The 72089-nt window shown below is 36.5% G+C and overlaps 2 protein-coding genes across 8 annotated transcripts; both read left to right on the top strand.

The window, feature by feature from the left end:
* Positions 1 to 8368: 8368 nt before the first annotated feature.
* Ac3 (Adenylate cyclase 3) lies at positions 8369 to 55903 on the top strand. 5 transcript variants are annotated; one of them, XM_073966685.1, is made up of 20 exons: positions 8369 to 8702; positions 15463 to 15923; positions 23604 to 23802; positions 23871 to 24027; positions 24128 to 24396; positions 24677 to 24788; positions 31891 to 32018; positions 32650 to 32808; positions 32920 to 33058; positions 33288 to 33508; positions 33584 to 33742; positions 39598 to 39802; positions 40337 to 40577; positions 40687 to 40759; positions 40831 to 40906; positions 40967 to 41192; positions 43579 to 43661; positions 43725 to 44072; positions 44140 to 44246; positions 44370 to 55903. In XM_073966685.1, the coding sequence occupies exons 2-20, from the start codon at positions 15665 to 15667 to the stop codon at positions 44611 to 44613; spliced, it is 3405 nt and encodes a 1134-aa protein (XP_073822786.1). In that variant the 5' UTR covers positions 8369 to 8702; positions 15463 to 15664; the 3' UTR covers positions 44614 to 55903. The 5 variants fall into 5 exon arrangements, with proteins under 5 accessions (XP_073822786.1, XP_073822787.1, XP_073822785.1 ...); XM_073966686.1 differs by having other exon boundaries at positions 8369 to 8616; XM_073966684.1 differs by having other exon boundaries at positions 8369 to 8563.
* An 8847-nt stretch (positions 55904 to 64750) lies between these two features.
* Cul2 (cullin 2) lies at positions 64751 to 70637 on the top strand. 3 transcript variants are annotated; one of them, XM_073966690.1, is made up of 9 exons: positions 64751 to 65056; positions 65250 to 65384; positions 65691 to 66377; positions 66443 to 67058; positions 67127 to 67244; positions 68384 to 68493; positions 68807 to 69175; positions 69830 to 69943; positions 70000 to 70637. In XM_073966690.1, the coding sequence occupies exons 2-9, from the start codon at positions 65266 to 65268 to the stop codon at positions 70129 to 70131; spliced, it is 2265 nt and encodes a 754-aa protein (XP_073822791.1). In that variant the 5' UTR covers positions 64751 to 65056; positions 65250 to 65265; the 3' UTR covers positions 70132 to 70637. The 3 variants fall into 3 exon arrangements, with proteins under 3 accessions (XP_073822791.1, XP_073822793.1, XP_073822794.1); XM_073966692.1 differs by having other exon boundaries at positions 64926 to 65056; positions 65194 to 65384; XM_073966693.1 differs by having other exon boundaries at positions 64929 to 65118; positions 65194 to 65384.
* Positions 70638 to 72089: the final 1452 nt, after the last annotated feature.

Consider the following 72089-nt stretch of genomic DNA (forward strand, 5'->3'; position numbering starts at 1 on the left):
TGTCATCTATGAAAATATCTTAATCATGAACAAAATTCCCCGGAAAGTGTCCATAGATAGTGGTGTAGGATATAACAGCCCTATAATAGCCCTTTTTAATTGCATTCATTACAAATGTTAAAAGTTTTACAAGATTTTGTGTACCGGAAGACACAACATTCTGATTTTAGTTTAATATTGCAAATTGAACTTATGTATATTGGTCACCACATAATAATATGCCTGTTCCAGAACCTGCAAAAATCTACATATTTTTACTACAACAACAATTTTCCTTTATGTTATCCTTTAAAATATAGTAAAAATGAGTATATTCTTGCAGTTCTGAAACTGTCCAAATACATATTTTGTAGAAACAAAAATGCAAACCACCAGCCTGACGGACGTAAGTAAAATAACAAAATATTGCCGTGACCATATCATCTCCCACAGCTTCATGAATGGAATTTGCACATCACTCTTGGAATAATGACAGAATATTCCTGATATTCTACAGAAAATAAAATTTGCTCATATGAAGGAAAATTGAGAATAAATACCGGCGCAGCATGTCGACAAAATAAAGATTAATTGTTCGTGAATTTCAGCCCTAAGTATCATTCCTAGAATATTCATATGTTCTAAAGTTGTTTATTGAAATCTTAGGTACATTTTTGTGGTTAACGGTATCCTTAATTTTTGGGCGGTTGCGTATCTTTGGACCAGAGTCGGAGAAAAAAGTATAAAAATTAGAGTTGTGTAGTACCGGAACGAACTAGTTCATTGGAACGATTCCGAGACTGTAACGATCGGAACGATATCCGACTCGTTCGTTTACATAGTTCCTTTCGTTCATCTCGTTCCTTTTGTCCATCTCGTTCTATTCGCTCATCTCGTTGTTTCTGTTCATCGGATTCAAACGTTTTTATTTTATTTTGTTTTGTTTGTTATTGACGACGCGTGTGTTTGTGCGTATGTATTAAATAGATTTTGCGTTTAACTATCAAAATGTGTAGGAAAATAAAATAGATTTTCAATAAAAATCAAGTGTGTGTGTGTTCCCGTAAAAACAGCAAAACTTTTAAAAAGGCCAAAAATAAGAAAATTTAGGGTTTGGAAAAGGTCGTTAATTGCCTCACATATCATTAATATTATTCCTTAAATAATGCGACGAAAAACTCGCCCTTATCAATTATAAAAATTTACAAATATTGCTTACTACACTTCAAAATAATAATGAAAAACAATATAAACAAATGTTTTTTATTCGCTTAACACTAAAAGAACGGCTAAGTAGCATATGAACGAACGATTGATCAAAAGGAGTGATTTATCCAAAATGAATAGGTATTTGAGTTAAATGTCAAACGAACGAAGGAACTATATGGAACGAAGGAACGATATTACGGAACTAGTTCCTTTTGATAAAAGGAACGAGAAAGATCGAACCGTTCAGTGAACTAGATTGCCCAACTCTAATAAAAATTGGATATTTTCAAAAGATGTTTGCTATTTTTACCATTAAGAACCGTTCATAGACATTTCGCATATTCCAGAAAGTTGTTTATTCATGCCTTTGCTAAGCTATTGTCGTTGCAGATGAAGCTTGATGGGTTATATGTGTTCACAATTTTTGTTCTTTAAGACAAGAGCTACAACTTTGCCTCCAAGATAAATTCAAATTTCCTAACGACTTGGAAGATATAGTTCTAACTAAATGACCCTTTCTACATCAAAGCCTCAAACCTTTGGAGGCCTATAACCGCGAATGTTGATGAGATAGGGAAAAACGGCGAGACACGTGTCTTCTCATTTTTGGTGTTCTATCACACTGCGGTGTCAGAATATGGTTAATAATTTTCGTGTTGCACAGTGTTACGTTTTTATAAGCATTTAACTTTTACCGATTGTTGCCGGCAACTCAAAAAATAAGTTAAAATCGCACTACAAGCGCGTTTTAAGTCGCCTATTGAAATTTTACTCCCAACTTTAAAAGATTATTACATAAAACGTAATAGTTATGTTCCTTTACTTGCCTGATGTTACAATTTCTTACCATTTTTTACCTGTAAAGTGTTCCTTAACCCCAAAAAATTTTACAATTGGAAGCAATAGTTAAGAGAAACAGAAAAAATAGCGTTTTCTTCTACCACATGCTACCAGACAAATTTTTCGATTACAAAGTGGTATAACTTATTTTTCGACATTTGTTTGACTATTATTTGACAATAAAGCAACAAATTAACAAAAACAAAATCGAAAGAATATTGAAGGCCGACAAAACAAAATTGAAAACAGTGAAATAAAAGAAGAAAATTGTATTTTTATGTTTCTATTTGGCATTGTTACTAGATCTACCATTTTTCGTTTCCTATACTTTTCTGGTAAAACTGGTCATGAGAGAGTACTAAAAAAGTAAAGGAACAAAGCTAATATAACTACATACTTGGACCATATTTTGGAAGGAACTAGACATATGTATATCACTGTTAAATTTCTGTGCAATATCATGCATGATTTAAAGTGTTTTAGTGCTTCATAAACGCAAAACAACTTCTTTTGTTGATTTATTCCAAACTCCTAGTAAATAAGCTGTAAATCGTTGAGTTTTAGAGATATAAATTTGACACAAGATAAAAGGTAGAAAAATAAATTATTAACAAATTATTGTAATTCTGTCATTTTAGCTGATGCCGAATTTAGGGACATCAAAATGTAATGTTTGCCAGAAATCGGCATGGGGTGAAAAAATTGCACATTGTCTATTGTTTTTAGCTCGAAATTGTAAAAATATGTTAAATAAATACTTCAAAGTATAATTAATAAAAATAACTTAAAAAAATAGTTTTTATGCGATTTTAGGCTATATTAGGCCTAGTTTGAAGTGCGTGCGTTATAGTTACCGACTATAATCAATAACAAATTTATTTAAGCAACATATTTAAATTTTCTTACTTTTTGATGGAAAATTAATTGGAATGTTAACAAAAAAAACTATTGTACTTTCAAATAATTAAGTTTATGTTATAAAAAAACCTAAAAAAGAAATTTTTTACTGAATTCCAAATGTTAACAAAATCTTAAAATTATTTGATTTTTAAAAGCAATATGGGTTAAGATAAGAATTATTTGTGTAAAAGTGCATTTGTTTTTTGTTTAAAATAAAAGAAACCATCAACTTATAACATTTGTTTACTAAAATACGACATGCCGACTACTGGAACATGTCATGCCGACTATTGCGAAATGGTGCCGACTACTAGCAAAAAAGCACTATTTCACTAAATTTGAATTTTCCTCAACTTTTATAAGAAATAATTCAAAATGTTTTTGATTTCATCGAAAAGTAAACAAATTTTCGAAGCTTTAGTTCGTAGCAATCGGAACAAATTACTCGGAATGGTGAATGATTGAAGTTAGACAAATCTTTTAAGTGACGACTATTGGTGCACTTACCCTGTAGGCATTTGTCATTACAACAAAAACTTCAAAAAAAATACTTTTGATAACTTAAGTTCTCAATTTATGTAATTAAGTTTTCAATTTATGTAATTAAGTTGTCAATTTATTTTAGGTGCCATTGTAAATTGGGTTTTGCCTTCATAAATCCGCATTAAAATTAGATAATTATTGTGTGTGTGTTCTAGAAAGCAAATTTAAAGATTCTGTCATAATTTTTCAGTTAATCATGAAATTTCATTTATGATGACTCATTTATTTCATGGAATTTCCCTCCACGTTACGTACGTTGTTCACATCCAGCATTTCTGACGTACACCTTTATAAGTGCTGTTTTACATTTAAGCGATTTGTCTTACGATTTTTTGTCTCCTCTTTGCTCATCTTCGTAAATTTCACACACAGGGTTGCATTTTTTTGTACCAAGTGTACATTTTGTTAAAAATACTTAATGTAAAAAGAAGGTATTTTATAAAAATATGTTATACAATTTTTAAAATGCTTATAACAAATAATCATTTTATGCTTTAAATGATTTTTTATGCATAAAATTCATTGCAAAACTAAATTTTGTTTCAATTTCTCTTACAATGTTTTGCAACTCTGCCTAACAAGAATAACCACCACAAAGAGGAGACAAAAAATCGTAAGAGAAATCGCTTAAATGTAAAACAGCACTAACATGTACAACCTTCAACGACATTTACGTTTGTCTAACTTTCAACAAAGCTTGGGTATAATAAACTTAACGAAAGTTTTAATTCGAATAAAAGTGCTACTTAAATACAAACGTATGACAATGACGCTTTCGACAATCGTTTGCTATGTATAGTCATCTCTTTTTTGCACATAGGGATTGCCATATTTTAGCGAATTAGCAAAATTAAACTTGAAAATCATTAAGCTGCCTGACTACATATTATTTTACTTTTATGACCTCAATTATATAAAGATTATGTTCACAAACTTTATTAATGGTAAAGCTAGTGAAATTTGTTCAAAAAGTATGCAAACATGTCAGGCACGTGAAAAAACCTGAATAAAAATTCAAAATTAACGTATCAGCCTACCAGTAGTAGTAGGTTAATACTTTTTCCATTCCCAAATTCGTCATGTAAAACATTTCTAAAGAGAACGTTATTCTGCACAATTTTTGCTTAGTCCCGGGCCACACTACAGTAATTTCACTGAAATTATGCGTCTCTAGATCGACGTCCATAGTAGAGTAAAATCATAAAATTGCTGTAGTGGGGAATTCGATTTAAGAACACCTAATTTCATGAAATTTTTTAATGAAATTCACGCTAGTGTGGACCGTGACTTAAGGAGAAGAGAAAGTTTTGCTAGTTTATGGAGTACGCAAAAATTTGCAAAAATGGTACAAATAGTAGATACTTGCAACAAAGCTAATATATTTCATAAAAATAACTCAAATGGCATGATTTTGGGTTCCAAACATGGTAGAACAAGAAAAGGTAGCAGCAATACCCAGCTGACTGAACTGGGCTGTAGTGTTAGTGTCAAATTCCATACGACATTTTATATATTTATTTCTATGTTCGATGTATAATAGGGATATATATTTTTTGAAGAAAAAAATTATTCATCTGAAATAAAAACAATTTCCCATAAAGACTCCTTCATATCAATGACATGTAACATCCTCCAGGTCCGAACGACATGTCGCACACTAAAACACCACTTATAGAGGCGGTACAATATTTGTTAATATGTGTGGTATTTTATTAAACTTGAAAATAATAAAGCCCTAATAAACATGTGCTTTTTGTTTTCAAAAACAAAAGATTGAAACAGCTTCTCTTTTTTCAATGAATTACGAGCGACCCCAAACATTTTGGCAAGAATTCTACTTCCTGCGTGATATTGTGTATTTAGTGGAATGATACGGAAACATTCAAACTGAAAATATAACCAGTTTTCATTCATGTTTTTCAAAATATTCAATCAAATGTGAAAAATTATTAGTTTTTTAAATTCCAATAATTTATAGACATTTCCTTATTTTGTTTACATTTATATTTGACACTAACGTTCCAAACAAAAACAAATTCCTTTGTGGTTGTTGTTCGAGTTGTATTTGTTGTAGTATTAACTTTACCTTGTATTTGTTCTACCATGGGTTCCAAAGGAAATAATATAGAAAACTCCAACTTCACCATGACAGTCGAGATAGAAGAAGCATAAAATCAAGGCGTAACTCCATGCGAATGATGTAGTGCCGCAGCACTTATGTGAATTGTGAATGAAAACTTGACAACACTTTGGGTATCGGTAGGGGTTAGCGACAACTTAATTTTGGTCGGTAACATACCTGCAGGTTTTGTTAATTATTGAAATTATAAGCAAATAAAAAGTCTCAGTTATCGATAATTCACGGTAATTATATCGTTAACTAGTTACAGAATCGATCTACTGATGCAGGAAGTTACTTTTACATCAGTCGGACTTAATTTATTTTATTACGAACAGTGATCGGGAGGAGTGGTATTGGAAACTTCTCCTGGAGCTAAATATACTGAGTTGAAAAAAACAACATCGAGGAATTTATAAGGAAGGATTTGCAGCAACAAATCCATTGGTAAAAGTTGAGGACTTTTAAAACTTTTCTGTCAAAAAATAACACTCTTTATTTTGAATGTGATCCTAAATGTCCAATCTCTGGATCTCTTAGGTAAGTTCCATACAATTAGGAATTTTTACACATTGCATGGAATTTTTTCAAATAAAATGTGTGTTCCTTTACTAGGCGTTTACACAATTTGTCTTCAAATACAACTCTGATTTACTAACACATACATTCATTTGTCGGCTGTCTCCCAGCTGTTCTTCAGATATTCACAGACAGTAGGGCTAACAAATTTTTGTAAAAATAAGTGAGATAATAATTGAAATGTGTTGAAAACAAAAGAACATGAAAAAAAAAAACAAAATATGTGAACGGAAAATAAAAGGAAATCTATGATTTTGATTCATAATTTTACAACTGTTTTTGCAGTTGTCAGGAATGAAGTCAACTGTCCTGTCTTGTGTAAACGCAGGGTTACTTGCCTGAGGTTACAATTTTTACCATTTTTAAGATTTTTAACCCAAAAGTGGTAAAACTGGTAGCAATTTTTAAGAGAGAGAAAACAAAAATAGCGTTCTCTTCCTCTACAGGCTACCAGACAAATTTCTTGGAGTAAAAAATGGTAGATCTCATTTTTCGGCATTTGTTTGACGATCATTTGAAGCGAACGCTGACAAAACAAAATTAGAAACAGTAAATTAAAAATGAAAATTCAATTTTTTGTTTCATTTTTCTTGTTGACGTTGTTACCAGATCTACAATTTTTCCGTTCTTTTACTTTTGTGGTAAAACTGGTCATGAGAGAGCAATTTTGACAGTTTTCTCTTTTACCACTTTTACCATTAAAAAAGTAAAGGAACGGAGCTAAGGTCAGCAGTCAAAGTATACGATTGATGGTGATCAAATTAAACCTTATTTACACTTGTACCTAAAGCCAGAATTTGTGGCAAATACATATGTATGTAATTTATGTCAGCTATTCAATGCAATTGACAACTTCAATGATTTTTTAAAAACTGTTAGACTGTAAACACGGTCTAACAGTTTTTAAAAAATCATTGAAGTTGTCAATTGTCGTTGTCGCTAATGTGTTCAACATTAGGGATTTTCTTTACGCCATTTACTTTTTGTGTCCACCCCAGCAAAAATGCAGTTAAATTACGTCTCCACATTGCCTGCGTGAGTAGATATGGAATGTACCTATTTATTTCGGGTGATATTCTCATTACTCCTTCATTGAACAAGTTTGTTATCGAACAGCATTTTGTACAAGTTTGTACAAATTTGGGCAAACTTTTAGGTTATCGAACAGATCTAGTGTAAACTACCTCTTAGTTATAAGTAGGCCTCAAATGTCAAGTCAGGAAAATCAACCAAAGCCATTCGCCTTAACCTAAAAATAACCAAGATAAACACTTTTGCTCTCGAGTTTAAATGTAAAACTTTTACTTTACAACAATGAATTAAAATAAGTATGTATGTACATACATACATATGTATGTACCTACATTAATAGATGCGTATACGAAAATATTGTGGAATCTAAATTCTATTTTATTGGAAACAGTATTGTCTATTTCTATCCCTCTCCATAAAAAGACGAGTTTATTATAGTTAAAAAGCAGCAGATTCACTTCCTCAATTCGATGTAATTAATCAGCTGTCTGACATGTTTGCAATTTAGCTACGCATTTACGTTCGTATGTACATACATATATACATATATTGTACAACGTTAATTCGTCCATATCTATGTATGTATGTACTATGTACTCAGGGGTTTGTTCAACTGTGCATATTTACGTTTGTATGTGAGTGGAATCGTGTGCCTTGTGCTCTAAAATGGGATGAGCTACATTCAGTTACAAAGGAAAGCGGATAGCAGCTGTTCTTTTTTGGCGGTGGTGGTGGTGATGATGATGACAGTGTTGTTGTTGTCTCTGTGTAATGGAGGGATTTTTGTTTTTTTTTCGACTCGCAAGTACAGTAACAGAGCGGGGTTACGACAAGAAATACAACAACACCAAAAAGGGATTTACACATTTTCTTAGGCAAACAGCTGCAAAAAGGATTTTCCTCAGACTATGGTGCAGGCTGCAATCAATTACAAAGAAACTAATCTTTAAAATGTCCTTTTGATAGAGTACCTGTTATCCTAACACAATCGCTGTGAGGATGTCGGAGAGAGATTGATGTTCCCGCCAACATTAGCTTCCTTTGGGTATTTCAATTCCTTGAAATGACAATGATATGACAGTTATGCATTTCTGTCAAGCCTTCTGTGTTTTGACACATGTCACATTTGTGTGGAAAAGCTCTGCATTTCTCATGGGGTAAAAAGCTTCCATGTCCGTCCCCCACGAAAAGCTTTTTGTGTCATACTATTTTTAATGTAAGGACCCACCAAAGGATATTCAGTCTTCAATGAGAAATAGCTTAGAAATCTATTGCGAAAAATACATTACGGAAAATTAATGCGGACAACGAGAAGAAATGTATAGAATGGAAAGCAAAGAAAAAAATCTGAAATAATACAATGTATACACGGCTGCTAAACAAATAAATAATCTATATATACCTAGTTACATAGTGTAAATGTAAAACAAACAAAATTGAAAAACAACAACAAAATCTTGCCAAAATCCAAATTCCAAAAAATGCTTATGAGGAAAAAAATGTACACAGAAATGAATACACAGAAATAAATGTTTGGAAAAAAGCAATAACATAACATTGCAAAAATAGTCCTTTTTGCATACAAATATACAAACAAATGTGTATAATTATATAGTATTCATCATATATTTTTGGGTGATATAGTATAGTAAAACAAAAAATTGAGTGTTAGCCTAGCTATGGTATTATCCTTTCACCAAACAAGAAAATATTGTGCTTTAAAAAATAATTAATTGTTTAAAGCGAACCCATGGTTATCCTGTGTGTGCATGTATTTCTATCATGATGTCCTGATAGTGATGCAGATGTTGTTAAGAAAATAAAAGGAGATTTTTTGTAGCTTACAGTGTATTAAACGTTGTAGTTGTTGTTATCTCTTTATTCGTCAGAGGCGACGACATCATAAAAATTCATCAGCTCTTCCTTACTGAATAATTCGCTGGTTATCTTGACAGTGTATTAACACATAATGGAAATCTAAATTACTTCATTGGGTTTCTTCTTCCCTCCCATAATCAACGGAAGCTTCAGAATTCGGATGTGTATATGTATGCATTCAGCGACACCAACGAGTTTTAACGACAATACAATTGAATAAACTCCTTCTGTATCAGAGATGGAAAGTTGGAAATACAAATTGATTGTTTGACTTCACTTATTAGGTATGCAGGATTTCTTCTATAAAAATTTAAAATGAAAAATATTTTCTTTTTAATTTTTTTTTAATTTGGCATTTATTTCCCTTAAATTTTTTCACTTCATATTTTCATAGAAACAGAATTGCGCCCTAGGATTGGTAATGATTTAAGGAATATACATTAGGGCTATAACCAAAAAATACCACGCCAGTACTATGTGCAGAGTAATGTCCTGATAATGATTCGATTGAAAAGGTTTTTTTCTTTATAAAAATGTTGATTTTAATTTTTTGAACAAAAATTTTTTTATACATACATATGTTTTATATCAGTTTAAATAAAAGCTTAAAAAATAGCGATTTGTGTAGGTGATATTCAATTTCAATAAAAAAATAGCATATTTAACAACAATTTTCTGCTAATGGAATAATAACACAAATAACTGTAATGGAAAACTTGCATACAAGCGGTGCGGGAACTTTTTGACAGTACGCAAAAATTAAGAAAGCATTTCTTAATATTTTCCATGCTCTACACGGCCATGGGTTGTATTTTTCATATTTGCAAAACACGAACTTCTCTATAAAGTGGCATATAACGATCCGTTATATAGAAGTTCGACTGTAACTGAGATATCATCAGGAAAAATTATGGACCTAGTATTATTTCCATCAAGGCAAATTTATATAAGGTATTTGCATGAATTACAAGAACTAACAAATTTACAAAAACAACATTGTTGTTTTTGAAAATTAATTGTCAAAGAAAAAATTGAATAATAGGGTCCATCCAAAAATTTTCTCAGGAAAAACATAAATACATTTTTAAAATCCTCTAAAATAGAACAAATTTGAATCAAAATGTAAATATAAAGCATTCAGAACTGTCATAGGTCATTTTTATTACCAGTTTAGGATGAAAATGAGTATTTTATGGTAGCAAATTTTGAAGTTTCAAATTTCATGAGTAGACCCTATTACATTTTGAAAACTAAATTTACAAAAAAGTAAAGCTGAAAACACATCCAACGTTTGATTAAAGTTTTGTGTTGGGCGTTGTCCAGCATTGATATGTTTTGGTCTGTTCCAGAACTGCAAGAATCTACTAATTTTTACTATTTTTTCGATATCATAAAGGAAAAATTGTTATCGTAGTAAGAAATAGTCGCTTCTTGCTGGTTCTGGAACAGAGCATTTGCCGGCATATATTTCAAATGAATTTGAATTTTTCGGCATCATGCCGAACAGTGTAAAAACGGCTAAAACGACACAAAACTTTACCCAAATGTTGTATTTATATGCCTTGATTTCTATTTATTAATTTCATGTTGCTAACTCAATCAGCTGCAATTCGACATTTCGGGTTCTCTATGAACCTGTAGTGGGATTCTCTAACGCATTTTTTGGTTACCGACAAAAATTGGTAAAATTTCGGTAACTAGGGAAATTTGTCGGTAAGTTCACAACCAAAATAAATGCTCTGTTCCAGAACCTGCAAGAAGCTTCTATTTTTTTACTACGATAACATTTTTTCCTTTATGTTATCGGAAAAAATTGTAAAAATTAGTAAATTATTGCAGTACTGGAACAGACCAATTGTTGTCGCTTAGGCCTACCGATAGCAACAGTGTTGACAACTTTTCATTCATAATTTTGCGTTTTAACTTTACCTATGCTTCTACGTAGGTTTCATGCTGCTACAACAACAACTACTGACGTTTCCTTAACAAAATATGTAGGTCCTATTTAGCGATATTTTGAACCGATTCTCCAACTACCTGGGAATCCTTGGGCCAATTTCGAACTAGGTTGCTCTCTTCTTTTTTATTCTTTTATTTTAATTATGTCAGAAATGAAGCAAGGCAAGTCCCGAGCCACACTAGAGTAATTTCAATGACATTTTGACATGAAACTTTGCATTTTTTGGGAAAATTCATAATTTCAAGAAACTAGTGTACACGGTTTCATGTGTTCTGCAATTTTGCTTTGTTGCAATATTCGTATGAAACAAACATACCGTTTTATTTTACATTTTCTTTTACTTTCATGTCAAAATTTCAGTGAAATTACTCTTAGTGTGGCCCGGGACCAAGGAAGCCAGGCAATGAGGATGCTTATGTACCCAGGGCTTTAGTTCCGCTCCACACTAGAGTGATTTCATTGGAAAAATTTCATGAAATTAGGCGTTCTTAGATCGAGTTAGATTACTTTAGTATGGAACTCGATCTAAGAAAGCATAATATCATGAAATTTTTTCAATGAAATCACTCTAGTGTGGACCGGGAATTCCACTACAGCTGTAAACAATCCCACGGAAGCGGGTTCTTACGTACCAGATTGACCAGGTAGTGTTTCGGCCAGCGGCTGCCAAGTGTTTCGGCCAGCGGCTGCCAGCCGAGCATCAAACTATTGCTTATACGTAGGTCTCACCCTGCTACAACGATTACAGCTGTAAACCATATTCGTAGATACATAAACTGCTCTCTAAATTTTGTTGACATCGGCCCATGTTTTAGTCCTTTTTATAACGATACTTACCCCCTGTTTTTGTAAAAGTTTTTATTATTCTCATACGAACTGTCAAATTTTGTAGATCCATTTACACGCGCTCAGCGCAAATGTAGAGCTCTGATTTTTAAAAGAGGATTTTTTAACTATATATGGAACGCTTCTACGAAAAATTAGGTCCGTATGTCATCTGGGGGCTGAGCTATGGATGCCTAAATGATTACGAATATAGACGAACGAACGAAAAATAGTTACAAAAACAGGTTAATCTTAGTAAGAAAGAAAATTAGGTTTTCAGAAAGAGGAATTAGAATAAAAGGCAACGGACGCTGATTAACTACCTGCCGAAGTACTCAAGCCAATAGAAGGAAACAATAAGCAACTATGTATTATTGAGGTTGTTCAAAGCAAGTTTACATTACAGGGCAATTAAGGCAATTTAGTGGCGGCTATTTGCATATTCCTCTCGTGATAAAATGTGGTGAGATTAGTAAAATAGGAGTTTAGCCCGTACAAATGACATCAGGGATGGTACCCGACACTACGATCGTGCAATCATCCGCATACATTACGATCACATGTTGTTTGGGGGGTGGAACACAGGAGAGATAGAGATTAAACAGTTCCGGAGATATCACACCACCTTGAAAAATACACTTTTTCACTCTACGAGGCTTGGATTTATTGTTCCTGACCTTGCCCATTTTTCCAAACATCGGGAACGATGTGGGTAGCTAGCGACAGATTGAGATTGTGAGATACTCGATTCGCGGCTCTTCCAGCTGTTTCAGCATTATCATGTATATTCCAACAGGACCCAACGCTTTGGATGATTCATCGTTCCTAGTGGCATTCACAACATTAACCATTGTAAATTGTGCTGGTTCCTACTCGGCAGGAATAGATCTAATGCGACGTAGTACTCTTCTCCACGCCCTGTCACTTTCGGGGTGCTCGACAAACTGTCGATTAAAATAACTTGCGCACCTCTTCGGATCTGGCAGGGTAACGTGCCCAAACGTAACTGAGGTCATATTTTCCTTATTTCCAGAAATCGAGAGTGACTTACCTGTTGCCCACAATTCCCTTATACCGTCTCCAAAGTTACAACTCTTCAGATGATTTAACCACTAGTTCCGCTTATGATCACCGACTAACCTGTTAGCTTCCAGTGACAGCTTCCTGACACTGGGGTTGGCACGACGAAGCTCCTCACCCTCAATTGCTAATACCGTCGCCTCTACTGGAAAATTTGATCTCACTTCGGGTATTCGACCAGCAGGTATATGGCGAGCGACTGCAGCAGTGATGATGTCGCGAAACGTCATTTCTGCTACCCGAACATCAGAAGGGTTCGGCAGATCTTTAAAGCGGTGATTAGTGAACTCTTTGAAACTCGATCAATTAGGCCGGGTCCACACTAGAGTGATTTCATTGAAAAAATTGCATGAAATTATGCGTCTCTAGATCGACTTCCATAGTAGAGTAAAATCATAAAATTGCTGTAGTGGGGAATTCGATTTAAGAACGCCTAACTTCATGAAATTTTTTAATGAAATTCACGCTAGTGTGGACCGGGACATAGCTTTCCATGATTAATTAAAGTGCGGCGCTCAGAGGTAATGAAATCGAGCGGTCTGCTGATGGAGACATTTATGGGGAGATGCTCTGACAGAAGAGAAACGGCGGGTTGCCAGATCAGTCATTGGCAAGGCATTTGTCAGATCAGGTGACATGATGGTTATATCAGGCAAATTGTTACACTCTCCACTAATTCTGGTAAGGGCATCCTCATTGACCGTGCAAAACGTGGAGGTATCAATCTGCTCAGCCAGCTCTGTACTCCTCTGGTTTTTGACAAGGAGCGAATGCCACAATTCATGATGAACACTAAAGTCCCCCAAGACCTGATGGTTATGACCTTCCAAAAGTGGGCTAATGTTGGACCTATAATCTGGAGTGCAGCTATTAAACGGCGAGATGTATACGTTAGGCAACTTTACCTCAGCAGTTCCACACTTGAGTGCTACCCCCATACATTTACGGTTCATTAAAGACAGGCTCAAGCGAGATAGATGTGTATTGAAGAGACTGGCGCAATAGGAAAGCTAAGCCCCCACCTTCACAACGCAGACATGAATTCCACCGGCTGGTGTTAAAAGCTGCGTGTGCGGACTGCGGGGAATCGCGTAACCTGACGCAGCATGCAGCTACATAGTCCCTGTCTTAGTCACTCGCATGGAAAAGTCCATAACATCCTCTTGGATGCACATACTACCGACATCTACGCATCACGCAGAAGCTTGGATTTAGGTGAAGATGCGAATGTGACAGCCGATCACAAATAAATTGGTATTGAGTTTTCCTCCGTCCCGGCACGGACCAAAAGAATCCAGAGCAGGCATTCCGGGATATGCTGCTCCCAACACAGAAAAACTATACAAATACACACATGTGTACACTAGGGTGGTTTAAAGGCCACATATTCCAATTGTGCTCAAACTTTAGCAATATTAAATCTAACAAAACTAAACAGCATGCGAAAATTTTTTTTTAAATTTTGAGAGGAAGTTAGACCATAGAAGCAGACCGTATACCTTATATTCGCACTCACGACAAAGCGGGTTAATCATTAACCACAGTTTCTTCTTCTTCTTTTCCGTTTAACTCCTTGAGGAGCATACGGCCTCTACAAACAACCTCCAGGATGTTCTGTCATTTGCTAGTGCTTTTATTTCGCTCCATGATTTTCCGGTGCTTTCTAACTCCTTCATAAGACTTCTTTTCCAGGAGTGTTTAGGTCTTCCTTTTTTTCTGCTCCCTTGGGGATTCCAATCTAGGGCTTGCCGGCATAGTTCTTCGTTATTTTTCCTCAACGTGTGCCCTATCCACCACAACCACAGTTTAGCCGAATGACAAAAATCCATTTGTCAAACATATAAAACTTCTCAGCATTTTATGTTTGAACTCCCATCTCTGAACCACACTCTCCTAAACTTGTGTACACGCATTTGAAATGTATTGGGAGGATTAGGCAAATTAAAACCATATTGTCAATTAATTGATTTAAATGTATACGTGAGGGGGAGGCGGAAGCTAAACCTTGGTATTAAACATTTGCCGAATTTTCATTGTTTTAATTCAATTTTAGTTGATACCTACCACTTTAAGGAACATTTTGTTATCTTGTCATTTAAAATTGTGTGGTCCTTGAGGAATATTGAAAATGCTTTTTTTTTTTGGATAAAAGTCAAGCAAAGTACTTACTTTGCCGTATTTGTTTAGCTCATGTATAAAGTTAATCTTAGTGGCATTATGACACTCAACATGAGATGGATGATGTTTGTGATGAGAGACCGTGAGAGAAATGGAAAAAGCTGAGAGAGAATTGTCATAAAAAATGAGAAAATTAGAAAATGAGAGAGTCAAAAAAAGCTTTACTCAAACAATAAACATGTGGAAAAGCGCGGTTCATTTTTTTGTTTACATTTACTGTTAGTCCTTTAACGGTCATTAGAAGCCAAAAACAGATGTTAGACTTGTTTACCTTGCAGTTCAGTGATTGTGTGTGTGAATATGTTTAATAATTCAATTTTCTCTCTATATAATTTAATAGCAAATAAACAAAGAAAACAATGCCCTAAATAAAAGTAAAGATAAGGTTGTGATCTAAAAAACAAGAAGTTTCTTCTTCACAAAGAGTCGAAAAAACCAGCCCAAAACTGTGAAACTCGCAATTAAAACAAAACCAAAAAAGGAAAACGGAAACACTCGCAAATTGTTGTCGCGTTTGCTGTTGCTGCTGTTTTGCGGTCGCCATGACGGAAACCAAACAACAGAATTGCAATATTATTGAAAATGGGCATTCCATTACATCGATTGAAAAGAACCGCAAGGACGAGAACGAGTCCTCGGAAGGACCCACCGTTACCTTACCGAATTCGGTTTTGAATAAATTATTTACAACATTTTATGTCAATCAAAGGCGTGAAGCTTTAAAATGGTTCCTTTCGGCATATTTATGCTTTAGTGTTTATACTATTGGTATACCGGCCGATCAAATTTTACAGAATAGAGGTAAGTGGAAATGAAATACATAATTAAACAGAAAAATATATAATCTCTTTGATACAAAAGGTGGAAGATTATGGAGGTCTTTTGGCCAAAATGAATTCATTGATGCCAGTCATAATACATGGCATATACAGTGACCGTCAAAAGAAAGTAAACACTTTGCAGTTATTCCAAAAATTATAGTGTTACACAGCCATTCAAAATCATAAATAATTTATACTATTTAAATTTTATTAATTTAAATTATACAACCATGATAGACGAAGCCTCTATTTATTTTAGAAGTAATCGTAATGGATGGAACGATTATGTTAAAGTTGTAGCTGCGATATTCTCTGAGTTTTTCTCTGTCTTAAGATCATGTACACTTCATAGGAAAGAAAAAATATTATGGCTAAAGAGAGAATAAATTATAAATATTGAAAGGCTATTTGGAGAGAAACCTACGCAATATAAATGCCAGAGAAGGTGAAATGTCGGCTGGGACAATAAGACTAAGAACCTATCCAGTAAAAACTTTTGAAGCAATAACGATGTGGAATGAGACACATCAAAAAACCAATACCTATCACTTAAGATGTGTCGATCATTACTAGGCACGACTTCTCAACCATATACCCATCTGTGATGGAAATTTGCAAACAATAAGATTTGTGAAACTAAGGTTTAAATAATATTTACCGTGAATTTCTTAAAACGATACCGGGGATATAGCGCCAAGCTACAGCTCAATATCGTAAAGAGATCTAGGAATTCACTGACATTTACAAAGAGCTTAAAGAAGGAGTGATCATAAAGGGAAGCAATGTAAAAACTGTCCAGGCCCAGAGATGGCGTATAATGCAAGCGCAGAAAACGTGGCCTAAGCGAGGATTTTTAACGCTGAAAGGGTGTAGAATTATATTGCAAGCACCTCTGTGGGGAAAACAAATAAGTCTTGCTGGCCGAAATCTTCGTAACGAAGATCTCAAACAACACACAACAAGACTTTTAGTAGCATTTGTCGAAAATATCATCAGGACAATCAACCATCTAAACACAATCCCACGGCAGCAGGTTCTCTAGTACCGGATTGACCCGGAACCACACAATATCCATGTTCCGGCCAGTGGCTGCCACCTCAGAGTACATATGTTTGTATTTATATAGTCTTTCTGGTTTGGGACGGAGGAAAACCCAGGACAAATATATTTGTGCTTGGTTTGTCACATCCGCATCTTCACCCATATCCAACCTCCGGTGAGATGCAATAGATGTCAGGAGTGGATGCATCTAAGGAGTTGCTCTGGACTTGTACATGCGAGGGACTATGTTGCTGCATGCTGGGCTAACACGGCCCACAGCGAGTCACCACAGTCCCTTCAACAGCAACCGCTCCCACAGCATTTAACACCAGCTGTTGTTGTTCAAATCCCGGAAAATTCATCCTATTTGCAATTAAATTGCAATGGACTCAGAGGTAAGAACGAGATCGAAATAATGGACATGAGTCGGAAGAATATCAAGGTAGCGGCGGTGCCGGAAACCAAGTTCAAAAACAAATGAAGCTTTCAGCGTTGATATGGCTACAACGTACTGAGGAAGCATCGCACAGGAAGTGGAGGTGGGGGATTAATGACCCGCACAAGGAATGTATGGGGGAAGCAGGTAGAGTTACTGAACGTATACATCCTACCGATAAGTAGCTATATTTCTGCCTAACATTAGCCCGCTTTTGGTAGATCATTACGTCTGGTATTGGAGGACTTCAATACGCATCATGAGTTGAGGCATTCGTTCCTCGGAAACGACCAGATTGATAGCTTTACGTTATCCACGGTCAATAAGCAGACAGGGCAAAGGGAAGAGAACTAGGAGTACTGGTTCTTCCTCGTTTACAATGGATAATCTTGCGAATGCCATCAGGAACGCTAAATTATCCAAATCGTTGGTCCCTTATGGAATATCACATAAGTTCTCAACCTGTCTCTAGCCACACTCATCGTTCCCGAAGTCTGGAAAATTGACAGGATGGTCCCGCTACTGAAGCCAGGCAAGGTGAATCGTACAGGTCGATTTCGCTTTTCTCTCCCATAGCAAAGACCCTTGAGTCCTTAGTTCCCCCCAGCGATAGAAATAGCTATCCAGTGCCGATCATCAGCATGGATTCCTCGACATATTTGTCGAGGACTCAAACAGAGAAACCGTGTGATAGAACAGTGATTGAGTCGCTTGACTTATCAAAAGCCTTTCATACTGTCAAGCACTCCACGCTGTTTGAGGACACTTAGCAGACAACCCTCCGGGCCAGTTTGAAACGTTGGATAATCAATTATATGTGTAGATGCCAGTCGTAATTGGAATTCGGGAATAAGAAGTCCAAGCCTCGTATAGTGAAACAAGCAGTTCCCCAAGGTGGGGTGATATCTCCGGAAATGTTTAACCTCTACCTTTCCTGTATTCTTCCCCCTCCATACGGCATTGGGATCGTAACGTATGATGTCATTTGTGAAAGGGTAAACTCCTATATGACTGATTTTACTACCTTTTTCCACGCGAAGAATATGCAAATATCCGCCACTAAATCTACGGCCTCTCTGATCACCACATGGACGGCGCAGGTGAGAAGAGAGTTAAATGCCGTGGTCGATGGTAGCTGAATTGCGACCACAAACTACTTTTTTGTTTTTCAAAATAGTCTGGCTTAATCCCATTGTTGTTGTTTTATTATTTTAAAACAACTAATTTGTTTGTGGAACTACTCTAAAATTCGAGGGGTCACATTCGACAGCATGTTCATGTTGTCTGCGTATGCTATGTGGCGCCAGTTTGGTTCGCGATTATATGTAAGTGAAACGCGATGCCTACTCATGTCTTCAGTGGCAATACCGTGAGGGCCATCCTATTCACCATGCATGCCAGAGATGATGCAACCGTCTAAATTACTATAGGGCAAGGATCGATGACACCGTTCGAAACATGTGCCCAGAATGCATCACAGGCCCGCACGACACACTGCCCCTTTTCAACTGCCCTTCCAAACCTACTCAACTAACTCAAGAAGATCTGAGGTTACATCCTATAGAGGCAGCCACATTCCTAGAACTGGAGATAGACCCAGAGTAAGCAGAAGAATGAACTTACATACATACATATGTTCCCACACCATCCCCGAAGGGACAAGGGAGACTTCCCTCATATCAATTAGTGCACGCCGATTCATATTGGCTCAATGATATGGGACCTACTTTTTATTGCCGAGTCCGAACGGCGTGTCTTACGACACCACTTGTAGAGAAGTTTTTCATGGCTTAAATACTCAGGAAATGTCGCCAGCATTACTGAGGGGGAATTTTGCCACCGTTGAAAATTTGATGTTGCTTGGCCTGGGATTCGAACCGCAGACCTTCTGAGTGCAAGGCGGACGTGCTAACCATTGCACCACGGTGGAAGAATGAACTTAAAAACATAAAATAAAAGCATTGTTACAACAACATCTAATATAATAATTGTTCCACAAACATCTCAGACGGGGCAAGGGAGACTTTTCTCATATCAATGGGTGTACCAAGATTTATATTAGCTCAATGATATGGGACCTACTGCTTATCGCCGAGTCCGAACGGCGTGTCTTAAGGCCCACTTGTAGAGAAGTTTTACATGGCTGAAATACTCAGAAAATGTCGCCAACATTACTGAGGGGTATTTTGTCACCGTTGAAAATTTGTTAATGTTGCTTGGCCGGGGAATCGAACCCGCCAACCTTCAGCGTGCATACCATTGCACCACGGTGGCACCCATGCCCTCATAAGTACTTGTGCAAAAATGCGTCTATCTAGGTCAACTCCTTATATTTTTGTCCACTTTTGTATAGAAGCGGCAGCACTGTGCGGACAGACTTCACCACACAGACACGTCAGGAGAGATTGTCATGATCTAGACATTCCGCAATGCCTGCTCCGAGCTCTTCTGGTCCGTGTCGGGATAGAGATGAACCCCGAACCAGTATGGATCTGTTTCGTTTGCCAGATCCGCATCCACCACATGTCAACAATGGTGAGATGTAATGGATGTATGAAATGGGTGCATTTTCGTGGGAATGGGTGCATTTTCGTGGCCTTAGTAGCACCCGGGATTACAGCGATAGGTATGTTGCTGCTTGCTGCGTCAGCGCATCGCAGTGCGTCTTCTACGTCGTCGTCGGAATACGAGACGGCCTCGCAGTCTCCCCAACAACAACAAATACAGCACCTAACACCACAAGTTGTTGTTCAACAGCCCGGAAATGCATTTTTCCTGCAATTCAATTGCAACGGTCTCCGCAATAAGGTCAGCGAAATTGAAGATTTTATGAGTCGGAAAAACATCATGGTCACCGCGATCCAAAAAACAAAGCTGACCGCCACCTGTAGCTTGCGTTGTGATGGCTACAATGTTTTGCGGATGGATCGCATAAGAAGCGGCTGAGGAGGACTTGCCTTCCTGATACACCAGTCTATCCAGTACAGACCTATCTCGCTTGAGCTTGTCTCTAGTGACCCATACATGGAATGTATGGTGGTAGCAGTAAAGTGTAGTACTGCCGAGGTAGAGCTGCTTAATGTGTACATGCCGCCGATGAATAACTGTGCCCGGCGTTATATACCCAATATTAGTTCGTCTGGTGCTAGGGGACTTCAATGCTCATCAAGAGCTTTGGCATTACATCCTAGGTAATGACCAGAGGGGTACAGCGCTGGCTGAGCAAATTGATAGCTCCACGTTTTGCACGGTGAATGAAGACGCTTCTACGAGGATTAAAGGAGACTGCCACAGCTCGCCAGATATCACCATTGTGCCACCAGGTCTGATAAATGACGTATCCTGGCAATCCGTAATATCCCTTAGCTCAGACCACCTCCCTATCATCATCTCCGTAAACAGATCACCCGATTTCATAACCTCTGACTGCCGTACTTTCCTGAACCATGGGAAAGCTGATTGGTAAGGGTTCAGAGAATTTACCAATCACCGCTTCAGAGAATTGCCCACTCCCTCAGATCCTCGGGTAGCTGAGAAAACTTTCCGGGACATCATCACTGCAGCAGCCGCTCGATATATATCTGCTGGTCAAATACCCGAAATAAGACCAAATTTCCGAGCAGAGGCGACGGGACTAGCAAATGACCCAAGAGTTAAAGAGCTTACTCTTCAAGTCAACAGGTTAGTAGGCGAACATAAGAGGGAAAAATGGCTAATTAAGTAAATTGTGGGCAACGGTTAAATCACTCTCGAATCCTGAAAAGAAGGATGACAGAACAGCTGTAACTTTCAACGGCGTGACAGTAACTGACCCAAAGAGGTGCGCGTGTTATTTTAACCTGCAGTTCATAGAGCACCCCGAGAGTGATAGGGCGAAGAGAAGTGTGCTACGCCGTATAAGAAGAGCCCTTCCAGCCGCGGAGGTACCACCACAATTTACGATGAGCAATGTGGCAGGTGCCATCCGAAACGCGAAATCATCCAAAGCGTTGGGCCCACAGCGAATATCGATGGTAATGCTTAAGCAACTGGATGAACCTGAAGTTGAGTATTTATAACAAGTGTCCTCAACCTATCGTTAGCCACCCATATCATACCAGAAGCCTGGATAGTTGGCAGGGTGGTCCCGTTACTGAAGCCTGGCAAGGATGTCAGCAGAGGTGAATCGTACAGACCGATTTCGCTCCTTTCGCTAATAGCAAAGATCCTAGAGGCACTACTCCTCCCCGCGATGAGAAGGTGTTTTCCAGTTGCACAACATGGATTTCGGAAAATGCATAGTACTACAACAGCATTAGATGCCATATCCACACATGTCAGTAAAGGACTGAATCAGAAAAGGCCGTGCGACCGTACAGTCATGGTGTCTCTTGACCTATCGAAGGCTTTCGATACTGTCAACCATGCCAAGCAGTTCGAGGACATGGAGAAGACTAATCGCCAGCTATGTTTGAAACGTTGGGTAATTAACTATATGTGCGAACGCCAGTCGTTTGTGGGATTCAGAAGCAAGAAGTCCAAACCCCGTAAAGTGAAACAGGGAGTTCCCCAAGAAGGGGTGATATCTCCGGAACTGTTTAATCTCTACCTTTCTGAAATTCAACACCCTCCAGACGGTATAGAGATCGATCAGGTCCTATCATCGATGACATATGTGATAGGTTAAATGTCTACATAGCTGACCTAGTGCAGTTCTTCCATCTGAGGAATATGAAAATATCCGCCGCTAAATCCACTGCCACACTGTTCACCACATGGACGGCTGAAATGAGGCTCCCACTGAACATATTGGTCGATGGTGCACTGATTCCGACCACTAACTACCCCAAAATACTCGGTGTAACGTTCGATAGCATGATTAAGTCGTCCGCGCATGCCACAGCTATTTGCGACAAGATCAGAAGTAGGAACAAGGTGCTCAAGTCGCTGGCCGGCAGCACTTGGGGAGCTGACAAAGAAACCTTGTTTACCACCTACAATGCAATAGGCCGGTCTGTGGTAAGCTATGCGGCGCCAGCGTGGTCTGCAAAGGTTAGCACTACGCAGTGGAAGAAGATTCAAACCTGCCAGAATGCTGCCCTGAGGACTGCAACAGGGTGCCACCTCATGACACCAGTGGACCATCTTCATGAGGAGACGAAGATTTTACCGATCCGTCAACACAATAAAATGTCGATGCAGTACCTGCTTGGGTGTTATCGCAGTGAGCATCCCTGTCACGATTTAATGGACAGGCTTCCTCCACCCAGGCACGAATTGACGCCACGATACCCAACACCTGCCCAGCATGTGGATTGGGACCACACGATACACTGCATTTGTTTAGCTGCCCTGCTAACCCCATTCACCTGTCTCCTGATTCCTTATGGACGCAACCAGTCCAGGTTGCAGAATTCTTGAATCTGGATACAAAGGAATCTGATAACTGAAATAATACACGAACGAACACATTTGCGTTGCTACAACAACAACAACAACATGATCTAGAGAGAGAGAGAGGTACAAAGGTACCAACGATAACCTAGATTAAGGAGCCTGTAAGGCAGGCTTGAATAGCATTCACACTGATGCATAGAGCAGACAATTCAATAATAAAGCCTTAATGCCGTACTCGGAGATCACCCACTATCCATCGCAGCAGAAGTAGGCCAGGTGCCAAGGTCAAATTCGTATCGGGCCGAACGATACCCAACACATGTCCTGCATTTGGATTGGGACCAGACGATGCGCTGCATTTGTTAGGTTGGGTAGCTAAACCCACTCACTTCTCTTCTGATTCTTTATGGACTCAACCAGTACAGAACGAACATATTTGCGTTTTTACAACAAGAACTATTAATAGCTTCCATCCCGTACTTTTTTAGTGTTAAAAGTTGCAAAACAAAGAATTCTCAAATATTGCAATATTTTCCAAAGAGTACAGGAACGGAAAAATGTAGGAATGTGAAAATGTGACAAAATTAAAAATGTCAACACTTTGTGTCTAAATCAGACTATTATTATTACTATTATTATTTATCATTTTGTATTTTTCTAACTGCTATGTTATTACTTCCTTTTGACGGTCACCCTTTATTGAACTTCCACCTGAACAAGTAGCTTTATGAGAAACTTATTGACCCTGATGTCTTACTGTTTTTACAAAAGAAAAGTTAACAATGACTTTCCATTTCTATGCTACAGCTTGCTATATTATCCTGGATTTAATAGCAATATGCAGTTGGCTAACAATGTTCATAGCCAGCCGTTATGAACGGGCCAAATCGAAAAAGCCGCTGCACATTGCCCTGCTAATTGACAGTGCACCGATTATAGTATTTATATGCTTTGTAGTACATTTTATAATCTACTGTGTTAACCAGCAAAAGACCATATCGCCCAGGTTTGTATGCTCAAGGATTAGAAGCGATTTTATACTATGCTCATTTATTTTCCATCTGTGTTTTTCAGGGAGCTCCTCGGCTGGTCTATTTTATTTAATTTTTTGGTTCCAGTTAGCATACCGGTTGTTCCTTATATGGGATGTTGTATGTGTTTTGTAACATTTTTTGGTTACTATATTGTAATCTATTTGACATCACGTGATGATCCCATGTTCAATGAAATGGTAGGCAACGAATGAACGCATGCATACATAACCTCAAATACCACATGTGGCCCTAATTACAATTTATGTTTCGTTTTTTGTTTGTTTCTCACTTTCAAAGTTAATGGCGAATATGGTTTTGGTTTCGTCAGCTTTAATAATAGGTTTAATTTATTATGACATGAATGCCGCCAAACAAAAACGGGCCTTTGTAGAGGCCAAAAAGAGTTTAGAAGTAAAGATGATCATTGAAGAGGAATCTGCGGAACAAGAACGTCTGCTGCTATCAGTGCTGCCAAAACATGTGGCCGAGAAGATGCGTCAAGATTTGGGATCAACAAGTTCAGAACCGTTTAAGAAAATCTACATGAGTCGCCATGAGAATGTGAGGTTAGTGTAAAAGTGTAACTTTTTGTGATATAAATGGGTCACAAATAAAGGTTCAGTACCAAAACCTGCCAACTTTTTCCTTTATAAATTTTGTGAAAACAGTAAAAAATAGTAGATTCCTCAGGTTCTAGAACAGAGCAATTATAATATGTTTTATTCTTTACAATTGTGACTACTTTATTTTTCTCCAAATACCTTTTCTGCCTGTTAACACCTCGGAAAGTCCTTTAAAACTGTTTTAACACACATTTTATCTCTGTTTTTTTTTTTTTAATATCAGTATTTTATATGCTGACATAGTTGGCTTTACGGCCATATCATCGACATACAGCGCCCAGGATTTGGTTAAGATGTTAAATGAACTGTTCGCACGATTTGATCGATTGGCTGAGGTAAATTGTTCCAGCCCATATTGTTTTTCTTTTTCTACTTTGTTGGTTTTGCTTACTTGTTTTTATGTTAATAAAAATTGGTTATTTTTGTTTGATTTTTATAGCCTTGACGGTGGCGGCGGCTATTACAATGGCCTCCCGTTTTGTAATCCTTTTGGTATTCTGTTTCGTCCTTTTTTGTTGGTTGATGGAATTTTTTATTTGATACGATTGGTTTTGATTGGTTTACTTTAATTTTGATTTGATTAACCTTTACGAAACATTATATTGTTTGATTTGTTGTGGACATCGGCATGTACATACATATGTATATTTGTATATATCGATACCCATAGATTTGTACGTATGTATATGAATACACGTACAGGGTGTAGTGCAGGTTTGTGTATAGAAAAATTAATGATTGATTGCCAAATTAACATGCTCTACCCTTCCCTTTCCCTGTTCGAAGAAATGCCAATGAACGTAGCTTTTCAAAATTTGTAGAACACCCCTTGCCTCTCCCCGCTTACGACACAGGTAGAAGATATTATTCCTATAGCAGATCTTTTGAAGTTTCGTTCCTATAGAATACATATAAGTCTTCTTCTTTGAAAAAAAAATAGTTTCCAGGGGCGATTTTACTCGGCCATCCTCCTTTGTATGTCCCTGAAAGAAGGTCTTATTTATATAGAGGATCTTTGGAAAGCCTTATTTACAAAAAAATTAGTTCTTCTTTTCATAGCAGACGTTTAGAACTTTTTTTTACAGAAGAACCCTTTCCTTTGGAAAGGTTGTTAAGAAGCACCCTTTCCTTTGGAAAGGTTGTTAAGAAGCACCCTTTCCTTTGGAAAGGTTGTTAAGAAGCACCCTTTCCTTTGGAAAGGTTGTTAAGAAGCACCCTTTCCTTTGGAAAGGTTGTTAAGAAGCACCCTTTCCTTTGGAAAGGTTGTTAAGAAGCACCCTTTTCTTTGGAAAGGTTGTTAAGAAGCACCCTTTCCTTTGGAAAGGTTGTTAAGAAGCACCCTTTCCTTTGGAAAGGTTGTTAAGAAGCACCCTTTCCTTTGGAAAAGTTGTTAAGAAGCACCCTTTCCTTTGGAAAGGTTGTTACGAAGCACCCTTTCCTTTGGAAAGGTTGTTACGAAGCACCCTTTCCTTTGGAAAGGTTGTTAAGAAGCACCCTTTCCTTTGGAAAGGTTGTTACGAAGCACCCTTTCCTTTGGAAAGGTTGTTAAGAAGCACCCTTTCCTTTGGAAAGGTTGTTAAGAAGCACCCTTTCCTTTGGAAAGGTTGTTAAGAAGCACCCTTTCCTTTGGAAAGGTTGTTAAGAAGCACCCTTTCCTTTGGAAAGGTTGTTAAGAAGCACCCTTTCCTTTGGAAAGGTTGTTAAGAAGCACCCTTTCCTTTGGAAAGGTTGTTAAGAAGCACCCTTTCCTTTGGAAAGGTTGTTAAGAAGCACCCTTTCCTTTGGAAAGGTTGTTAAGAAGCACCCTTTCCTTTGGAAAGGTTGTTAAGAAGCACCCTTTCCTTTGGAAAGGTTGTTAAGAAGCACCCTTTCCTTTGGAAAGGTTGTTAAGAAGCACCCTTTCCTTTGGAAAGGTTGTTAAGAAGCACCCTTTCCTTTGGAAAGGTTGTTACGAAGCACCCTTTCCTTTGGAAAGGTTGTTAAGAAGCACCCTTTCCTTTGGAAAGGTTGTTAAGAAGCACCCTTTCCTTTGGAAAGGTTGTTAAGAAGCACCCTTTCCTTTGGAAAGGTTGTTAAGAAGCACCCTTTCCTTTGGAAAGGTTGTTAAGAAGCACCCTTTCCTTTGGAAAGGTTGTTAAGAAGCACCCTTTCCTTTGGAAAGGTTGTTAAGAAGCACCCTTTCCTTTGGAAAGGTTGTTAAGAAGCACCCTTTCCTTTGGAAAGGTTGTTAAGAAGCACCCTTTCCTTTGGAAAGGTTGTTAAGAAGCACCCTTTCCTTTGGAAAGGTTGTTAAGAAGCACCCTTTCCTTTGGAAAGGTTGTTAAGAAGCACCCTTTCCTTTGGAAAGGTTGTTAAGAAGCACCCTTTCCTTTGGAAAGGTTGTTAAGAAGCACCCTTTCCTTTGGAAAGGTTGTTAAGAAGCACCCTTTCCTTTGGAAAGGTTGTTACGAAGCACCCTTTCCTTTGGAAAGGTTGTTAAGAAGCACCCTTTCCTTTGGAAAGGTTGTTACGAAGCACCCTTTCCTTTGGAAAGGTTGTTAAGAAGCACCCTTTCCTTTGGAAAGGTTGTTACGAAGCACCCTTTCCTTTGGAAAGGTTGTTAAGAAGCACCCTTTCCTTTGGAAAGGTTGTTAAGAAGCACCCTTTCCTTTGGAAAGGTTGTTAAGAAGCACCCTTTCCTTTGGAAAGGTTGTTAAGAAGCACCCTTTCCTTTGGAAAGGTTGTTAAGAAGCACCCTTTCCTTTGGAAAGGTTGTTAAGAAGCACCCTTTCCTTTGGAAAGGTTGTTAAGAAGCACCCTTTCATTTGGAAAGGTTGTTAAGAAGCACCCTTTCCTTTGGAAAGGTTGTTAAGAAGCACCCTTTCCTTTGGAAAGGTTGTTAAGAAGCACCCTTTCCTTTGGAAAGGTTGTTAAGAAGCACCCTTTCCTTTGGAAAGGTTGTTAAGAAGCACCCTTTCCTTTGGAAAGGTTGTTAAGAAGCACCCTTTCCTTTGGAAAGGTTGTTAAGAAGCACCCTTTCCTTTGGAAAGGTTGTTAAGAAGCACCCTTTCCTTTGGAAAGGTTGTTAAGAAGCACCCTTTCCTTTGGAAAGGTTGTTAAGAAGCACCCTTTCATTTGGAAAGGTTGTTAAGAAGCACCCTTTCCTTTGGAAAGGTTGTTAAGAAGCACCCTTTCCTTTGGAAAGGTTGTTAAGAAGCACCCTTTCCTTTGGAAAGGTTGTTAAGAAGCACCCTTTCCTTTGGAAAGGTTGTTAAGAAGCACCCTTTCCTTTGGAAAGGTTGTTAAGAAGCACCCTTTCCTTTGGAAAGGTTGTTAAGAAGCACCCTTTCCTTTGGAAAGGTTGTTAAGAAGCACCCTTTCCTTTGGAAAGGTTGTTAAGAAGCACCCTTTCCTTTGGAAAGGTTGTTAAGAAGCACCCTTTCCTTTGGAAAGGTTGTTAAGAAGCACCCTTTCCTTTGGAAAGGTTGTTAAGAAGCACCCTTTCCTTTGGAAAGGTTGTTAAGAAGCACCCTTTCCTTTGGAAAGGTTGTTAAGAAGCACCCTTTCCTTTGGAAAGGTTGTTAAGAAGCACCCTTTCCTTTGGAAAGGTTGTTAAGAAGCACCCTTTCCTTTGGAAAGGTTGTTAAGAAGCACCCTTTCCTTTGGAAAGGTTGTTAAGAAGCACCCTTTCCTTTGGAAAGGTTGTTAAGAAGCACCCTTTCCTTTGGAAAGGTTGTTAAGAAGCACCCTTTCCTTTGGAAAGGTTGTTAAGAAGCACCCTTTCCTTTGGAAAGGTTGTTAAGAAGCACCCTTTCCTTTGGAAAGGTTGTTAAGAAGCACCCTTTCCTTTGGAAAGGTTGTTAAGAAGCACCCTTTCCTTTGGAAAGGTTGTTAAGAAGCACCCTTTCCTTTGGAAAGGTTGTTAAGAAGCACCCTTTCCTTTGGAAAGGTTGTTAAGAAGCACCCTTTCCTTTGGAAAGGTTGTTAAGAAGCACCCTTTCCTTTGGAAAGGTTGTTAAGAAGCACCCTTTCCTTTGGAAAGGTTGTTAAGAAGCACCCTTTCCTTTGGAAAGGTTGTTAAGAAGCAACCTTTCCTTTGGAAAGGTTGTTAAGAAGCACCCTTTCCTTTGGAAAGGTTGTTAAGAAGCACCCTTTCCTTTGGAAAGGTTGTTAAGAAGCACCCTTTCCTTTGGAAAGGTTGTTAAGAAGCACCCTTTCCTTTGGAAAGGTTGTTAAGAAGCACCCTTTCCTTTGGAAAGGTTGTTAAGAAGCACCCTTTCCTTTGGAAAGGTTGTTAAGAAGCACCCTTTCCTTTGGAAAGGTTGTTAAGAAGCACCCTTTCCTTTGGAAAGGTTGTTAAGAAGCACCCTTTCCTTTGGAAAGGTTGTTAAGAAGCACCCTTTCCTTTGGAAAGGTTGTTAAGAAGCACCCTTTCCTTTGGAAAGGTTGTTAAGAAGCACCCTTTCCTTTGGAAAGGTTGTTAAGAAGCACCCTTTCCTTTGGAAAGGTTGTTAAGAAGCACCCTTTCCTTTGGAAAGGTTGTTAAGAAGCACCCTTTCCTTTGGAAAGGTTGTTAAGAAGCACCCTTTCCTTTGGAAAGGTTGTTAAGAAGCACCCTTTCCTTTGGAAAGGTTGTTAAGAAGCACCCTTTCCTTTGGAAAGGTTGTTAAGAAGCACCCTTTCCTTTGGAAAGGTTGTTAAGAAGCACCCTTTCCTTTGGAAATGTTGTTAAGAAGCACCCTTTCCTTTGGAAAGGTTGTTAAGAAGCACCCTTTCCTTTGGAAAGGTTGTTAAGAAGCACCCTTTCCTTTGGAAAGGTTGTTAAGAAGCACCCTTTCCTTTGGAAAGGTTGTTAAGAAGCACCCTTTCCTTTGGAAAGGTTGTTAAGAAGCACCCTTTCCTTTGGAAAGGTTGTTAAGAAGCACCCTTTCCTTTGGAAAGGTTGTTAAGAAGCACCCTTTCCTTTGGAAAGGTTGTTAAGAAGCACCCTTTCCTTTGGAAAGGTTGTTAAGAAGCACCCTTTCCTTTGGAAAGGTTGTTAAGAAGCACCCTTTCCTTTGGAAAGGTTGTTAAGAAGCACCCTTTCCTTTGGAAAGGTTGTTAAGAAGCACCCTTTCCTTTGGAAAGATTGTTAAGAAGCACCCTTTCCTTTGGAAAGGTTGTTAAGAAGCACCCTTTCCTTTGGAAAGGTTGTTAAGAAGCACCCTTTCCGTTGGAAAGGTTGTTAAGAAGCACCCTTTCCTTTGGAAAGATTGTTAAGAAGCACCCTTTCCTTTGGAATGGTTGTTAAGAAGCACCCTTTCCTTTGGAATGGTTGTTAAGAAGCACCCTTTCCTTTGGAAAGGATTTTAAGAAGCACCCTTTCCTTTGGAAAGGTTGTTAAGAAGCACCCTTTCCTTTGGAAAGGTTGTTAAGAAGCACCCTTTCCTTTGGAAAGGTTGTTAAGAAGCACCCTTTCCTTTGGAAAGGTTGTTAAGAAGCACCCTTTCCTTTGGAAAGGTTGTTAAGAAGCACCCTTTCCTTTGGAAAGGTTGTTAAGAAGCACCCTTTCCTTTGGAAAGGTTGTTAAGAAGCACCCTTTCCTTTGGAAAGGTTGTTAAGAAGCACCCTTTCCTTTGGAAAGGTTGTTAAGAAGCACCCTTTCCTTTGGAAAGGTTGTTAAGAAGCACCCTTTCCTTTGGAAAGGTTGTTAAGAAGCACCCTTTCCTTTGGAAAGGTTGTTAAGAAGCACCCTTTCCTTTGGAAAGGTTGTTAAGAAGCACCCTTTCCTTTGGAAAGGTTGTTAAGAAGCACCCTTTCCTTTGGAAAGGTTGTTAAGAAGCACCCTTTCCTTTGGAAAGGTTGTTAAGAAGCACCCTTTCCTTTGGAAAGGTTGTTAAGAAGCACCCTTTCCTTTGGAAAGGTTGTTAAGAAGCACCCTTTCCTTTGGAAAGGTTGTTAAGAAGCACCCTTTCCTTTGGAAAGGTTGTTAAGAAGCACCCTTTCCTTTGGAAAGGTTGTTAAGAAGCACCCTTTCCTTTGGAAAGGTTGTTAAGAAGCACCCTTTCCTTTGGAAAGGTTGTTAAGAAGCACCCTTTCCTTTGGAAAGGTTGTTAAGAAGCACCCTTTCCTTTGGAAAGGTTGTTAAGAAGCACCCTTTCCTTTGGAAAGGTTGTTAAGAAGCACCCTTTCCTTTGGAAAGGTTGTTAAGAAGCACCCTTTCCTTTGGAAAGGTTGTTAAGAAGCACCCTTTCCTTTGGAAAGGTTGTTAAGAAGCACCCTTTCCTTTGGAAAGGTTGTTAAGAAGCACCCTTTCCTTTGGAAAGGTTGTTAAGAAGCACCCTTTCCTTTGGAATGGTTGTTAAGAAGCCCCCTTTCCTTTGGAAAGGTTGTTAAGAAGCCCCCTTTCCTTTGGAAAGGTTGTTAAGAAGCCCCCTTTCCTTTGGAAAGGTTGTTAAAAAGCACCCTTTCCTTTGGAAAGGTTGTTAAGAAGCATCCTTTCCTTTGGAAAGGTTGTTAAGAAGCACCCTTTCCTTTGGAAAGGTTGTTAAGAAGCACCCTTTCCTTTGGAAAGGTCGTTAAGAAGCACCCTTTCCTTTGGAAAGGTCGTTAAGAAGCACCCTTTCCTTTGGAAAGGTTGTTAAGAAGCACCCTTTCCTTTGGAAAGGTTGTTAAGAAGCACCCTTTCCTTTGGAAAGGTTGTTAAGAAGCACCCTTTCCTTTGGAAATGTTGTGAAGAAGCCCCCTTTCCTTTGGAAAGGTTGTTAAGAAGCACCCTTTCCTTTGGAAAGGTTGTTAAGAAGCACCTTTGTCGTAGGAAAAGTTGTTAAGAAGCACCTTTATCGTAGGAAAGGTTGTTAAGAAGCACCCTTTCCTTTGGAAAGGTTGTTGAGTAGCACCACCAATGGTCCCTTCAATGTTAAAATTCCTGCATCGACAACAGATGCTGTATCAATAAATCTTTAAATTTCTTGCCCTTAAACGCACAAACTTCCAATATCCTGTACGATATACTGTCCAAGGATATCATGAAAACCACCATAAATTTATCATATATACATCCTGTGGTGACATTCCTTAATTTGTCATTCTTTGTTCGAGGTTTTTGTTTACTTGCATTTATGTTGTTTTCTTTGGTTTTGTGTTCTTCTCGTTTTGCATTTGGCTGTGTTGTCATCCTTTTATCGTCCATACCTTTGCATTAAATAATAAATGGGCGATAAACGGCAACAGAGTCGATAATTAAACGACCGTTTAAAAATCAGTTAGTTAACACTTTTGCCTTTAACTTTTTGTTCTCTTCTTACTGACGACGACTCCTGACATTCATTTGCTGCTTGCAACAATGTTTATGCTAACGGTTTCCGTTTCCGTTGTTGGTTGCTGTGTTGTCCTGTCCTGTTGACCGTTGTCATCGATGTCGTTGTTGGTCGTCTTCGTCATTGTTGGTTGGTTGGTTGCTTGGCATTTTCCCCATAGAAATACCAACAGCTACGTATAAAAATTCTGGGTGACTGTTACTATTGCATTAGCGGAGCTCCGGACGAAAAACCAGATCATGCTGTTATGTGTGTGCATATGGGTTTGTCGATGGTGAAGGCAATCAAGTAAGTTTGGATATACAAGCATACATATGTTCGTGTAGAAAACATTAGGTGTGTTCTTATTTGATTTTTTTGTATCCTCAAAGATTTAATACAAACACCCTAATGTAATTAAAGTACGAAAGCCTTGATTCCTCTGAAGTATTTTTGATATCCCCAACAAGTCCTTTTTTAGATTACCTTAGAAATTTATAATGATTTTTTTTTCAAATAAGAACACCCTAATATATTTAAAGAAACCTTTATAAATGATAATACTAATGATGATGACGATAATTGTATAATGGCCGTGGTGGAGACTGAGCTGGCTGATTGCTTGGCTGGCTGACAGTGCTTTGCTGTCTATTTTATTTGACCCCATGTCATTTTTCAGACAAGCAGACATAGACAAGTGAAAGCCTCGACATCCACGCCATCACCTCCTCCCACCCACCATTCATGGCATCCATGCCAAACACCATCAATGTTCGTTACATCCTTGTTCTTTCATAGAAAACATTGATTTCTGTCTCTAATGTTCTCTGTTCTATTCTATTGCAATATTCGTTCTCCTACTCTTTGTTCTGCTGCCACATCGTATCGTTGGCTTGTATCCTGTTTATGTCTCGGTGTGTGTGTGTGTGTCTGTGCATAGGTATGTTCAACAAAAGACCAATTCACCTGTTGATATGAGAGTTGGAATACATACGGGCGCAGTCTTGGCCGGTATATTGGGGCAGCGACAATGGCAATTTGATGTCTATTCAAAGGATGTTGAGCTGGCTAATAAAATGGAATCAAGCGGAAAGGCTGGGTATGTCAAGAAATTAGAAGGCCATTAGCCAAACATAGCAAAAAATAGTCAACGAAAGCGACACAAAGTGACATAGGTAGGACATTAATTGTTGTTACTCTTTTTATACAGACGTGTCCACATCTCTGACAAAACTTTGGCATATTTGAATGGCGAATTTGAAGTGGAGCCCGCATATGGAGAGAAACGTGAAGAAGCCCTACGTATTGCTGGTCTGAAAACATATTTCATAGTAAAAGTACTGAAACCTGTAAGTGTGACAAAGAATCCACCCTCAAAACATCCCATAACCCATTATGAATCCCTGCTATTTAAATGACAACAACAAAACAAAAACTAGGAAACTTGATTTCCTTTGTGTAATTGAAAAAGTGACTTGTCATGTTGCCATAGATTTTATGCCCTTCCACATGACGCCGATTCTGTCATTCATCTTTCCAATTACCCCCTTTCTTTTTTTTTTTTTTTTTTACTTTTAGTTTGCCTCTCCCAGTGCTAAGAAAATCAACGAAACCCAAACGAATGGTGCTGGTGGCAGTAACAACGATAATGATGACACCCTAGATGAAGAGCTACTTGCCACCGAACGCAATAAAGAAGACGACGCAACTAAAGAAAGTGATGAAACCGAAGTTTCAGATAAGGCGGCCTTATTTAAGGAGCAGCTGCACAATGTCTTAAGAGATCGTGATTATTATGCGTAAGGGTCCCACACCACATAACTTTGGTGCCTTTAAATGCTCTTCATTTCAAAATGTTTTTTTCTTTCTTATAGGCACTTGGATCAAGATACCAATTTCCTGCTTCAATTCAAAGCGAAAGAGTCTGAAGAGGATTATGGATCGTATAGAGAACCATATTCATCATTACCACTGATTGCCGCATTGATAGTACAAAGTGTTGATGTATTTTATTCGTTTTTAATATTACCCAGGTAAGTAAGGATGATATAAGGATTGAAAGGTTCATAGAAAACCCAAAAAGACTCTTCCGACTATAAAAGACTCTTTAAAAATCATTTGTATATATGAATTCTTTAGAAGGTCTTCTGACTATTAAAGATCTTTGGGGGGTTTGATGTCTGTAGAAGACGAATTGGAGAGATTTCTGAATAGATAATTAGATCTTCTGTCTATAAATGACTTTTAGAAGGTCTCCTACAAATCCTAGGCTTGTATGTTTAACGCTCACCGTCGGCACGCGATTTGTTGACAAAATAAATAACAGGTGGTGTAACACACGTTTGCGTTTAAACAACCCTTAATGTTCATACGCGTTCGCCTACAAATCAGATCTTCGCATGATTAAATGCAACAGATAGCGAGAGAATAAAATAAAAATATGAAGTGTGTTGAAATTGAAAACAAATTCCACCTCTACTATTCTAATTTTTAAACTTCTAGTGGTCACAGAGTACGAGTATAACTATTAATTCAGTGCGACATACCCTTGCTAAAATAATGGGTTCGTAGGTGGTTTTGTTAGTAGTTTCGACTACCAACAAGTACTACAGAAACCCATTATTTAGTAAGGATTTTTTTGCTGGGTAGAAAACCTGTCTAATGCCTTGTGTCTGTAGAATATCAATTGGAGAGACTTCTAAGCATAGAATACCATAAGAACTCGGTACATAAGAAGTCTAGTCGTCTGGTTTTCTAGCCCCGCTTTAATTCTGATAAAAGAAAAGGGCAACCTAGTTCAAAATTGGCTCGGCCTTCCTTATTCTTTTATAAAAAATGATGTGGAGCAAGAAAGCCAGCCGGCGAGGCTTCTTATGTACCGAGGCCTTTAAAAGATTGTCTGTTTATAAATTACTGTTAGAAGGGCTCCTATTTATGATAGACTTTTATAGTGTCATCCTTCTATAGGACTTTGGATGCATGTTCAACATCTACGGATTTTCTGTTTATAAAATATCTTTAGAAGGGTTTTATCTATGGAAGATATTCAGAAGGGCTCCTTCTATAGGAAAGCCTATAAATGTCTTTCATACATAAAAATTCTTCTGTATATAGGAATCCTTTCGAAGGCCTGTGGAAGATCTTCTGTCCGTATAATACCAATTGGAGAGACTTCTGAGTGTTAAAGGGCTTAGAAGATCATCTGTCAATAATTTTAGAGAGGCTTCTATTTATAACGTGTCTTTAGAGTGACTTCTGTCTATAAGAGGTCTTTGGACACATTCCCTCTGTCTACAAAACACCTTTAGAATGGGTTTTTTATCTATGATGGACATTCAGAAGGCCTTCTTTCTATTGAAAAGCCTAAAAATCACCTTCATACAGAAGACTTAAAATACTTACTATCAATAAAAAACCTATGGGAGTTCTTCTGTTCATAGAAAAAGTATTCTGACTTTAGAGAAACTTTAGAAGGTCTTCTATCTATAAAATACATTTGGGAGCTCTAATGTATATTGGAGGCCGCTTGATGTAAGTATCAGTAGGCTTTGCCGACAGAGACATACCCTCAGCCTGTTTGAATTCAGACATTCATCTATGGACAGTAGTCGGAACACTACCAAAATCCTTCTCCCAAAAACTTATGGGGTCTTCAGAATTATGTGGGCTTTTTTGGACGTATGAATTTGCCTACAAAAATATAGAAATTTTAAAGATATTTATTTTAACGATTTTTCTGAATAATTTTGCGAATTTTGCTAATAAATTTAATTGGATTTAAGCGCGAAATCGTTGAACTTTTGCGGAGGAGATACCTGACGGAATGAACCGATATATACCATTTTGGAAGTGGATCTACTTTTGGGAGTTATTCCTTTAGATAGTCACCGCAGGATTTTTTCGAGCTCTTGGAAACGTGGACTTGTCGGTGAAAAATTTATATATCAGAATTACATGGACTACCTTTGTGGAAATTTGGGAACAAGCCTTGAACAGCCCTTAATCTGTACTTAAGTGAACATTTTAAACATTTGTGAGAGAGGTACAGGAAGGAGTTGTGTATATCTTCGAACTTGATCTAAGTTTGGGAGAACTACTAAGATGTACAAAGGTCGGACCAATATGAGTCACATCTAATTGGGCCCACCAGCCATTTTTATACCCTCCACCATAGTATGGAGGGTATATTAAGTTTGTTTTTCTGTTTGGAACACATCGAACTAATTATTTGCGACCATATAAAGTATATTATCTTGATCAGGATAAAATTCTAAAACGATCTAGCCATGTCCGTCTTTCTGACTGTTGTAATCACCCTAGCGTTCGCAATAATTGAGCTAGAGCGCTATATTTTTGCACCCGAGTGCCTTTTTTTCCATAGGCAGGTCAAGTTCGAAGATGGGCTATATTGGACCACTTTTTGGTATAGCCCCCATATAACGGTACCTCCCGATTTTCGGTTTTTTAAGATTTTAGGTACATTTTTTGACCGAACTACCTGTAATTTCACGTTTGGGGTTCCCATTGGTCACAAAATATCTCAAATAAAAACCGTCCACATAGGTCCATGTTTTGGTATAGCCCCCATATAACGGTAACTCCCGATTTTGGTAGTTTGAGGATTTTAGCTACAATTTTTAACCGAACTATCTGTAATTTAACATTTAAGGTTCCCAGTGATAAAATATCTCGTCCAAAAACTGTAAACATAGGTCCACGTTTTGGAACAGCCCCCATATAACGGTACCTTCCAATTTTCGGTATTTTGAGGATTGTAGCTACATTTTGCGACCGAACTGCATCTAATTTAACATTTGAAGTTCCCAGTTGTCACAAAACATCTCCACCAAAAACTGTCAATATAGGTTCATGTTTTGGTGTAGCCCCTATATAAAGGTACCTCCCCATTTTCGGTATTTTGAAGATTTTAGATACAATTTTCTACCGAACAATTTGTAAGTCGACATTTGAGGTTCTTAGTGGTCACACAATATCTCTACCAAAAACTGTCAACATAGGTTCATGTTTTGGTATAGCCAACATAGGTCCATGTTTTGGTAGAGCCCTCATATAACGGTACGTCCTGATTTTCGGTTTTTTGGATTTTAGCTACAATTTTTGACCCAAGTATCTGCAATTCGACATTTGAGGTTCCCAGTGGCCACAAAACATCTTTACAAAAAAACATAGGTCCACACTTTGATATAGTCCCAATATAAGGTTACCGACCGATTGAATACATTTTTATGTTTTTTTTTTACCTTATTTAGGTATCAGTGGTGACAAAATATCTCCGCCTAAAATTGCGGATAGGAAAGAAAATAGTTATTCCATTAATTTAGAATATTTTATGGTGGATGCCCGGCCGAACTTAACGATTTTTACTTGTTGTTAATCACCGTAGGATTTTAAAAATTTTAGACTATTAAGTCAGAAAGTATGGACTTACCCAAGAAAAATCATTATATCGCTGTAATCCGGACCACAAGATCTTTCTTCATTAAAAAAATCAAAACGGTACTCAAATAGCACTTAAGTGAACATGTTGAACTTCTGTGAGGGAGTTACGGGAAGATATTGCCCGATATACCCCCATTATTATAAGTCTTCTTTTGTTATAGTTTGGATTTATCGAACAGATTTATAGTGTTCCGGTTAACCTAAAGTTAAAAGTGATGATTGAATTTCAAGGAGGAGCTTCTAAAAATTAACTTTCAATGTAAAAATTATATTTTTAATGCCTTCAAATTGGTTTATTTTGCGTTTTGAAATCCATCAGTTAGTAAAAGAACACATGTAATAATGGCCCATAGACTATCTTGAACCTCAAACCACTTGGAAAAAATTGTACGATGTGCAAAGTTGCACCCAAATCGGATACTCAATTCGTTGGTAATCGTGCTCATCAGTCATTTTTACGATGACCAAATTTTGGACCAAATCGTTTAATCCTTTAAAAAGTTGTCGTGCGCTCCAGCCAGATAGAATGACTCCAATTGTCGGATTTCATCCAAAAATTATTTTAAAAAAGTTGGCTTTTTCAAAGTTCGACCTGACCGAACTTTTTATACCCTCCACCATTAATTACATTGAAACTGGATTTCGGTAATTTTGGTTGGATAATGTGGCATTCTGCTGGAATAGTTTATATCCCCAACGAAGATAAATACCAGATATCAGCTAAATACCTTCAATAATCCCGATTTTATCGTACGGTTCTATAGGGGCTATATAAAAACGTGACCTGTGCTGTGAAAGAAGAAGCAATTTTCAGCTATTTCCCTAAATTAGAGGAACCTTTCTATGGGGTTATTTTAAAACGCGAACCTATACCTACAATTCTTTGCTGTTTTATATTAGCAATGAATCCTTAATGCCAAATTTTAGTTATTTCGGTGAGACAATGAGGCTAAAACCTCAAAAATTGCCAAAATCGGACCGTACGGTTCTATGAGCGGCTATATAAAAACGACAAATCTCTGCTGTAAAGATTTATACCCCAACAAAGACTATATACCAAATTTCAGACATGTGGTCCAAACATTCACATATGTTGGATAATGTGGCTAAAACCTTAAAAATTTCCTAAATCGGAGGTAGCTTTACTTTATCAAAACGTAATGCTGGACCGACCATTATCTGTGGGAATGTTTTATACCCTTAAAGAATAACAAAATTTTAGACATTTCGGTATGATAATGCGGCTAAAACCTTCAAAATACCGAAAATCGGGTGGCACCGTTCTATGGAACTATATCAAAACGTGGTCCTGTAACGACAAATTTCAGGGAGAAATTTTTCTAGTCCCACCGAAGACTAAATACCATCGTTATCGACTTTGAATTTGATGCTTATTTTGAATATATCGTATAAGGTATCGGACGAATATAAAGTTAGTATTCCTTCCATCTTTTGGTGGGCATAAAAAAACTGTCAAATCGAACACTATGTTTTAGGGTTCGATTACGCATCTCTAGATGGTTCCACTATTTTATCGATATAATTTGGTTATTTCCTCTATAAAAGACTTTCAGAAAGTTTTCTATGCAGAGCAAATCTCTGTAAATACAATCTATAGAAGGGCATTCGAATGTATTCTATATTAGAGTTGTGTCGATCTAGTTCATTTGAACGAACTAGTTCAATACGCAGTTCCAATGGCCCCCACCATTTGTATGAAAAATCACACGCTAGTTTTTTATGACGTTTATCATACGTTTTGGAACTATTACACGGAACTAGGAACTAGACTGCCTAGATTGCCTTCTTGCAAGGTATTCTAGGACTTTTACATTTGCATAGAAATACTTTAGAAAATATTCTTTAAATATATGATAACATCCTATTTTTATATATTTTTTTAATGAAGGCGAGCGTTAATTTTTTATTTAAGATAAAATCTTACATATAAAGTGATTAGAGAAAATCATCAGGCACAAAATGATTTTAAAAATTAAAAAAATAAATTGGTTTTTGCGGAAGCTTTTCTATCGAATCACCTTATATGTCAGATGTGATCTAATCTTAAATAAAATATTATCAAAATATCATACAGGGATATGAGCTTTTTAAACAAATCAGGGTGATGATTTGTTTATGTTTATAGCCGCATCAGGCAAAAAGGGGCACACATGCCCTTGATGAGAGTAACAACAGAACAACCACCATTCAGTCTTCACTCAGAACTCAATGAAGAGGGTTGTGCCGTTGCTTTTTTCAATAATTTTTAATTTTAGCATCGCATTAACCCACACAATGTTTGTGGAGAGAGCGAAATTTACGCTTCATTTGTATTGGTACCGATACCTGATTTATAGAACTCTTTTAATATGTCTTCTCCCACAATACCTAAAATATTAACCCTTAATGGTTCCTTTTTTCTTTACAGATCCCCTCTACATTTTGTGAATATAGCAGCTCCCTTGATACCAATTTTTATGTTAGTCTTTATTAGTGTGGCCGAAAGTTTTCCAGGACACTTGCCAGACTTTTTTGTTAGCATAAGCAAGCGTTATAATGATTTCACATTGGTGCGCGAATTGACAGCAGTCATAATAGTTTTGACCCTAGGACTTAGTAATATTATAGATGAGGTAAGTATATTCAAACAAAGAATTTCTGGGAAGATTCACATAAGGCAATTTTAATTGGTGAGAAACAGAGAGTACAATTGTGATAAGCAAAAAGAAACCTACGTGCTCTCAGAGAATGTTTCTATCTCCACACTCTATTCAATTTAAGAAAATGCACTCATACAAAGACAGCTTCCTAAAGTATGCAAAAAAAAAATAATGCCTATCCCTGAAGTAAAATAAACTCAAGCATTTTCCTTTGTGTTGTTCGTAGTGTGAAGTTGGCTGCAGACGAAACACCAATTCCCAAAATCGATTTTCTGTTCCAGAACAGCAAGAATCTATTAATTTTTACTATTTTTTCAATATCGTAAAGGAAAAGTTGTTATCGTAGTAAAAATTTGTAGCTTCTTGCAGGTTCTGAGACAGACATCACTATAAAAAGGCCCACAAATAAAATCGCTTAATGTGAATCGCCTTTAAGTATAATGATTAAACATTTTGTTTCAAAATTTTAAAATATATTTTAATAACATTTATTTCTTTAATTTTAAGTATTTCTTTGTGGCCTACATTAAATCGGAACATATTGTCACCGAAAGTGTATTCAACAAAACTCAAAGTGAAGAAGATTTCTTAGTTGCGGAGCCAATGATTGATGCCACTCCAGAACCGCTGGACAATATCATGTATCCATCGTATTTGAGCAATTTTAGTGTCCTAATACTTATAGCCACCACGGTTATTGCTCAACTTACACATTACGTTAAAATTATATTGTTAACGTTGATTACTGGTAAGTTCAGAACATGATTTTTTTCTTATAAAAAGAACCATGTTGAGTGAAGAAAATGACTTTTTTCGGACAAAACTTTTTTAATGTTGCGCTGTATATCTCTTTTTAGGTCTCCACTGGTACTTCAATATATATGTGCTAAATGATTTATATTCTCTTGAAGATGATTTGGCCTACAATCCGTAAGGTTTTTCTTAACAAAACATAACCTCACACATTTTAATTTGTAAAAAACAATTTTTCCTATTAACAGAATAGTTCCGACATGTCATGTAATGTCGGTATCATTGGTCCTGATAACCGTTTCATTGGGCTTCTGGGCGAGACATGTAAGCCACTTTTGCAGATGTTCTGATTCCGATCATTAAATTAATTTCTTTTTTTTTCAGATGGATCGTGAAGATCGTGTCATATTTAAATGGAAACTTTTGGTTTCCGAACAAAAGGAGCGGGCCGATGATATGCGTCGCCGCAATGAAGCTTTGGTATATAATGTCTTGCCCGTCCATGTGGCTGAACATTTCATGAAGAACACCAAAAGGTCACATGATGATTTATACTCTCAAAGTTATGCAGAAGTTGGTGTTCTTTTTGCCAGCATGCCAAATTTTTCAGGTAATAGAAGTAAATTTTTGCTTGAGCTGCGCAATTTCATTTTTATACCCTGAGCGAATGGTTTAACACCCCACATATATTTGAATGAAATCCGTTTCAGTCAATTTGGAGTCGATTTAGCCCTGTCCGTCCGTCTCTCTGACTGTATAATTCTTGAATGGGTCAACCAAACTTTGGATCCCGTAATATTTTGTCCAAACTTAATTTAAAATCGAAGATGCGCCATATTTGTTCACTCTTTCGGGTACGTCGCGTACCAGAGTTCGCAATTTGTCGCTAAAATAGTTCGCATAATTGTTCGCGGATTTTTTCAAAAATCGTGGATATTTTTTTCAAAAATAGTGGATTTTTAAAGATTATGTTTCAAAAATTCTGGATTTTTTAAAGATTTCTTTTTCGAAAATCGTGGTTTTTTAAAAAATATTTTCCTTCAAAAAACGTAAGTTTAAAAAAAATATTTTCCTTCAAAAATCGCAATTTTTTAAAGAATAACCTTACAAAAATCGTGGATTTTTTAAAAATATTTTCCTTCAAAAATGTTAATTTTTTTTAAAGAATAATTTTACAAAAATCGTGGAATTTTTTAAAGATTAATTTTACAAAAATCGTGGTCTTTTTTTAGAAAATATTTTCCCTCAAAAATCGTAAAATTTTAAAGAATAATTTTACAAAAATTTTGGATTTTTTAAAGATTTTTAAAAATCGTGGTTTTTAAAGAATATTTTTTCAAAAATCGTGGATTTTTAAAGAATATTTTTTCAAAAATAGTGGATTTTTAAAGAACCTTTTTTCAAAAATCGTGGATTTTTAAAGAATCTTTTTTCAAAAATCGTGGATTTTTTAAAGAATATTTTTTCAAAAATCGTGGATATTTTAAAGAATATTTTTTCAAAAATCGTGTATTTTTTAAAGAATATTTTTTCAAAAATCGTGGATTTTTTAAAGAATATTTTTTCAAAAATCGTGGATTTTTTAAAGAATATTTTTTCAAAAATCGTGGATTTTTTAAAGAATATTTTTTTCAAAAATCGTGGATTTTTTAAAGAATATTTTTTCAAAAATCGTCGGTTTTTTAAAGAATATTTTTTTCAAACATCGTGGGTTTTTTAAAGAATATTTTTTTCAAAAATCGTGGATTTTTAAAGAATATTTTTTCAAAAATCGTGGATTTTTTAAAGAATATTTGTTCACAAATCGTGGATTTTTTAAAGAATTTTTTTTTCACTAATCGTGGATTTTTTAAAGAATTTTTTTTTCAAAAATCGTGGATTTTTTAAAGAATATTTTTTCAAAAATCGTGGATTTTTAAAGAATATTTTTTCACAAATCGTGGATTTTTTAAAGAATATTTTTTCAAAAATCGTGGATTTTTTCAAGAATATTTTTTCAAAAATCGTGGGTTTTTTAAAGAATATTTTTTTTCAAAAATCGTGGGTTTTTTAAAGAATATTTTTTTCAAAAATCGTCGATTTTTTAAAGAATATTTTTTCAAAAATCGTGGATTTTTAAAGAATATTTTTTCACAAATCGTGGATTTTTTAAAGAATATTTTTTTCAAAAATCGTGGGTTTTTTAAAGAATATTTTTTTTCAAAAATCGTCGATTTTTTAAGGAATATATTTTAAGGAATTAATTTTTTTCAAAAATCGTCGATTTTTTAAAGAATATTTTTTCAAAAATCGTGTTTTTTAAATAATAAAGTTTCCAAAATTTGAGATTTTCCAAAAATCGTGAATTTTTTAAAGAACGATTTTTTAAAAAATCGTGATTTTTTAAAGAATATTTTTTTTTAAAAATCGTGATTTTTTTAGGGAACATTTTTTTTAAATTTCGTGGATTTTTAAAGAATAGTTTTTTTTTAAATAATATTTTTTTAAAAAATGGTGTGTTTTTGAAGATTTTTTTTAATCATGGATTTTTTAAAGAATTTTTTTAAATATCGCGGTTTTTTTAAGTTTTTTATTAAATATCGTGGATTTTTTAAAGTTTTTTTTAAATCGTGGATTTTTTAAAGATATTTTTTTTTAAATCGTGCATTTTTTAAAAATTGTGGATTTTTAAATATTTTTTTTAAATCGTGGATTTTTTAAAGATTTTTTAATTTTTTTTAAATCGTGGATATTTTAAAGATTTTTGTAAGTAAATCGGGGATTTTAATTTTTTTTAAAAATCGTTGTTTTTCTAAAGAATAATTTTTCAAAAATCGTGACCATGACCATAATGACCCAAAAAATTCTAAGGTAACCAACTAGAATGGCCCAAAATCACAACAAATTTTTTTGCTTTAATCCAGTTGAAGGCCACTTCTGGGATCGTGTTGGGGCTTAGGGTATACATCTGTCGAAAAAGCTGGCTGATATTTTTTTTTGTTTCATCTACTTTTTAGATTTTTATTCCGAAGAGACAGTAAACAATCAAGGCTTGGAATGTTTACGTTTCCTCAACGAAGTAATATCCGATTTTGATGCGGTAAGTTTTGCACATGCCCCATTTTCATAAACTGTAACATATTTGCATCAATTTCTCTTACAGCTTCTAGAACTTCCCCAATTCCAAGATATTATAAAAATTAAAACTATAGGTTCCACCTATATGGCAGCAAGTGGTATAAATTTAAATCGTGACATTAAGCCGGGTGATCCAATAACAAAACGCTGGGCCCACTTGGACCTGCTGGTGGAATTTGCATTGGAACTAAAGAAGACACTGCAAGATATTAATGAACAATCTTTTAATCATTTTGTATTGAAAATGGGTGTAAATCATGGACCCATAACGGCGGGAGTTATAGGGGCACGAAAGCCTCACTATGATATATGGGGTAATACGGTGAATGTTGCTTCTCGTATGGAAAGTACGGGTAAAGCTGGATCCATTCAGGTGAGGGATACTAAAAGAATTGTTAATGATTTTCCTTTTCTAATTGATTTCCGTTTTGTTTTGTAAGGTTACGGAAGAGACATGTAATATTCTGCAAGAATTTGGTTATTCTTTCCTGCAAAGAGGTCTGGTAACAGTTAAGGGCAAAGGGGAGCTGATGACATATTATTTAAGAGTAAGTGTGATAAATATTAGCAAAAAAATCAATTAATTAAAATATACATTATTTTCTTTTTAGGGTAAGTTTGATAGAAAATAAATATAAGAACTCCAATCCTTAATATACCCAAAATCTTTAGATGATGTACCCAAACAAACAGTGGCAAATGTAGTCACAAGCAATGATGGCACCGCGGAAACAGAAATACATTTGAAAATGGAAAGCGAAACAGATGGTGGAGATATAAAAACCCCACTATTACAATTGTCTTCAGAAAATAAATGTCCCTCAATGAAAGATATTAGTCCAGCAAAGGCATGTGGCAATGGTGAAATGTCCACAGAAGAAGATGCATTGATCAATAACACTGAAAATTTGTAAAGCTTTCTTTAGGAAGACAAAAAGACATGAGACATATTAATGACAAACCACAAAAAAAAACCACAAAAAGTACACCAAAAAACCAACAACAACAGGCTGACTTTTAAAGCCAGTTAACATTCCAATTTACTAATTATATACATACAAAAACAACAACAACCTATATATAGAATATATTCAAAATAATATTTGAGTAAAAACCGTAGTTAGTAGGAAAAATTTAACTATTTAACCTGTTCCTATACTCCTCTAATATCCCCGCCCCTCTTCCTATAAACCAAAACAGTATTGTCGAATAATTTTTTGTATACAAAAAGAAAGATTGTTAGTCCAGAAAATTAAGAATTTTTTTTAAATGTGATTCTCTTTAAATGTCCCTAATGTATTTTAATTGTTTGTTTTTTATATATAAATTAGTAAATAGTATTCATTTTAAATTTTGTATTAATTGTTATTTAGTTATAAAATTTTAATGTGAAACTTTCAAAACAAAACACTGCTTTAGTTTTTAAAAAACAAAACTCACTTGTTGTTTGACAAAAAAATGGAAACCACGCAAAAACAAAAATAATACTATAAACTAAGTACCTAAACAAACAATATCTTTTATTTTAAAAATGACAAAAAACAAAAATTAACAATTCTAACCCTAAAAACTTTTGTGAATATTCATATAAAAAATACATATTTAAATAATAGAAACAACAAAAATCAACAGCAATCATTGCAAATAACAAACGTCCCGTACTCCAAATGCAATAGCAAAGAAAACAAAAACACAGAAAAAGAAAAAAACTAACACTAAACCCACCTAAAATCTCCAATCGTAAAAATTAAAAAAAAAAAATAAATCACAGCGAATATATATCACAACAAAAAGAATATTATAATAAAATAATAGCGATAAAAATGTCATACAAAATAAATGTTTTGAACAATACACATAGATACATTAGGGTTATGACTTTGTTACAACCTCATATCCCTGTATCATAGAGTGATGAGTTTCTCAATTAGAAACCTCACGCACAAAATGGTTTTAACATTTGAATTTATCAGAATTATGGGCAATTTTTTTGAAGTCTTACAGTGACAGATATATAATTGAAAATAAAATTTAGAGCCACATGAGATAACCAAACTGACATAAAATTTTTTCTCACTATTTTTATACCCTCCACCATAGTATGGAGGGTATATTAAGTTTGTTTTTCCGTTTGTAACGCATTGAAATACTCATTTGCGACCCTATAAAGTATATATATTCTTGATCAGGGTAAAATTCTATGTCGATCTGAGCACGTCCGTCCGTCCGTCCGTCCGTCCGTCCGTCCGTCCGTCCGTCTGTGGTAATCACTCTAGCATCCACAAAAATGGAGATAGGACGCTGAAATTTTGGGAAAATGCGTCTTTTGTTTGCAGGCAGGTCAAGTTCGATGATGGGCTATATCGGTCCACGTTTTGGTATAGCCCCCATATAACGGTACCCCCCGATTTCATTTCATTTCATTTTATTAATCCATTTTGTAATAAAAGGCCTAACAGACCATATATAAATATTACATAGCTTTCTAAACCTGAGTTATAATAATTCATAAAAAATAAAAAAAAAACGCATTGTACATTCGATGATATGATATATACGTACATATTAATACTAAATAATATTTATTGGCTCCCCAGCCACAAAAATTTAATATAAGGGTACGGTATTTTGACGTTTTTAGCTACATTTTCAGACCGATTTGGCTATAATTTGACATTTAGGGTTCTTACGTGTCAGTAAACATATATAACAAAACTTGTGGACATAGGTCCACGTTTTGGTATAGCCCCCATATAACGGTACCCCCCGATTTGCGGTATTTTGACGTTTTTAGCTACATTTTTAGACCGATTTAGCTATAATTTGACATTTAGGGTTCTTAAGTATCAATAAACATATATAACAAAAGTTGTGGACATAGGTCCACGTTTTGGTATAGCCCCCATATAACGGTACCCCCCGATTTGCGGTATTTTGACGGTTTTAGCTACATTTTCAGACCGATTTGGCTATAATTTGACATTTAGGGTTCTTAAGTGTCAATAAACATATATAACAAAACTTGTGGGCATAGGTCCACGTTTTGGTATAGCCCCCATATAACGGTACCCCCCCGATTAACGGTATTTTGACGGTTTTAGCTACATTTTTAGACCGATTTAGCTATAATTCGACATTTAGGGTTCTTAAGTATCAATAAACATATATAACAAAAGTTGTGGACATAGGTCCACGTTTTGCTATAGCCCCCATATAACGGTACCCCCCCATATACGGTATTTTGACGTTTTTAGCTACATTATCAGGCCGATGTAGCTATAATTTGACATTTAGGGTTCTTAAATGTTAATAAACTTATATATTAGAAGTTGTGGACATAGGTCCACGTTTTGGTATAGCCCCTATATAACGGTACCCCCCGATTTACGGTATTTTGACGTTTTTAGCTACATTTTCAGACCGATGTAGCTATAATTTGACATTTAGGGTTCTTAAATGTCAATTAACTTATAAAACGAAAGTTATGGACAGTGGTCCACGTTTTGGTTTAGCCCCCATATAACGGTACCCCCCGATTTACGGTATTTTGACGGTTTTAGCTACATTTTCAGACCGATTTAGCTATAATTTGACATTTACGGTTCTTAGGTATCTATAAACTTATATAACAAAAGTTGTGGACATAGGTCCACGTTTTGGTATAGCCCCCATATAACGGTACCCCCCTATTTACGGTATTTTGACGTTTTTAGCTACATTTTCAGACCGATGAAGCTATAATTTGACATTTGAAGTTCTTAAATGTCAATAAACTTATGTGAGAAAACTTGTGGACATAGGTCCACGTTTTGGTATAGCCCCCATATAACGGTACCCCCCGATTTACGGTATTTTGACGTTTTTAGCTACATTTTCAGACCGATATAGCTATAATTTGACATTTAGGGTTCTTAAGTGTAACTAAACTTATATAACAAAAGTTGGGGACCTAGGTCCACGTTTTGGTATAGCCCCCATATAAAAGTACCCCCGATTTACGGCATTTTGAAGTTTTTGTCTAAATTTTCAGAACGATTTAGCTATCAATTGACATTTAGGGTTCTTAAATGTCAATAAACTTATATAACTAGTGGACATAGGTCCATGTTTTGGAATAGCCCCCATATAACGTTACCGCCCGATTTCAGGTATTTTGAGAATTTTACCAACAAGTTTTAACCGAATTATCTGTAATTTGAACATTTGACATTTGAAATTCTTAGTGGTCACCACACCTCTCCACCAAAAATTGTCAAGAAAGCCCCCATATAACGGTACCTCCCGATTTTTAGTAATTTCATGATTTTAGCTACAATATTAAACCGAACTAGCAGAAATTTGACATTTGAAGTTCTTAGTGGTCACAACACCTCTCCATCAAAAATTGTCAACATTGGTCCATGTTCGGATATAGCTCCCATATAACGGTAATTCCCAATTTCAGTAATTTGGCATTTTTAGCTAAATTAAATTTGATATTTGAAGGTTGTAGTGGTCACCACACATCTGCATCAAAAATTTTCAACATAGCCCCAATATTTTACTTAAAATTTTTAACCGAACGTAGGTCTATGTTTCGGTATAGCCCCAAAACAAACCTCCCGATTTTCCGTACCTTTGCTTTATTTTTGGACGAACTTACCATATTTTGAAATTTAAAAGCCAACAAAAATTCTGCAACAAAAATTGTTCATTTAACTTCATATTTTCGTATAGCCCAGATACCTCCGAACTAGCCGTTAATGACATTTGAAGTTCCCTCGTTATGTACCGATTTTCGATATTTTGGGGATTCTAGCAAAATTTTTTAACCGAATTAGGAGTTATTTGACATTAAAGGCTCCCATCAAAAACTGTCAACATAGGCCCATATTTTATTATAACCCCTATATAACAGTACCTCCCAATTTCTAGCCCACCAAAAATTGTCATCAGTTAGATATAGGCACCATAAAAAAGGGCCTCCCGAATGAAGCATTTTATGTACATTATCTGACATTTTAACGTACTCACTTAAAGTTGAATATTTTATGGTGGAGGGTATGAAAAGTTCGGCCCGGCCGAACTTAATGCTTTTTTACTTGTTTTTTTTAATTCTTGCTCTGTTCCAGAACCTGCAAGAAGCTACTATTTTTTACTACGATAACATTTTTTCCTTTATGTGATCGAAGAAAATAGTAAAAATTTGTAGCTTCTTGTAGTTCTGGAACAGACCATCTGAGAATCATAAAAATGTAGTAAACAATACACATAGATACATTAGGGTTATGACTTTGTTACAACCTCATATCCCTGTATCATAGAGTGATGAGTTTCTCAATTAGAAACCTCACGCAAAAAATGATTTTAACATTTGAATTTATCAGAATTATGGGCAATTTTTTGAAGACTTCAGTGACAGATATATAATTGTTCGTTTCTCACTATTTTTTTTTTAAATTCTAAGAATCTTAAAAATGTCGTAAACGCTTTTTTCCAAAGATATCATTTAAATGGAATAAACGTTATTTAGTAACTAGTATGCTGAAGTTTATTCATTCGTTCAACAGGAAATAATTTTTGAGAATTCTTTTTTCAATTCATACGTTTTTCCAAAAAATATTTTTTTAAATCGATTTGTGCGTGAACATTTTTTATATTTCAATGGAATAGACGTTATTTAAGTGATTATTAGGCAAAATCTATCATCCGTGCTACAGGAAATCATTTTTGGGAAAAAATGTCAAAAAGTCATAACCCTAACATACTGTACATAAGTTCCCACAAACATCCCAGAAGGGACAAGGCTAAAACCACTCGTGCTTGCCTTGGCATCTGCTGCGATAGATTGGGTGATGGTCTCTGAGTACATCATACACTAACGCTGTATTTTCTCGGCTGAGTGGGCTCTTAAACTGCGTAGCACACTCCCCTTACCACTTCCACTCTCGGGCTGCCCTATAAAGTATATTATTGCCCACAATTTACTTAAATCTATATCAATCTTGTGTTGATTCAGGTGGTTCCTTAAGTAAGTTCCCTAACCCTTGAGTCATAAGGCTTCATCACTTATCATCACCATCATCACTCTCATTTGCTAGCCCCGTCGCTTCTGCTGAGAATTTTGGTCTAATTTCGGGTATTCCACAAGCAGGTATATAGCGAACGGCTGCAGATGTGATGATGTCCCGGAAAATTCTCTCAGCTTTCCCAAGGATATGAAGAAATTCTCAGCTCTGTGAAGCTGTAATTGGCAAATTCTCAGAACACTTGCCAATCAGCTTTCCCAAGGAGACGACAGTAGAGAGGTGGTCTGAGCCAAGGGAAATTACTAGTTCTCAGGACACGCGGTCGGGCTAACTAAAAACAACTTGTGTAGGTTCGTGGTTGTAGCAGCATATGTTTGATGCTGAGATGGCAGCCGTTGGCCGAAATACAAAGATTCATTTGCCGTGCGATTGATATCGTGTTGTCGTGTCATGAGGAAGTACCCTGTTACAGTCCTCAGACAGACATTCTAGCAGGTTTTAAAATTCTTCCACTACATAGCGCTAACATTCGCATACTACACCGGCGCCGCATAGATTACCACGGACCGGCATATTGCTTTGTAAGAGGTCGACAATATTTTTCAGTAACTTGAGAGCCTTGTTCCTACTTCTGATCTTGTCGCATATAGCTGCGGCTTGCACTGACGACTTAAATTTGTTGTTGTTGTTGTAACAGTGTTTTTGTTATGTTTATTTGTTCGTTCCTCTGTTCAATCTGGCTCTGGGTCTATCTCCAGTTCCAGAAAAGTGGCTGCTTCGATGGGATGTAGCCACAGATCCACTGGAGTTAGATGGGTAGGTTTGGCGGGGCAGTTAAAAAGGTGTTGTGTGTCGTGCGGGCCCATGCCGCATACTGGGCATATGTCTTGCACGGCGCGATCGATTTCCGCCCAATACGAATTTAGGCGACTGCAATATCCCGAGCGTAGTTGAGCCAAAACTACTCTGGTTTGTCGTGGCAGCTGACGCTCCTCAGCTGCGATAGATGGAGGATGTACTCCGAGTACTTTATTCACACTATAATTGCTTAAGGCCTTGACAACTGTGTCCGTGTGAATGCTATTCAAACCTGCTTGATATGCTTGTTGATCTATCTATCTTGATTCTCTCCTGTATCGTTGGACCTCTCCCTCTAGAGCATGGATATCCTTCCTGATCTCCCTGAATGGGCCGGGCCTACCCACAAGATGGTGATTGGGATGGCTCACACGATAACATCCAAGCAGGTACTGCAACGAAAGCATATCATTGTGTTGCTTTACAGGAAGAATTTTTGCCTCCTCATGCACCCCAAGTGCTGCCGGCCAGGGACTTGAGGACCTTGTTCCTACTTTTCAACTTGTCGCAGATAGCTGTGGCGTGTGCGCACGACGTGAATGTAGTGTCGAATGTGACCCCTAAAATTTTAGGGCAGTTTGTGGTCGGAATTCTGCTACCGTCGACCACGACATTCAACTCACGTCCAAACTGCGCTGTCCATGTGGTGAACAGAGTGGCTGTAGATTTTGTGGGGAAAATCTGCATATTCCTCGAATGGAAAAAGGTGGTAATATCGGTTAAATAGTTGTTCAGTCTCTCACAGATGTCATCAGGGTAGGTACCTGACGCCAGGATCGTACAATCATCCGCATACGTTGCGATCTCAATGCCGTCTGGAGGGAGCCGAATACAGGAAAGGTAGAAGTTAAACAGTTCCGGAGATATCACCCCTCCTTGGGGAACTCCCTGTTTCACTCTACGGGGCTTGGATTTCTTGTTCCTGAATTCCACATACGACTGGCGACCACACATATCGTTGATTATCCAACGTTTCAGACTTGGCCGGAGGATTGTCTGCTCGATGTCCTCGAACAGCGTGGAGTGCTTGACAGTATCAAAGGCTTTTGATAAGTCAAGTTCTATCACAGGGCCGTTCCTGGTTGAGTCCTCGACAAATATGTGTGGAGATGGCGTGCAGCGCTGTTGTCGTGCTGTGCTGCTTACGAAATCCATGCTGATGATCGGCAACTTGATAGCTTTTTCTAATACTGGGGAGGACTAAGGCCTCAAGAGTCTTCGCTACAGGTGATAAAAGCAAAATCGGCCTGTACGATTCACCTTTGCTGGCATCCTTGCCTGGCTTCAGTAGCGGGACCACCCTGCCCATTTTCCAGACTTCTGGAACAATAAAGGTGGCTAGCGGCTCATCCAGCTGTTTCAACATTACCATAGAAATTCCGTCAGGGCCCAATGCTTTGGATGATTTAGCGTTTAGGTTGAGAACTTTAGTGAGATACTCCACTCCCGGCTCATCCAGCTGTTTCAACATTACCATAGAAATTCCGTCAGGGCCCAATGCTTTGGATGATTTAGCGTTTAGCGGCAGGAAGGGATCTAATGCGACGTAACACTCTTCTCTTCGCCGTGTCACTCTCGGGGTGCTCGACAAACAGTCGATTGTAGTAACTTGCACACCTCTTCGGGTCAGTCAACGTAACGTCGCCAAACGTGACTGAGGTCCTGTCATCCCTCCTTCCGGGGTCCGAGAGTGACTTAACCGTTGTCCACAATTTGCTTACACCGGCTCCAATGTTGCAACTCTTCAGATGATTTAACCACTTGTTCCGCTTATGTTCGCTGACCAGCCTGTAAACTTTCAGTATCAGCTCCCTGACTCTGGGGTCGTCGGGGTTGGTTCGACGGATCTCATCACGCTTATTTGCTAATCCCGTCGCCTCTGCTGGGAAATTTGGTCTTACTTCGGGTATTCAACCAGCAGGTATATGGCGAGCGGCTGCAGCATTGATGATGTCTCGGAACGTCCTTTCCGCTACCCGAACATCAGAGGGATTAGGCAATTCTCTGAAGCGGTGATTGGTGAACTCTCTGAAACTCGGCCAATCAGCTTTCCCATGATTGACGAATGTGCGGCGTTCAGAGGTGATGAAATCGGGTGGTCTGCTGATGGAGACAATTATGGGGAGATGGTCTGAACCAAGGGAAATGACGGGTTGCCAGGTGACGTCATTTGTCAGACCAGGTGACACGATGGTTATGTCTGGCGAACTGTGACACGCTCTTCTAATTCTGGTAGGGGCGTCCTCATTGACCGAGCAAAACGTAGAGCTATCAATCTGCTCAGCCAGCGCTATACCTCTCTTGTCGTTTCCGAGGGCCGAATGCCACATCATGATGCGCATAAAAGTCCCCCAGGACCAGGCGATTATGACCTTCCAAAAGCGGGCTAATGTCAGGCTTATAATCTGAGATACAGCTTTTTCTCTGCGGGATGTATACGTTCAGCAACTCTAACTCGGCAGATCCACACCTGACTGCTACCCCCATACATTCCATGTACAGGTCATTAGATGCAGGCTCAAGCGAGATAGGTCTGTATTGAACAGACTGGTGCAAAATGAAAGCTAATCCCCCACCTCCACATCTGGTGCGATCCTTCCTTATTACGTTGTAACCATCACAACGTACTGAGCTGTACTGAGCAATTTAATTGCAATGGGGTCCGAGGTAAGATCGATGAAATAGTGGACTTTATGAATCGGAAGAATATCAAGGTCGCGGCGGTGCAGGAAACCATGCTGAACGACTTTCTAGGGTTGACTGTCATAGCTTATGATGCTCATTAAAATCTCCAAGGAACAGCCGGTCAACGCCTTCGAATAGTGGTCAGATGTCAGGCGAATAACGCGGGACACAACTTTTAATCGGCGGAATACACACATTTAGCAATACCTCCATACACTAGAGTCGATCTCAAGCGAGATAAGTCTGTACTGGAGAGACTGTTGGAATAGGTTTGCAAGTCCACCAACTCCACTTCTCGTACGTACTGCAGGTGTTGTTAAATTCCTTTCTTGAATCGCCGCGACTATTATTCTTCTCCACTTCCCATGAAATCCATCGCAGTTAAACAGCAGGAATGTCACATTTCCAGGAACTTGAACAGCAATATGACTGCGGCTGGTCTTCTGTTGCGCAGATTAGATTGGGAAATCTCATTAAGATGAAACAGAACGAAGCAGCACAATCCCTATACATACATATGTACTCCCTCAGGAAGGTTATATCTGAACAATTCCTGAAATGTACCCATTTTGCAGCATCTGTTGCATCTCAGCGACTCCGACCTATGGCGGATGAGACGGTGACAGGCGATTCGGGGTTATTCTATGTCCCTATCTCTATTCTGGTCCACACGGATCTGAAGAATCCGGAGCAGACATACCACTCCCAAAATAAAAATAAAGACGAACACTTAAATGTAGCTACTGGGGTGACGGTTTCTGCCCGAGATTGCGTTTCCTCGGGTCAGTCCAGCCGTCGTTATGATGTTGGGCGATCTGCTGATGGAAACAAAAAACTGGTAGAAGGTCTGTTCCAAGTGAAATGACTGGTTGCCATGTGACGCTACTTGTCTGGCAAACTGTGGCACTCGTTATTAATTCTTGTCGGGAGACTGAAATCAGAATCTTTTAAGTCCTATGATTATTGAGAGTCGAATTAAAGGTGTTCTTGTGGGATATATAGCATATTTATTTATATATGAAACTTTTAGACCAAAATTCAAAAAATCAAATTAATCAAATTTGCTTAAAGTTATGGCCTATTTCACTAAGATGATTCGAATACAAATTCGTTCGAACTACTACCAAATTTCTGTTTTTTGAAAAATATTTGTTTCATTTTTGTTTTCAATCGAAAAGTTATTTTATTCAACAACAGGAGTTTAGTAGCAATTCGATCGATTTTGAATTCGAATCGTCTTAGAGAAACAGGAAATTAGTTTTTTTTTTCTAAAATATTTCTTTTGTATGACAGTTGTATATCAAACACAAATTAATATAAGTAAACCATAAAAATACATACAACATTAGTTCATTACAACAACATTATGCTACAAGCTATAATTGTGAAGGGAAAAATATGTAACTTTTAAATACATAAAACAAAATATATCGAATTCTATAGGAAATAAGGACTAACAATAGTTACTTTCTCAACGAATATTGGAGCTAAATAAGGGAATTAATTGGTGATTAAATAAAAAATTATTTTTTTTCAAAATTCAAATAAAATAAACAGGTTTATATGAGCTGTTCTTAAGCAAGACAATCATCTTTTTAGTTTATTGTTAATTTTTGGCACATCACTGTATGAAAACGAAATGGTTCTTTTGAAGTAGTAATTCGATTTTTAACAATCATAATAATTTTTTCATCACCTTTTATTTTAATTATCAAGAAACATTTAATTATATTATAATTAGTTGACATGAAGTAATATGACAATTCAAATATCATCCAAAAAGTCATGTTTCGATTTATCAGTTCTGTATTGTCAGGTTTTCGACCAATTTGAATTCAATTAAACCACAAAATTCATATAAATAAATTCCAACTAATTTGATATACATACATAACACCATACTTATATTAGCCCTATTTATCTGGAATAATTGGATTATCAATGTTAGTTGTGGCAAAATACAAAAAAATGTGATAATACAGTTAATTTGGATAATAATTGCTAATATAAACATGGGATTACCATGCAAATTGCAGCTCATATTGGTAACAGCTTAATGAAATACCATTTTTTTTGTTTAAGGATTAAAAAAATGCTAAATACATTAGTTTATATATTTATATTAAAAACAATAACAAATATAAATAACTAAAACTCTAAATACAAATATTTGTAATATTTGTAAATTTCTTTGTGATCTCTCATCTGTCTGTATTTTTGGATCTCTTGGTAATAAGTTTTTGTACAAATTATTATTAAAAAAAAAACAAACAAACAAATCAACCAATCTAAATGTGTATGTGTGTTTTTAAGATTAGCAAAAAATATATAGGCAAATTTTATTATAACAAATAACAAAACAAACAACAACAGCAAAAACATCAAGCATTATTGGGAATGTATTAGTTCTATTCTAAATTATAACATAGTAACATAGTTTTAATTAGTAGAAGAAGGTACATACAAACATAATTACATACATAAATCTACAATGTAAAAGACAAAGAATTCAGTAGATTGCATAACATTACAACATACATATATACTTACATACATTAATACTTAACATGCATACGCATATATAGAGAAAAATATTTAGTGAAAAGAAAAAAAATGGAAATAAAGAAAATCTATATTTACGCATCGATTTAAATTGATTGTTTAATTTGAACCAATAGAATGGTATATTTGAAAAACATCACAGTCAAAACATAGGCGTGGGTAGACAAGAAGAAAACTTCCTTTCAAAATTATTATCAATATAGTATCACGATTGTAGCTAACCTTCATATCACGGCACCAACCTATTTTAGGTATGATGATCTATACCAAGCAACAGTTCTGATTGGCTTCAATCTGAAGAAGCCAAGGACCTAAATTTGTCCTTTTTCACCGAGAGTTCTATCAAACGGTTATGATAGTACAACACTCATCCTACAACTGGTTACTTTCCCAGCATTAATTGTCCAGCAAGAACTTTCTCAGAGAGTAAGTAATTTTTATTCTCTTTTGCAAGAAAATTGTAAAAAGTAAACATACACCTTCCCAGCAAAAACCAGCAAGCAATCAAAAAAGAGTGTTTCCACCAATCCCGCGACGGCCGGTTCTATGCACCGGATTGACTCGGAGGAATCTTCGACCAGGGGCCGTCACCTCAACAATTATGTGTTTGTGTTCGTGTATTTTTTTCACCATGGGAGCTGCAATTTATCCAGGAATGCCTGCTCCGAGCTCTTCTGGTCCGTGCCGGGATAGAAATAAACCCCGGGCCAGTATGAATCTGTTCCGTTTGCCAGATCCGCATCCATCACATGTCAACAATGGTTAGATGTAATGGATGTATGGAATGGGTGCATTTTCTTGGGTGCTCTGGCCTTAGTAGCACCCGGGTTTACAGCGGCAGGTAAGTTGCTGCTTGCTGCGTCAGCACATCACCCAGTGCGTCTTCTACGTCGTCGTTGGAATACGAGACGCCCCCGCAGTCTTCCCAACAACAACAACAACAAGTGCAGCATCTAACATCACATGTTGTTGTTCAACGGCCCGGAAATGCATCATTCCTGCAATTCAATTGCAACGGTCTCCGCAATAAGGACAGTGAAATTGTGGACTTTATGAGTCGGAAAAACATCATGGTCGCCGCGATCCAGGAAACAAAGCTCAACGCCACCTGTAGCTTACGTTGTGATGGTTACAACGTATTGCGGAAGGCTGGCACAAAAAGCGGAGGAGGAGGACTTGCCTTCCTAATACACCAGTCTGTCCAGTACAGACCTATCTCGCTTGAGCTTGTCTCCAGTGACCCATACATGGAATGTATGGGGGGAGCAGTAAAGTGTGGTACTGCCGAGGTAGAGCTGCTTAATGTGTACATACCGCCGATGAATAGCTGTGCCCGGCGTTATATGCCCAATATTAGTTTGCTTTTAGAGGGCAATAACCGTCTAGTGCTAGGGGACTTCAATGCTCATCATGAGCTTTGGCATTCCGTTCTAGGTAATGACCAGAGGGGTACAGCGCTGGCAGAGCAAATCGATAGCTTCACGTTTTGCGCGGTGAATGAAGACGCTCCTACGAGGATTAGAGGAAACTGCCACAGCTCGCCAGATATCATCATTGTGGCACCAGGTATCCTGGCAATCCGTCATTTCCCTTAGTTCGGACCACCTCCCTATCATCTCCGTAAACAGACCACCCGACTTCATAACCTCTGAACGCCGTACTTTCCTGAACCATGGGAAAGCTGATTGGCAAGGTTTCAGAGAATTTACCAATCACCGCTTCAGAGAACTGAGAGAACTTTCCGAGACATCATCACTAAAGCAGCCGCTCGCTACATACCTGCTGGTCGAATACCGGAAATAAGACCAAATTTCCCAGCAGAGGCGACGTGACTAGCAAATGAACGTGATGAGCTTCGTCGTACGAACCCCGAAGACCCAAGAGTTAGAGAACTTACTCTTGAAGTCAACAGGCTAGTGGGCGAACATAAGCGGAAAATGGCTAGACCATCTGAAGCAATGCAACATTGGTGCAGGAATAAGTAAATTGTGGGCAACGGTTAAATCACTCTCGAGTCCGGAAAAGAAGGATGACAGAACGGCTGTTACTTTTAACGGCGTGACAGTAACTGACCCAAAGAGGTGCGCGTGTTATTTTAAACGGCAGTTCATAGAGCACCCCGAGAGTGATAGGGCGAAGAGAAGTGTGTTACGCCGCATAAGAAGAGCTCTTCCAGCCGAAGAGGTACCACCACATTTTACGATGAGCGATGTTGCAGATGCCATCCGAAACGCTAAATCATCTAAAGCGTTGGACCCGAACCGAATATCGATGGTATGCTTAAGCAGCTGGATGAACCTGGAGTTGAGTATTTAACAAGTGTTCTCAACCTATCGTTAGCCACCCATGTTGTACCAGATGCCTGGAAAGTTGGCAGGGTGGTCCCGCTACTGAAGCCTGGCAAGGATGCCAGCAGAGTTGAATCGTACAGGCCGATTTCACTCCTGTCGCCAGTAGCAAAGATCCTAGAGGCGATAGTCCTCCCCACGATGAGAAGGTGTTTTCCAGTTGCCCAACATCAACATGGATTTCGGAAAATGCATAGTACTACAACAGCATTAGACGCCATATCCACACATATCAGTAGAGGACTGAACCAGAAAAGGCCGTGCGACCGAACAGTCATGGTGGCCAAGCCAAGCTGTTCGAGGATATAGAGAAAACTAATCTCCGGCCATGTTTGAAACTTTGGGTAATCAACTATATGTGTGGACGCCAGTCGTTTGTGGAATTCAGAAACAAGAAGTCCAAAGCCCGTAGAATGAAACAGGGAGTTCCCCAAGGAGGGTGATATCTTGGCGTCGGGTCCTATCGTCGATGACATATGTGATAGGTTAAATGTCTACATAGCTGACCTAGTGCAGTTCTTCCATCTGAGGAATATGAAAATATCCGCCGCTAAATCGACAGCCACGCTGTTCACCACATGGACGGCTGAGATGAGGCTCCCACTGAACATATTGGTCGATGGTGCACTGATTCCGACCACTAACTACCCTAAAATACTGGGTGTAACGTTCGATAGCATGTTCAAGTCGTCCGCGCACAGATACTTGCAATAAGATCAGAAGTAGGAACAAGGTTCTCAAGTCGCTGGCCGGTAGCACTTGGGGTGCTGATAAGGAAACCTTGTTGACCACCTACAATGCAATAGGTCGGTCTGTGGTAAGCTATGCGGCGCCAGCGTGGCCTGCAAAGGTTAGCGCATCGCAGTGGAAGAAGGTTCAAACCTGCCAGAATGTCGCCCTGAGGACTGCAACAGGGTGCCTTCTCATGACACCAGTGGACCATCTTCATGAGGAGGCGAAGGTTTTACCGGTGCCTCAGCACAGTAAGATGTCGATGCAGTACCTGCTTGGGTGTTACCGCAGTGAGCATCCCTGTCACGATTTAATGGACAGGCTCCCCCCACCCAGGCATGTCAGGAGAGACATTTATGATCTAGAGAGAGAGAGGTCGAAAGGTATAAAAGAGAACTGCTAGATCAACGAGCCTATCAGGCAGGCTTGAATCGCATTCACACCAACATGGTTGCGCAAGCAGTACGAAGATACAGTGTGAATGCCGTACTTGGAAACCATCCCCCATCCATCGCAGCAGAAGAACGCCAGCTGCCAAGGCAAACACGAGTGGTTTTAACTCAGTTAAGATCCGGACCATGCAGCCGCCTCAATTCGTATTGGGCCAGAATTGACGCCACGATACCCAACATATGCCCAGCATGTGGATTGGGACCACACGATACTCTGCACTTATTCAACTGCCCAGCTAACCCCACTCACCTGTCTCCTCATTCTTTATGGACGCAACCAGTCCAGGTTGCAGAATTCTTGAGTCTGGATACAGACGAACTTGATAACTGAAATAATACACGAACGAACATATATGCGTTGTTAAAACAACAACAACCGAATGTTTCCACATTGCAACTTTGTTCTCCGAAGAAACAATACAATTAGACTTGCTATTTCCACAATAAAATAGTTTTTATTTTTCACAAACATAAATCACCGAATAATTAAAAACAGCTGATTGATTGTTTTCAGGAAGAAGAAGAGTTACAAGTGCTTGCTTGGGTGAAAAAATCCACAATAATGGGAAAATGCTTTTTCTTGTACTCTAGGCTGCTTTGAAGATACCAAACAGCATAATTATTTATTTTCACAAAATTTAATTAGCTTTCGAAAACGGGAAAAACTATTGAAATCGGTTGAAAAATATATAAGTTATGCAATTTTTTGTGTTTAACTTTTTGGTTTTTTATAAAAGGAGTTCGAAGATAAACTACATCGGTCCACATTTTGATATAGCGCCCACATAACGGCACCGTCCGATGTGAGATATGTTGATGTTTTTTTAGCTACATTTTTGGCCGAATTAGCTATAATTTGAAATTTAGGACATAGGTCATGACACTGTGCATTTATAGTTATTTTCCGAAAAATGTGCACTGTCTCAAGGCCAAAACTACCTGAAGGAGCTTTCCAACGCTTTTGCGATGTACTAGAGAGTTCTTAATTATTTGTCTTGGCTACAATTAGTCTTAGTGTTGGATCAAAGATCTCAATGGCTTAGCTGTTATATGTCAAAATAGCAATATTCAAAAAAGTGGATAAAAAACTTTCAAATCAAAATCAGGAGGCTCGGTTTTCACCGTAAACATATACATATATGTTTTTTGTGCTTTTTCGCTCAGTATAATCTCAGGAATCAGAAACGCGTCGCGCCCCTTATGATGTATCGCCGAATCGCCGAGCCCTACTGGAAATTCGATTTAAGAACTCCTAATTTCATAAAATTTTTTTTATGAAATTCACGCTAGTGTGGACCCGCACTTAGATCGAATTCCCCACTACAGAAATTTTATGATTTTATTCCACTATGGAACTCGATCTAAAAACGCATAATTTCATGAAACTTTTTAATGAAATTCACGCTAGTGTGGACCCGGACAAAGTAAAGCAATATGTGCGTTCACAAATACAGTAAAATGACATACATATCTCTTTTTTGACAATGTCAGTGTTGGCACACATGTTTATTTTGGCTTCTTATGATATTGTCCATATTTGCAATGTAAAAATTGCATTTATGAAGTCAGCCATAATTTGCGAAAATGTTTGCTGTAACTCACTCTAATGCCAAGTTTACACTTGCGCTCCAAAATCCATTGGATTTCACGAAATCCTGAAATACACCCCGGTGTTTACACTTATTTTTTGTTGATTTCAAACATATCACAATGATCAAGGTAGATGTATATGCGCAGCTGATTGAACATGAATTTTCAAAACAAGTTGTTGTAAATTGAATTAAACATCAAAAATATTCGACAATACAGAACTTTACAACTTTATTTAAAAAATTATCGTAAAATTATCTATATATCATATCAATTGTGTATAGTACCAAAAAATAAAAAAAAAAATAAATAATGATTTTATAGTTGAGACATCATAATAATAAATTTTGATAGATAAAAGTTGTGCTCAGAACCTACAAAATATTAGTACATGCAGTAGTTTTCCCGTTTAGTGCTAAAAATGCGTTCTCGTACTCCGAAATCTAGCAAGACTTACACTTCTCTTTAAACAAAAATGGCGCCGAATAACACCCTCTCACCTGTTTTCTGCCATACAATTTTGGCCTATTAGAAACTAGCAGCAAGCATGTTCTTATGTTCATTGGTATCTAATATTATAGCTGATACGTTGATTTTGACATTTCTGCTGGAGTTTTTGCAATTTCTGTCATTTTTCCGTTTCCGTATTTTTTAGGAAATTTGTATGGGGGAGAAATTTTTTACAATTGGATCTATTTTCTAAAATTACCATTAAAAAAGTACGGGAACACAATGAAAAATAGCATTGTAACAAAGTTATTTAATATTTTTTCACGTTGTTTACAAATTTTGATACTAAAATTTGTTGTTTCAGCAATTCGCACATCTACCTTGTTTATTGTGATACGTGAAAAGTGTTGCAACTTTTGGTACTTTTTTAGGCAAAAGCAAGGTTGTATATCATGTGTACTGTGATTTCGATGTTGTTTTCGCTGAAATCACGATATGAGATGATTTCATTTTTGTATGCGAAATCATGATAAATTTTGCATGATTCCGCGCGAAATCACGAAACGCCTTCGAAATCACGAAAAGACGCCGAATGTAAACCAAACATAAAGCCACACGTTGAAACTTTAATACGCAACTTTCACAGCATTTTGGGAGAAAGCAGAGATGAAGGATTTCCTTCACCACCGCTCTCTCCCAAAAAACTGTGAAGGTTTCAACGTGTGGCTTTAGAGCAGTGTCGCCCATAATATTTCCATCTATACTAAAGCATGTGTGTATGCATGGGTGAAAAAAACAACAACCACATGATGTTCATCGTTTGTTTATGTACACATATACTGTGAGAGATGCAAACGCAAAAACAACTCAGTGGGCGCCCTCACTATACTGTCACTGTAATGGAGTGCCGTTGGAGTAGAGCTCGATTTGGAAATGAAAATGGCGGAAATGTCTATGCTTTTGTTGACTTTGTTCAGAAGCGTTCACAGAAATAATAAGGGAGAAAGAAAAACAATTGCTTTTATTTAATAAAAATATACAAAAATTCATTCCAATTTTCTGAAAAATGTGTACGTGTGACTACGGACTTACTTACTCACATCCATTAAACCGAAAAGCCGCGAAATTTCTATTTATTTCAATGAATTTTAGGTTAGGATTTTTTAAGCCGATAATATCGACAGTTTTTAAAAATAATCAATATTATCGATAGTGCCATCGATTGTTTGTCAGCTCTATGTTGAAGTACATGTTGAAATCTCAGGTCGAAACCTAAATCTTTGCGTGTGCGTTCGAAAAAAAAAAAAAATTACATGCAGTTCAATTTAAAATACAGGTATTTTGTTTTTGTTTTTTTGAACGCACATGCAACACGAAAAGTTTTAGGTTTCGACCTCAACTGGTGATGGGATGATAATAGTTGTGTTCCTGCAAATTAGTACTATTTTTCCAAATTTGTGCTAGATATGATGAATACACACAAAAAGAAAAATAAAAATAAAGTATTGAATATTATGATAAAAAAACATAATAAATGGATATAAAGGAGCGGTTTTATCATTTATTGGAGGATTCCAGAAATGTTCAATTTTGTTGGCGTCCTTTTAGCCAGGTTTCTCTAGTCCGATTTTGACACAAAGTGACGACATTTTTGATTTTGACATTTTTACCACTTTTCCGTTCATGTAAATTTTAATAAAGTTGTACATAATAGCAATTTTTAGGGAGTTTTCTTTTACCACTTAAAAAATCGGAAACGAAGCTAATATAAGAACACCTTTAGTAGATGAAGCAAGAAGATTTCAGCTAGGATTAAATGGAGAGAGGAGAAAACAAACTCAGATGCGATTGCATTTAATAAAGAATCTTCATAATTTGTGTTTATGTAATAAATGCTGACTTCCTAAAGGGGTGTTTACACTAGCCATCAATGTCATATGACCTGAAATTTTCCATCGTTATACAGTCGCCAATGTGTGCAATATTGGTTAATTTCCTTACGCCATTTACTTTTTGCGTCCACACCAGCAAATATGCAGTGAAATTACGTCTCTACATTGTCTGTGTGGGCAGATATGGAATGTTTTTATTTCGGGTCATGTGACTTTGATGGCTAGTGTAAACACCCCTTAAATACAAGATGATTCGTCTCGTGTTGTTAGACGCATCACGTTGTGAAGTACATAATTGCCAAATTTGTGCAGTGTCATGCTTTGGATGCAAATTGAACTGCATCCTAATCTACTCTAAAGGTTTAGATAAAATGCAATGCCAAAGTGTTAGTTAAAATATCGTGCTAATGGTGTGTATCTTTCGGTAGTCACGCTCTTATCATAAGTGAATAATTTGACGTCATCACTTATACTTATAATTTAACACGTTCGCGGACGCAATCAAAATCCGAGAGGTGAAAAAAATGACACCCAATTATTTTCGAAATTAGTTTTTTTTGTTTTTATTTATTAATAATTGATTATAATTATTATTTTTTATTTATTATAGAACGTATGTTGTTGAAATAAATCGTATTATGTATATTAATCACCAAAACTTAAGATTGTATACAAGTAAATGAACAAAAATTGGCTGACAATGTGAATGCTATAGCATTCACGTCATTTTGCATCGGAATGCTATAGCATTCACGTCCGCGAACGTGTTAACTGCATCCTTGGAGGCAAACTTTTTGCTTCGTAGGAATTAAATAAATAACAAATAATCAAATAAAATAATAAGAAAAAAAGAAAAGGTATGAAGTATGACTAAAAGATAGATTTGAGCTAATATAAACAACATGTTCGGGGTTTCGACTTACCATTCCGTGAAATTACTGTATTAAATTTCAGCTCGTATTTACCATTTCAAATTAAATAAATTTCCTTTTTCAAATTCTTTAATTCAAATTATTTTTTCAAAATAACACTATTTTAATTATTAGGCATTTCAGGCATATTTCGGACACATCAATTTTTTTAAACTAACAGCCAAGCACAATTAAGCTGTGACAACAACCTTGTGGAGCACAACGGCAACAATTTCATGCGGAAATAAAAAGAATTAGGAAACCACTTTCTTGCAATTTGATGATATTTCAGTTCCTCAAACATTACTTACATTCAGTTCTTACAAAAAAGTGTATCACTCACTAACTTACAAGAAATAAAATAAATTTATACTCATTTTCTTTTATTTATTTTTCACTTCAACTTTTATGCGGGCTCGCTAATTTGACTGAATTTGACAACTGGATTTCTCTCAGAGATGGAAGTTGTTAATCGACAACAAAACATATGTTTGCGACCAGTGTTGCCCACGAAATTTTTCAATTAAATTGGTCGACTTTTTTATTAACAACTATGTACATTTAATATTTCAGATAATAACTCACATAAAATAACAGGACTTTTCCTACTATATTTGTATCTTTTTTATTATTTTCATAAAATACATACTTTCCTACATTCTCTTCTGAAAATTAACATTTTTATTGTTATCTCCTTATTAAATAAATTCTCAACTTATATCTTGCCAACTTGGCAACCTTGTTAGAATGATTTTGTTAAAATAATTGACAGACAAAACAGAGAAGAAATCCGAAAAGCAAAGCAAATAATTTAGAATTTGTTAAGTGCAACAAATCTTAAATAATATTAAATAAATTAACCTATAAAGGTAATAATAGTGTCAAAACAGGAAAAATTGAACAATTATGCGAGTATCTGTTCTCTGTCAAGGTTTATTGTTTGTGTTATTGTGTGGCGCCTGTAAAAATTATTGTTGGTTTCTTTTTTATTTTTTTAATGTAATAGTGCGTCGTGAAATTATTCAATCAACAATAGTACTTCTATTTTTTCATTTGCAACAGGACACAGTTAAGCAAAATGTCCTTAAAGCCTAAGAAAGTTGATTTCAATGAAATCTGGACAGACTTGAAGAGCACGGCCGAGGCTGTTATCAAGCTGGACAAGGTGGAGAGAAATGTTTGGAATACAAGTTTTACGTGAGTACACTGGCAACCGAGATAGGGAGCAAAGCATTTTGATTGATAGTCAATGAAACGGCATATCATAACCATCTTCCTGCTAAATCCACTGAGTGGCGACCTTCAATAGATTTATTAAAAAAGTGAACTTTCTCTTTATGTACGTGCAGAGAGAGTCTATGGAGCAATAAATCATTATTTCGTTTTGTAAAGCATCAGATGCCCGAGTATACAACTGTTAAATCTAATTGCTTTGTTTCCTGTGTCTTATAAACAAATTATACATCTTCTAACACACCCCTATGCACCTCTTCATAATTTTAGAAATGTTTACAATTTGTGCGTTGCCCATCCAGAACCATTTGCCGATCTCTTGTATGAAGAGACGAAACAATTTCTCAAGGCACACGTTGAAAATATGATGGCAACACGAGTAAATCCACCTGGAGCTGATGCCTCTGGAACTGAACAGCCTGATCTGCTAAAGCGATACTATGACGCCTGGTCAGAATATAGTAAAGGCATCAAGGATTTGCATAGTTTATACTCCTATCTAAATCTTCAGCATATCAAGAAACAAAAAATATCCGATGCAGATGTGGTCTACGGTAATTTAACAACGGAGACAATGGAACAAATGGAAATAGGGGAACTAGGGCTTGATATATGGCGTACGAAGATGATTGAACCACTCAATTATGATTTGGTGAAACATATTTTAGAGGGCATCAAGGCCGATCGCATGGGCAATCCAGGTCTAGATGATGAGCGTGTTCGAATCATTAGTGGTGTAATGCATAGTTTCGTTGAAGTGCAGGCTTATAATAAGACTGGGTCCTTGAAAATCTATCAATGGTTGTTCGAATGTCCCCTTTTGTTGGCCAGTGGAGAATTTTATGCCACGGAGGCCACAGCTCTTCTACAAAGGTGTACGGTTAGCCAATACATTGAGGAAGTTATCAAAATACTCGATGATGAAAATAAAAGGGCACAGAAATTATTGCACTCAAGGTAGGTTAGGATATTTGATTTATTTTTCTTTAATGTGAAAGTCACTAAATTTATTCTTCTTTCAGCTCCATACCCAAGCTCATAAAACAATGTGAAGAGAAATTCATCAATGAACGTTTAGACTTTTTGTATTCAGAATGCAAACAAATGGTGTCCCAAGAAAATCGCAAAGATCTACGCAACTTGTATATAATTCTCAAGCCTATACCGGATAACTTAAAGGGTCGTTTAATACAAACCTTTTTGGATCATATTAAAAACGAAGGTCTCGAAACAATATCCACCTTAAAAGGCGAAAATATTCACATACAATTTGTCGAAGATATGCTAAAGGTTCACCAAAAGTATACCCAGCTAATTGATGAAGTGTTCGAAAATGATCCATTGTTTTTGAGTGCATTGGATAAGGCGTGTGCTAGTGTTATTAATCGTCGACCCAGTGATAAACAACCCTGCCGCAGTGCCGAGTATGTGGCCAAGTACTGTGATACTCTGCTCAAAAAATCCAAAACTACAGAAGCCGAAATCGATCAAAAACTTACCAACAATATTACCATATTTAAGTATATTGAAGATAAGGATGTCTATCAGAAATTCTATAGTCGTCTGTTGGCAAAACGTTTGATACACGAACAATCCCAAAGCATGGATGCTGAGGAGGCAATGATCAATCGTTTGAAGGTAAGAGAAGGTTTTTGGTGCTTGTGTTGTGGAAGATTTTAATTTTTGTTTTCTTTTCGTTCTTACAGCAAGCCTGTGGTTATGAATTTACCAACAAATTACATCGCATGTTTACCGATATCTCTCTGTCAGCGGATTTAAATAACAAATTTAATAATTATTTGAAACAGGAAAATATTGATTTAGGTAAGTATGAATCTTTCAAGGGAGAACCACTTTTCATCCAAACGACGTGTAACACTTTCTGGGGAAATGTATACTTCCCGAGATATGGGCCTCTGAAGTTCCGAAAATTCCCTTGTTTATTGGCCGGCTACTAAGAGAAAAATTATAAATTAAAAGAAAATTGTGTCCCCGTTCCCGAGATTTGCACATGTATAAATAGGAAAATTGGATCCATATTGGTTTTGTTTTCATATTCATGTATTATCATCCAAAACTGAAAAGTTCGATTGGTCAACTGCAACTGTGTGGAAAATGAGTTACTAGATTTGAAATAAACGGACACCAAAGCAAGTTAAATAAAACACTGTAAAAATTGGTTGGTTGTTCATATGGGTTGCTGTTTTAGCAGCATAGAAACGTACGTAGAAGCAAAGATTTGATTCTGAGTTGGCTGCCGCTGTCCAAAGCACTGTGGTTTCGGGTCGGTCCGGTTAAAATCAGCTGTCGTGCTACTGTAAATTCGCTATGCATATTAAAACTACATTTAAATTAAGAGGGTTATTTGCGAAATACATATGTCGTGGTGATCAGTACTACAACGGATCAGATTAAGAACATAATAGACACAATATTTATACGGTGAGCTGTAAATCAACAAGGCAAAGTGTAACATACTACTGATGGGAAAAGAAAACACAATAATTTACAATGTGTGACGGTGCGGAAAAGGTCAAACAGAATGTAAACATTGTGTTATGCTTTGAGAGATAAACAAAGTAAGAGTGACGGTATCAAGCAACGCGAAGTAATAAAATCTGACGATAAGATCAACAAAGATAAATCCTAACATTTAATTTTAGATATGTCGCTATTATCGGATACGATTGGGGTACAATTTATTTCTTCATTGCGCAGTTTCCCTGTTGCGATGAGTACAATAATAACATAACAATTGAACCGTTATTGGTAGTTTGAATTTTGTATACATATCAGAAAGCAAATGTGGACTTCCGACTACTACCCAAAGATTTTAGCCATGACCTACGACAGCTAATTTTAGTAATCTCAGAACCGAATTGACCTTACTAATACATTCTATTTTTTTAAACGTATGAAACAATGAAGACATTCCAATAAATAATAGTTTAATATTTTTTTAGGTATAAATTTATCCATAAAAGTCTTGCAAGCTGGAGCATGGCCTTTGGGTCCAACGCAGGTTGTTATACCATTTGCGGTTCCCCAGGAATTTGAAAAAGCTATACGATCGGTATGTAATAAAAAAATTTAAGCACCAAAGTTCCAACTGTATTTTTATAATTTGAAATGGCTGCCTGTTATTGTGAATTTGTTCGATTCGTAACAAGAACCAATATTTATTAAAACGGGGGTTATAATGCACATAATTTGTTTCTAATCTTTATGTCCATTCTTCCTAAAACTGCACTTTAAAGTATTTTGTTAATTTCGGCTGATTGATGGAAATTTTGTTTTGGCCTAGACATTTAAAAGTTGTTGGTGTCAAATGTGCTCTAAAACGCTTTTCCTTTTGAATTGTCATTTTCTTTTTTCCCACTTTCCAGTTTGAAAAATTCTATCACAATTCGTTTAGTGGACGTAAACTTACCTGGTTACATCATATGTGCCATGGTGAACTTAAGTTGGGCTACTTAAAAAAGACTTACATTGTGACAATGCAAACGTATCAAATGGCCATGTTGTTACTGTTCGAATCATGTGATTCGATGACCTGCAAAGAGATACAAACCACATTACAACTTAATGCGGAAACCTTCCAGAAACATATGCAGTCACTATTGGAATCGAAAATACTAGTGGCTAGCAGCGAAAATCTAGAAGATAATACAAAAATCGAGCTGAATTTAGATTATACAAATAAACGTACTAAATTTAAGATAACGTCGGCGTTGCAAAAGGAGACACCACAGGAGGTAAGGATGATTTCAAAAAAATCTTAAGATAATTGCTATACAAATATTCATAAAATATTAAAAAAATCAAATTAAAAGAATAATTAAATTAATTGAAAAATAATTAAATTAATTAATTAAAAATTATTTAAATGAAATAAATTTAGCTAAAAATTAAATAATAATCAGGTATGTGATGAAAACTGAATCTACTCGCTTTTCAGAATATTTTAGAAATGTTCGGGGTGCTTTTGATGATATATAAAAAAATTAAAAAAATTTTTAAATAACGTTTTGAATAGAATTTTCAAAATATTGAAAAATTATTTCAAATGCAAAATTAATTATAAAAATTGTTTTAAAAAATTTAAATTTGTTATTATTGTTTTTTTTTTTATTAATTTTTCTCCCCACATTACGTTGAGCACATAATTTATAGATACTTGAAAGTATTAAAAATTCTGAAACGAAATGTTGGATATATTCGAAAAGCTATAAATTAAAAATAATTGAAAATAATTACTTATATCTACTTCAAAAAATTTAAAATTTATTTGAATTAAATTTGGAATATAATGTTTAAAATATAAGAAAATCAAATAAAAATTGTAGTATATTTTAATATAATTAGAAAATAATATTGAAAAAAAAATTAAATTTTTCTCTTCCCCTTAGGTTGAACACACAATCAATGCTGTGGATGAAGATCGTAAACTATATCTTCAAGCTGCCATAGTACGCATTATGAAATCTCGAAAAGTTCTTAAGCACAATGCTTTGATACAAGAGGTATGCTTTTCACAATTTGACTTCAAAATCAAAAAATAATGTTGTTTGGTTTTTAGATTTTATCCCAATCAAATGTTAGTTTTACACCCAGCATCACAATTATCAAAAAGTGTATTGAATCATTGATTGATAAACAATATATTGAACGTACACCGAATTCAGGCGATGAATACAGTTATGTGGCCTAATGTGTGTTCGCCAGGCGGCAGCAATATCATGGAATATTGAAACACAATGAACCAATCCTTTCCATCACCCCCTTCGCTGAGCTGTTGTATAAATCGCATCGAAATGGAACACCAAATATTTAACAAGAACATTGGACTGGCTCTCTTCTTTCTCTCCTTGAGTTGTATTTGGTTTTGTAAAACTATCCAAAAAAAAGAAAGTTGTTTGTTGTGCTTTAATTTTCCTAGGAATTTATCACCACCCCCCATCATGGTCTAGCAACAGATCATGATCATGTTTTGTTTTTAATTAATATTTCTTCTCTCACCCAATGATATTTTTTGATTAGATTCAAATCATGGCTGCAAAAACAAATTTTTAACTCCCCACCCCACCCTCTCCTTTTTTATTTTATATACCACTTTTTTGTTTTTGGAAAATTATTATTTGTAAGTAATAATGATTAATATATTATTTTTCTAGATCAAAATCTTAATAAAAAACCAATTAAAAAGACGTAAAGAAATCTATAAGAGTTGCATTTATTTTCATGACGTTGTTTTTTCTGGGAATTATATTTTTAATTTTTATTTTTTTATTGTTGTATTTTTTATAATTATGAAATTATCAATATATTGTGTTTGAGTTTTTTTTTTGCTTCGTTAATACAGATTGATCTTGAAAATGGATCATTATATAAACGGATTCTTAAAAAGAAACTAGATTTTTTTTGCATGACAAGTTATAACATACAGGAGACTAACATAACAGTACATTTTATCAGATTCGTTTGTTCATTATGGACGTACATATAAAAACTATAAGACAAAAACTATTTAAGGTGGAACATTTTACTTGTAGAACTCAAGCATTAAAATATTTATTTTTGTGAAACTAAAATGACGAACAAAGACATAAGATTTTTAAAATACGTGAATATTGAGAATGTTGGACATATACAAAAAGATCTACTTTTTCCAAAGCACGTGCCTTATATGGATAATACATGTGTCAAAAACAAAAAAAATATATATATCAATACAACACGAAGACATAATAAGCGTAGTTTTAAAAACAATCCTCTTGTTCCTCTTAGAACAACCCTATTTCAAGTTTTTCGTCTTATAGTTTATATATGCAATATTCGGTAAGCATTTTTCAACTCGTTTGTGAAACTAAAAATCGTTTTTTGGTTTTGTATATTAACTTTTACCGGGGTAAATAGTGTTTGTTATAATGGCATTTTATTTGTTTTTATTTAAAAAATATATTACTATAAATAAATATGTTGTTTTATTGCAGTAATAATAATGCTAATAATATTAAAAAGTTAAACTTAACTTTTAATAATTAATAATGTTTTTGTCATCAATCCTTCATTTATATTTTATTTTGTTTTACTAAGGTGGCACTAGTTCATCATACACTTTTTTATTAAACTCTCATTGTGTTGCTTTATTTTTTTTTTAACATTAATAGTTTTATTTATTTTTTAAATTGATTTGGTTGTGTATGTGTGTTTTAATAGATTTACACAAAAACTGAGCATTATTTAAAAAATCTTCTTTTGTTGGAATACTGTTTAAGTAATAAATAAATTCCTCATGTTGTTGTTTCTGTTCATTTTATTTAGTATCTTAATAATAAATTTCAAATTGAATTGTGTTATTTATTTAATTATATTTTCTTTACTGTTAAAAGAGTGGCGTATGTATAAACAAACATACACACACTAAAGAGGTGATTGATGTACGAGATTGTGTATGTGTGTTTTGGTATAGATTCCGTTTTTGTTATTAAATTACTTACCCTTTTGAAAATTGTGTTATATTAATATTATAATTTTTCCTCAATGTTCTTGTTGCTGTTTGATGTGTGAGGGGATAGGTTTTCGATAGTGCAAACTAAATTGGAAAGTAAACTAAGTGACAAATATCTAGATGCGTCACAAAATAAATGAATGCCTTGAAAAACATGC

This window comes from Musca autumnalis, unplaced genomic scaffold, assembly GCF_047663935.1.
Source record: "Musca autumnalis isolate F117 unplaced genomic scaffold, ASM4766393v1 scaffold_2, whole genome shotgun sequence".
Classification (NCBI taxonomy): domain Eukaryota; kingdom Metazoa; phylum Arthropoda; class Insecta; order Diptera; family Muscidae; genus Musca; species Musca autumnalis.

Bases quoted from the DNA above. Each gene is read 5' to 3' on its own strand.
- Ac3 (XM_073966685.1), top strand. From the start codon at position 15,665: ATGACGGAAACCAAACAACAGAATTGCAATATTATTGAAAATGGGCAT. The intron at 32,019-32,649 runs GTAAGTTTGGAT...GTCTGTGCATAG, and splicing joins TCGATGGTGAAGGCAATCAA to GTATGTTCAACAAAAGACCA. The intron at 44,073-44,139 runs GTGAGGGATACT...TTGTTTTGTAAG, and splicing joins GTAAAGCTGGATCCATTCAG to GTTACGGAAGAGACATGTAA.
- Cul2 (XM_073966690.1), top strand. From the start codon at position 65,266: ATGTCCTTAAAGCCTAAGAAAGTTGATTTCAATGAAATCTGGACAGAC. The intron at 67,245-68,383 runs GTAAGTATGAAT...ATATTTTTTTAG, and splicing joins ACAGGAAAATATTGATTTAG to GTATAAATTTATCCATAAAA. The intron at 69,176-69,829 runs GTAAGGATGATT...TCTTCCCCTTAG, and splicing joins AAAAGGAGACACCACAGGAG to GTTGAACACACAATCAATGC.